Below are 60948 nucleotides of genomic sequence, written 5' to 3' on the forward strand. Positions count from 1 at the left end.
TTGTTTTTAACTTCCTCAATTATTTGGTGATACTTCTTTAGTTCTGTTTTACTTCTTGATCATTGCTCTAGGACCAAATTTCTTATACCGTGCTTTGATTTTTATATTCAAGCGAAAAGGCTTGCCTGCTCCAGGGCACCATCTTGTCCAGGCTGACTGTGAGAGGGTCATTGGGTTTCACATCGTATCCCTCTTATTATCAGAGAGCAACCCACTCTCACCTCCTCCCTGGCTGGCACTCCCAAAGTTGGTGCAAAAAGCTCCACCTGAGGAGCCACTTGAGCCACTTCACCCCCATCCCCTGCTATGATTCTTCCTTTCCCGAGGTCAGAATCTTGTTGCCATAAACTAGATTTTTGGGCAAAATAGGACAGGATGGAAGGGTTTCAAAACTGCAAAGCTCAACCTTTGAGAGTGTTAGGGAGTTATGTTAGTACTTCTTTTTCTAGCTGATAAAGTGTTTTCTCTCTGATATTATCACCTGAAGGATTTTCAATGGCTTCTGTAATACTAAATCCTTGTTTTATTATTGTTAAACTCCATAGAGTGTCTTATTTATTTTAAAGCACAGAAAACGCCTTCGGGTACTTCTCATCTCTCACTGGAGATGTGAAGCAAGTAACATTTGCAGGCTATCAGCCTACTTACACTTGTACTTTCACTTAAGCAAAAATATAAAATTTCTGTCCTCATGCATTTTTATGACTGTGCTTCAAACAATTTATTTTCCTTTGGAATTATGTGATAAACATGCCATATCTTCAGCTATCTGAAACCAGCTTTAGGGATTTCTGATGAAACAGAGAGTGGTAGATCCTTACATTATATATCCTGTCTTAAATAAGAATAAAATGTAGGAAGAAAAAATGGTCTGATTCCTTTTAATATTCTGCTGTTACTTTTTTCTTGCTTTTGTCAACTGCAAATTTTAAGTTTTAAATTTTTCTCAAAGCCTGCATTGGGCTTTTGAATTGATTAATAACATCTAACTGTATATTCTTATTTTTATGAAAGGTTAGGACCTCCAAGAAAGTTAAAGAGAAAAGGAGAAAGATACACTATAATGTTTTGATTTACTATTAAATAGCAAACTTTTAAGTTTCTCCAGGTTCTTGTTAAGCCTCTGCTGTGGCATGTGCCCCTTGCTCCTTCTGCAAGGAAATTCAACATATGCAGATTTTGAATTGCAGCAGATTACTTAAATTTGGAAATATTATAACCATAACATACCCTACTTCCTCTCTCCAGATGCCTTTTTATAATGGGAACCCCCCCCGTGATTTCCATATTACAAAACATATTCTTCTTTATTATGTGTGCTGTCAGAGGCAGTGAAATAAATCTATCATCTATCTATCATCTATCTATCTATCTATCTATCTATCTATCTATCTATCATCATCATCATCATCTATCATCCATCATATTTAATTAAAGCCATCACACTAGAGAGATGACATATTTTGGTAAATAAATTGCATGTGACTTGATGTTCTTTCCCTGCATGGCCTTTGCTTCATTCTACTGAAGGGGACTCTGAGCCTGTTCATATGTCTTCAAACACTCTACTCACCAAGTAAACATTTCTTAAAACTTTTGTTAACATTGAAACTATTTAACACAGAATAAAACATTCAAATGGCTTACTTAGGAAACATTTATGTCAAGCTGATATTTGTTATTGGCAGGTGGGGGATTTTGGTGTGATACTGCTTGCATTTTAGGTTTTGTTGCATTTTCTTTTTCTAGAAGATACAAACATATTTAATATGTTGAATGAGAGAATCAAAATATATTTGAAAAACTTTCAGGGTAAAATGATGACCCTAAATTGGTTAAGATTTTGTAAAGTAAATAGAATTAAAAGAAGGATGTTCCATGAGTTAAAAAAGAAAGGGGGAATAAAACATCAGGTGAAGGATAAAGTTTTTCTGTAAACGTTCCAGCTCAATAGCTGTGACTATGCTGTGGCCGTAGAAGTTAGACTATCTCAAAAGATTTACAAAGCCCAGAGGCTATTCTCCCACTGCTCTTGATCTTTCTGTTTATTCTGGGTGCCATAGTTTAATAGGACTATTTAATTGCAAATATGTCTGTAATATCCAACACGTGTGGTCCTGTTAATGGAGAATATGGAAACAATGTCAGATGAGGCATGGGTAAAGAAATTGGGATTTTTGTTTAGAAAAGAAAAGACACATTGGCCATTTAAAAATAGCTCCAAAGGCCTGAAGCAGGATCAAACTGCTGAAAGTTACACAGGGAGACAGATCTGGCTCCATATAAGAAAACCACTTCTAACTTTACACCTGTTCTTAATCAAATGATCTCTCTTACCAAGTCGTGAACTTTGCAAGCTCTGGACACCTTTAGCCAGAGACTGGAGGCCTTGAATAATCTTGTAGGAAAGATTTCTATTCTGGGTAAGAGATTGGAATAAAAGTCACCAACTTTTTAAATTATTATTATTATTATTATTATTATTATTATTATTAAGATTTATTCATTTATTGAATAAATAAATGAGAGAGAGGAAGAGAGAGAGGGGGTGAGAGTGAGCACAAGCAGAAGGAGCAGAGGGAAAAGGAGAGAGAATTTCAAGCGAACCCACAGTGAGCACGGAGCCCAACTCAGGACTTGATCTCACAACCAGGAGAACATGACCCCAGCCGAAAGCAAGAGTCGGGTCCTAACCAACTCCACCACTCAGGTGCCCCACCAGTCAACTTTTTAAAACTCTGTGGGTGTGCCTGGCTGACTGAGTTGGTAGCACATGTGGCACTTGATCTCGGGGATGTAGGTTCGAGTCCCACATTGGGTGTAGTGATTACTTAAAAATAAAATCTTAAAAATAAAAGTTTGAAAAAATTGTGATTTTTATGTTATTATTGCTGTAGAAATCACAAGCATTAATATTGGATCTTCCTGGAAACTTTTAGATGTGGAAAATTCAGTGGGGAAAGCACAATTACCTTATCTTGAAATGGTGCCACAAAGCCATTGTTTGCATAAAAATCATCATGGAGCTTTAAAAATCTGACTTCTTGGTCTTAGGCAAACTAATTTAAAATCATTTGAAGTAATTTATTTTACAGCTTGCTGCAAGCAGTGAATAAAGCTAAAGACAGTGCATGTTTCTAAGGTTAAGGTGTTAGAATGAGTTGACAGAGGTTGTGATGTTGTGAAACACTACCCAGCTCTAGTGTCAGTAAGAAGCAAGCTGGAGCCGCATGATGCAGTCCTATTGCAGTTTTAATAAGCTTTCAGGTTCCTTGTGATTCGGTTAATGAAATAAACACTCCCCCGCTCCAGCCCCACTCCACAGGAACCAATGTGCTTTACACATGGTACATCAGTGATACATTCTGGGCTTGTCCTCTATATGCCATTTAAGTGTTAGTATAAAAAATTGGTTGAAGTGTTATCTCGGTGTTTGCTCTTGTCTACCTTACCATTTCATATTGTCACTGATATTACAAATGAGTAAATTGTTTTCAAAAGGGCTTGACCAATATTTTTCAAGTGTCCCATATGAGCCACCGATAATTTTTTAAAGTGTATTACATGCAGTGGTATTTTGTTAATTGAGGAGGTTACTTGGAAAATATTACTTGAACTACATTCTGAGCGATTTATATTCATCAGTTTGTCCTCTCTTGTAGGTCTTTTGAACAGAGTCTAATTCCATGAAGTCATTAAGCAAGTTTAGGCTACTTTCCATAGAGCCTTAAATCCTTTGGCTTTTTCCTCTTCTCTGCCTACTATAAACCCTGTTTCTTGCTTCTAATCTTTGTGAGGACAGATACCATGTCCATTCTTGTCCATTGTCCCTTGAGTTCAGTATGACAGGAACATCCGTTTGAATCTCTGGATGAAAAGTCAACAAGCACTGGCTCTTCCTTCTCATGAGTAAGTCCACTCTTATGTTAAAGTTGATGGATTGCTGAACTTTAGAGTTCCAGAATAAAGCATATGCAGTTTTATGTCAAGTGGTTTTGAAGTAATTTTAGAGCAGGTCACAATGTGTGAAAATACTATCCTTAACTTTTACTCAGTATTCTCAGTAAATTTCATGATCCAAAATGGTTCATTAGGGGCACCTGCGTGGCTCAATTGGTTAAGAGGCTGCCTTTGGCTCAGGTCATGATCCCAGAGTCCTGGGATTGAGCCCCGATTTGGGCTCTCTGCTCAGCAGAGAGCCTGCTTCTCCCTCTCTCTCTGTCTGCTGCTCTGCCTACTTGTGCTCTCTCTCTCTCTGTCAAATAAATAAATAAAATCCTAAGAAAAGAAAACAAAACCCAAATCATTCAGTAATTTCAGTTTTAAAAATTGAAATGCTTGAAACATATCCTACTTCATCTCAGTATGTTCTGGCCTTTTCTATAAATGATCATTTAGTACAAATGCAGCATCTTAACACATGCCAAGGAAACACACAATGAGGGTTTTCAACTAAAGATGATTTTCAAAGTAGTTGCATATTGTTGCTTTGACAGGAGGATAATACTAGCCATCAATGTAGGTACTAGGTGATACAGGACTAGAAGATTGTATCTGGGAAGACTCATGGAGAGAGGCTTCATCGATGTGGCTGCAATGACCCAAGGAACTGGATCCTGCACACAACTGGTTTCCATTTCTGTCCTCCCACTAATACTCCAGGCTAGATCAGCTGGTTCATATTTCTGAACTTTTTAGTAGAGGAAAAATATCCAAGGCTTAACTTACTGTAATGGCATGATGGGAAACATATGTTTGACTTAAGACAACGTTGCTTTTGAATAGTGGTTTTGTGCTTAGCTATTAACTGTGTTCTGTGGTTATCTATTTAAGCAAAAGTCTCAGTGTGCCCCCAAGTTCATTTTTATGTTTTAATTCAATATGCCTCACAAATGAAAAGCTACATTTTTGGGTTGTTTTTGATTATCAAAGTTTGATACTCTCATACAGCTCTTACTGGTTTTATATTTGAAGGTATAATTTGTATAAATTATGTTCAGGTTTATCCTTTGTAATTTCAAATTTGGATTTTTGTGCCAAGTCTCAAGCCCTCAAGTTTCTTGAGGGCTGGTTTGTGGCATCAGTTCTCTAATTTGTGATCTGGTCCTATTAAATTCCTTGAGTGGGAAAATCCTTACTCTGTTTGGCTTTGTCCTGTGTCTGGTTCTTTCTGGGACTGACCCTGCACCACTTCCTACCCTACCCTACTTTAATGGTCTTCATTATCCCAAGCAAGACAAGATGAAACCATGTGGACCACTCAGGGAGTAAGAACTTCAGCGATGGAGAGTGGGAAAAGGAAACACCAGCTTGGCTAAGTGACATTTCTTGACTAGAGTTGTGGCTAGATTTTGTAAGAGTACAAGTGTCTGAGATCTTTTCTCTTTGGGGCTTCCAAGGTTTTCAGAAATTTGACACCATATCACATATCCCATCTTATTTCCCATGACTTTTTTAGGGACGCTAAGGTATAATTTCAGCTATCACTGAGTTCCACTGGGATGTTGCTAGAAATCTCCACATATCAAGGGGCTAGGGTACTATATAAATAATCAATATGAGTAATATAACAATGAAGCGAGGTATTGTGACCGATAGCTTTATTTCTAGGTAAAATATTGAATTTCTTTAAAAAATTCAGGAAGCATTTAGTTAACTTGCAAAAGTAGGTTTATTGAAGCATGAAAACAATTAGAGCAAAATTGTCATTTCAACTTTTTCAAGAGCATTCTAGTAAGAAAAAAGAAGAGGATGCAGAAAAATTGCTTAGTCATCTACTTCTAGATGGAAACTTTTCCCTGATGTTATCCAGAAAGATGGTGAGATTGATATGATTTCTTCATTTGTGTCCTTCTGGTTTTTCTCTGAAAGACACTCTTGCTGATCTGGAAATTGCTTATTTAACTTTCACCTCAGACACATTGCTGACTTGAGATGAGACGACTTTGCCGTCCACTACCTCCTCCACGATGGTCTTCGTCACTCTTGTCTTGTTTGGATCTGAAAATCAGAGAATTACAATGTCGGTCTGGAAACGATCACAGAAGCTCAGATCAAGAGAAATTCAAGTGCATTCTTTAAGTATGTTCTCTCTGGGTTAAGATTTTGTAAACAATAGTATATACTTTAAAAAAAAAATTATTCATGAAAGACACACACACACACACACAGAGGCAGAGACACAGGCAGAGGGAGAAGCAGGCCCCATGCAGGGAGCCTGACGTGGGACTCAATCCTGGGTCTCCAGGATCACGCCCTGGGCCGAAGGCAGGCGCTAAACCGCTGAGCCACCCAGGGATTCCCAGTATATACTTTTTATAAGACAAGCACAGTTTGCCTTTACTTTTAAATTATAAAATGATCATGAACATTAAATAATGTTTACCTCTTCCTTGGACAGAACAGCTTCCGGATCTTGATTCACCAGACATGGACATATCCCTAGATCCCATGTTTCTGGATCCTGTATTTCTGGATCCAGAGTTTCTAAAATCAGATCCTCCAAAACCAGAACCACTAGAGGAAAAAAGAATTGTTTTCCTTTGTAGTTTACAAAGGTGGGAGAAACCGTCCATGCGGGGGTGGGGGGTGGGGGGGTGGGGCTGCTCTCCATGATAAAGGTAAATGTCTTTTGATTAGATTGTCTTTGTGACTTTTTATTATTATTATTATTATTATTATTATTATTATTATTTAAGTTGGGCATGGAGCCCAACACGGCTTGAATTCATGACCCTGAGATCAAGACCTGAGCTGAGATCAAGAGTCAGATGCTTAACCAACTGAGTCACTGGGTGCCCCACTGTGACTTTTTAAACCAAGTCCAGCCCCCAAACCCCTTTCTGGTTTCATAATATAAGTACACCAAAGGAATGCATTGAGTGGGTTGATGACTTTCATTTACCATCCCTCTCCATCAAGCAGGCGGCGGTAGGTCTCAATCTCCATCTCTAGGCGGGTCTTGATGTCCAGCAGTTGCTCATATTCCGCATTCTGGCATTCGGTCTCGCCCCGAATCTGGCAGATCTGCTCCTCCAGGCTGCTGATCTGCATCTGGATTTCTGACAGCTGAGCCATGTAGCCAGCTTCTGTGTCAGCCAGAGTTGCTTCCAGGGAGCTTTTCTAAGAGAAAAAGCAAATCAAAAGTTCATGGTGAAAAATTAATTTTTTTTAAACACAAAATCTTATAAGGTGCTAAGAGAACTACACTTTCACACTTTCAAGTTGCAGCCTATGTTGTTCTGTCATTGGTTCTTCAATTTTTGTGGGCATAACTGTTTTTCTTTAAGCTAAATCTTTTATGAAAGTATATTATCTTTAACTGGAATGTTTTATGCTTTCTACAACCGCAAGTGAGTTCTCCTAATGCTGCTTTTATTATGTGCCAAGTGGAACATCTTGGCAAAGAAAGAAAATGGTATCGCGTAACTCCCTGTTGGAGATTTTGCAAACCTCTTTGCACTTACCATGGCCATTTGGGACTGAAGCTCAATTTCCAGGGCTTGCAGAGTACGTTTCAGTTCCGTTATCTCATTCTTGGCAGAACTGGCTGCCCCAGCATCAGTAGAAATTTGTGCTTGCAGTGATGCACTCTAGATAAAAACAAAATGCAGTCATTGCAGCCTGAAGAAATGAGATGAAGTGGCTTGTGCATGACTGCCATCTCAGGCATCCAGCAGTGAGAATCTACCTGTTTGTTGAATTGCTCCTCGGCCTCGCGGCGATTTTGCTCAGCCAGCTCTTCATACTGTGCCCTCATGTCATTCAGTAACTTGGTCAGGTCAGTTCCCGGGGCAGCATTCATTTCCACAGTCACGTCCCCTCCGGAGCTTCCTTGCATACTCTTCATTTCCTAGTGTGAAGGAAAAAAGACCACAATGATAAAAACAGAAAAGCAGAGATTCTTAAAATGTGCATAGCCAACAAAAAATGGAAACTAGGACACCAAAGGCTACCCCCACTTGCCACCAAATTCAGATATAATTTGCTCATGACTAATTTTTTCCTTGGTCATAGGAGTTGGAAATCCCTTTAGATAGAACTTAGTTTATTTTTACAGAATGGATGTGGGGGAAAATATGCAGGCCAGAGTTTAATTTTTTAGTTTAATAATGTGGAACGTGTTCCTACCTCCTCATGGTTCTTCTTCAGGTAGGCCAGCTCCTCGGTGAGGCTCTCAATCTGCATCTCCAGGTCTGAGCGCGTCATGGTCAGATCATCTAGAACTTTCCGCAGGCCATTGATGTCGGCCTCCACGGCCTGCCGGAGATACAGCTCATTCTCATACCTGGAAAGGACAGCAGTAGGACAGGATAGAGCATTTCAGAGTACATCCATTCTTACATATTCAAGAAAAAGATTTTTCCTTGAGCTATTTGCTTATTATTTGAGTAATCTCTACACCCAACTCGGGGCTCAAACTCACAACCCCATGATCAAAGAGTCCCATGCCCCTTTGACTGAGCCAACCAGGCACACTCTTCCCGCCCCCTCCACCCCAAGCTATTTGATAAATGAAGGCTACTAAGTTTTCTCTTAGGAATTTTTCCCCTGGAAAGAAAATTATGAACTGAATATTAATTTATTGACGGCCATTTTTTTTGTAACAAAAATTCATCTTTAATTTGCCTCTTTTTTGTTCCTTATTGGAGTGGAGTGATGGTCTTTAAAATTTACTCTCAGAATGTTTGTCAGTTTAGGTCTTGATGCCCTAAAAGATATTTCTTTAAATTTAGAATCAATGAAACAGACAGATTGCATTTTATTTTCCCCCATAACATTTGTTTGCAAGTCTTCCCTTTTCTTACTTGAGTCTGAAGTCATCAGCAGCCAATCTGGCATTGTCGATCTGCAAAACGATCCCAGCATTTTCAATAGTGGCAGTAATGATCTAGAAAGGCAATAACAGAATCACAGATGCTTTTTACCTGTGTTGGCATGCCCACCTGTGAGGGTAGATGTCCTTCGAGTTGGCTTTTAAAGGTAAATAAATTGCTTTGAAAACTTGCTTAGTAATGACATCTTTACTGATAATCTGGTGTAGTTGGATGACAATTTTCTGTAAAAAGGTAACAGTTTACACATGTACCAAAATAGGCATGGAACATTGTTTTATTAGAACACAGCCCCTCTGCTTATTTCTGCTGCTTTGGAGAAACAGTTATTCTGAAGTTCTTTCCAAAAGTAGAACAAAAAGTGAATTTTACTTCAAAAAGTCTTTAAAAAAATACTTCCCATACAACAGTGGATAAACATTTCAGATTTTGCCACATGCTCATACAATATTTGCACCAGATTTTCTAGGAGGAAAAAGTTGTAAAGATGATTTAAATCTAGCAAGACACTAAAACATGTCAACCTGCCAGAATTAATCACAAAAATATTAGATTAGGCTAGTGTTGACTCATTGCCACCATTTGTATATGTACATGTTAAATAGCTGCTTCGCATTCTATACATTTTGTTCTTATGTAGAAATACTCAAATTTGAGATGCAAACAGATAATTAGTGTGGTTGGATGTCATATACAATACTGTCATAGTTAAAACACACCAAGTACCAATTTTTGCATATGCAACAAGCAAATATGTCTTTGAATAATTCTTGGACTTGAAATCTTCATTACAGGATATAATCTGAATAAGAGCAAAAGACACAGAAATAGTAGAAACACAGTAATAGTCAGGGTCTCACCTGATTCCGGAGATCTTCAATTATTGGATAGTATTTGCTGTAGTCTTTTCCAGATCCACCATCTCCAGACCCAGGCCCAAATTTGTCATACCATTCCCTGATTTTGTTCTCCAGATCAGTGTTGGCCTCTTCCAGGGCTCTGACCTTGTCTAGGTAACTGGCCAGGCGGTCATTGAGGTTCTGCATAGTTTGCTTCTCACCTCCAGAGAAAAGCCCCCCATCACCAATACCACCTCCCATACCACCCCCCATACCACCACCATAGCTGTAGAAGCCTCCACTAGCACCACCACCGAAGCCAGAACCCCCTCCAAAGCCAGACCCCCCACCAAAGCCAGAACCCCCTCCAAAGCCAGAACCCCCACCAAAGCCAGAACCCCCACCAAAGCCAGCCCCAGAGCCTGAAGTTCCTCCCAAACCACCCCCAACTGAGCAGCTACCAAAACCTCCTCCAAAGCTGCCTCCAAAGCCACTGCTTGATACCCCACTGAGGCCACAGCTGCCAGTTCCTCCTCGGAAGCCCCGGGTAGAACCACTCCCTATGCCGCATCTGCTTCCACTGGTGAAGCTGCTCCCACCAACAGACACCCTGGCCAAGCCACTGCCTCCAGCCCTGGAAGAGGAGACACGAGATGAGCAAGACATGGTACTTCTGCAAACGTTTAGCTTGTCCAGGTGAATAGGAAAGGTAACAGTGAAGAATGTATTTGCAAGCTGCCGTTTTGGCCCTTATATACAGACTTTTAGGGTGTTCCTTTTCTGTGTCACTTCTTAATCCCTATGATAGTTTTGCTAATCTGCAATTGGATAATTTCTTTTTTGTGAACCCACTCTACTGGCTCTTTTTCCGAAGCTAGGTCAGAGCCTCGGGGCATTTACTATAGCAAGAAAAAAATAAGGTGGAGTAAAGCAAAAACTTTTTTTTCCCCAGAATTACAGTTTTAATCTTTCAGAGGTTTTGATGACTTACGATTCTTTTCTGAAAGAGTAATTCTATTCATTTTGCTTCATGATTTCCCAATTGAAGAACACATCCCCAGATTAGCAAATGCAATTAAAATACTTAATATGATGAGAATGGAAATTTCCCATCAAACTTGTAACTTTTGTTCATATTATGTTCTTAAAGTTGAAATTAGCTTTAGCATCAGCATTAGTTTTAGATTCACTTAATTGTTCTTTTCTATGATTATTTCAATCAGCATATTTCTAAGGGCATGTTTGTGTTGAAGTTTTTTTTTTGTATTCTGAGATCTTCGTATTTTCACTGTAAATAAGAAAAAATTAAATATAATACATGTGTACATGTGTATTATTAGATCTCAGGAACATGTTTATTTGAGCAGGGACTATCCTGGAGAGATTGGAAACATTTTTAGGTGGATTGCTTTAGTGTCAGATGGGAGTTGATTGTTACCCGTGTGATGGTACAAAGATGCTTTTCTTTCTGATTGAATTACTATTTTTTTTCTTTCTGATTGGATTCGAGCCTGAGATAGTGATACCAACTTCCTTCTTTGCAATCAAATCTTAAGAAACTAAGAGATGTTGCTGATTGCATCTTTGTTTTAAAGGTATCTGGAGAAGGAGATCTGAATCCACTTCTGCTAACCAATGTTATTCCTGGAGTCATTTTGTAGATACTATAATGTGGAGTTCCCCTAGTCTACTTTCTGCCCATGTTTTTTTTTTTTTTTTTCTGTTTTTGTTGAAAAGATATTTAGAAGAGATACGTATCCACTTCCGATAACTAATGTTATGATTGGGATCATTTTATATATACCAAAATCTAGAATCTTCCCCAGTTCACTTTCTGCTTCCTGTTTTTCTGTCCTTTTGTACTTTAGATTATTTCCGTTGGCTTCTGCTAGTAGTTTCTTTGGTTTAAAAGGTTTTGTTTTGTTTTGTTAAGACATGTACAACAAGCTGTATGCTTCACCTTATAGGAGGTACCTGGTGTCGTCGATTTCAGAAACAGAAAATAGAATAGTAGTTGCCAGTGTCTGAGTGGAGGGGAAATGGGGAACTGTTTAACGGATATAGTTTCAGTTTTGCAAGATGAAAGAGTTCTGGAGATTAGTTTCACAACAATGTGAATGTACTTAACACTATTGAACATACATTTACAAATGAGATGGTAAATTTTATTTTATGTCCATTTTACCACAATTTTTAAAAAGTGTCTTTTTAAAAAAAGTTAGATGCTTCTAAAAATATTTCTTGGCCTCCTTTGGCTTTATGCTCAAGTAGTGGCTTTGCTTATTTAAAACTTTTATCCTGGCAATCTCTATTAGAAACTATGTGTGTGTTTTAATCTTTATCATCTATCATTTGTCATCCAGTGTTCTATGTTCTCTTAATTTGTCCTCGGACTGCCTTTGATTAGGACACATTATTAAATAGGGGATAATTCCCTTTGCTGTGTAACTCTTCAGGGATTAGCTTTTAGGGGCACCTGGGTGGCTCAGTTGGTTGGGCATCTATCTGCCTTCGGCTCAGGTCCTGGGCTGGAGCTCCAAGTTGGGCTCTCTACTTGGTGGGGTGTCTGCTTCTTTCTCTCCTTCCCTTTGCTTCTGCACGTTCTCTCTCTCCCTCTCTCTCTCTCTCTCTCTCAGATAAATAATAAATAAAAAATTTTAAAAGGAATTAGCCTTTACCTTTACCTGTCCTGTTTTCACGGTAGTGGTATGTTAATATATGTAGGGTGCCATCTCTCCGGACAAGGTGCTTTATAAACCTTAAATTGTTAAGCTGGGAGTAATTTTCATCACACCCTTTTAAGGCAGGTAAAAATGCATCACTCATTAAGGTATATTGGTCATCTTGTCTCATCCCTCCCCAGAGGTAGGAAACCAGGGAAGCCCAAGCACTACTGATTAATGGTATATAAATGCTGAAGAGGAGAAACAATCATTGGGCTTCTCTTCCCTTTTAAACTTATGAAATGTTTGGCTAAAAGAAGGTTTAGAGAAAGGAACAAGAGCTAAGTGAAAGAAATCAAATGAAACCAAGAAATTTCAGAGCCTGGGTAGAAAGAGCTTTAAGTGGAAAGAATGAGAAAACAAACAAACAAACAAACAAAAAAACAACAAAAAACCCCAGGATCTTTGGCCTTCAAATTTTGTTTGGGATTTGTATTTTTAGTTGTTATGTGAGCTGTATCTTTTTCACTTTGGCAGCTTTATTCATTTTCTGTTTGGGGATAGCTGGATGTTTGAGTGTTCACTGAAGAAGCTTGTGACAACTGAGGTATTCCATCTTGTGTCATATATACATATATATATATAATTATATATATATATTAGCTTTCTTCTTGATATAATTTTTAATGCTGACATCTATTGCTTCGTTTTTCAAATTCAGATTCAAAATTAAGTTCTAAGATGCTTCCCTGATACTCTGTATTCAGAGAGGACTGCTGGGAAGGGCATTTAACCAATAAAATGGCCATTACTACCTCAAATTCCTTGCCTAATGAGGCAGTATATAAGTAAATGTAGTTGTAAACCACAGGATTTTCTTCTATTCATTAATACTCCTTTCCATGCATTTTTAATGCTTTCTTTCTATGGGTCTATGTGCATTTCCTTTTAAATGGGTAAACCTATTAAACAGACTCATCCTAATTCTACGATCTGCAAATTCTAGAACATCAGTGTTTAGCAGATTGAAGTTTTTAATTGCATGTAAAAATACAATTTTGTTCTTGCCTGAAGTATTAGAATTCTTTAGTAGATATTGGCCCTCATTGTTTTAAGACGTCCTCCAAACTTAATACTCACTCTCTTTATTTGAAATAATAAATTTGTGAGCCAAAACTCACAAATTAGTTCTTGCCATTTCTTCCATTTGTAAACTGAAAGCTTTAAGAATCTGGTGAGGTTCCAGTGAAACATAATTTTCAGAAATGCCAGTTTCAGTGCCTGGCATCCCGGAGTTGTTCAATCTAATATCCTTTAAAAGAAACAGAGTGACTCCCCCTGTTCCCAATGTCCGGGCTCAGTTAAATGTTGCCCTCAGTTCTATATTGTTTTGAATAGCTTCTTGTTAGCAGTTTATTTTACTTGTAGATAATCATATAACTATGGTTCAATATAGAATAAAACTGCAAGGAGTGCAGAATGATTTGTAGATAATAGCCATTGACATTTTTTTTGTCAGATGGATTGCTATTACTTTTTTAAATATTCAGATTAATATAGTGCATGTTTTTAGATTGGTAGGGAAACCAACCACTGAAAGGTGTGGTATATTGTTCCTGATGAATCTTTTTTCTTTTTTTTTTTAAGATTTTATTTTTTTTTAAGTAATCTCTACATCACTGTCCATCTAATGTGGGGCTCAAACTCACAACCCTCAGCTCAAGAGTCACCGGCTCCACTGACAGAGCCAACCAGAGCCAGCCATCAAAAGTTCTACCCTTGATGAATCTTAGGTTGAGAGTAGAATGAACTCGGGGCTCCTATCTTCTGTTTGTTGTAGAGAACTTTATGTTACATGGGTTTCAGATGGAAGCATAAGATCAGAATAGCAAAGGGAAGTAACTGGCCATAGAGTATTTGTTGGGTGTTTGCAAAAACTTTTGTGGCAGACAGTATGGAAAAAAGGAAAAGCTCCATTTTGAAGTGTGCACAGCCTTTTTGTAAAATTGATACATTGTAGATAAACGATAAATATTCCTTGAATGATTAAAACACAGTGAGGCTCGACTTTCTTCATGAACAACATGGTAACTGGTCACTTTTATCCCTTACTCTGTGTTCTGTCTTCAAAACCTCTATTCTCTGCCATCTGGGTTTGTGATTGTGTGTGTGTGTGTGTACATGTGTGTTGGAAGTTTGTCAGTGAAAGGAAACACTGTTTGGGGAGCGGGGAGAGAAGGCCATGTCAGAAGCACCTGGGGACAGCCACTGTAGAGAATCATAGTTTAGGCTGTGCCCTGATGGTAGCCACTGTGAGTCCTACCAGGCTCATCTACTTGGAAGAAAGAAAAGAATTTTTTTTGTTTGTTTTGCAGTAATACATGTCCTGAGATGCCATTATCCATAAATTGATTTCAGCCATGTGCTATCCCCGGACACCAAATCACCTACAAAAATAAGGGAGAAATCCACCAGTTCTGTGACTGCTTCTCTTCCTTCATGCCTTCTTTGCTTTTCCTATCCTATTCTCCAGTGCCCTTTTCACTCTTTCCCTTTATGATTTCAGCTAAGCTTCCTCTTCTCCACCAGCATTGGTTTGGTCATGCCACTTTGCTAAATTTTATTCTGGAGAAAATGACTCAGCTTTGTACTTGTTGAGATCGAATGTTCTAGAATCTCTTCAAGCAGCTCAATTTTCTAGTTTTCCTGAAGATCAGTTAATCAGTTTATGGAGAGTTAAAAGAATGGGCAAATGACTTTGTTGGGGCTCAGGGACTTCTGTCCTCCATGGTCAAAGCCAATACAGATTGAAGTAAGAGAGAGTTTATTGATCATTTTTGCTTGAAAAGTCCCTTGGATCTTTATTCATGCCAGAGAGACAATAGCCTTTGGAGAACCCACAGACATATTTAACCCAGACTGTAATATAAGCAGCAAGGCCCAGCCTCCCGTGTCTCTTGCCACTGTGAAGTCAACCTTTAGGCATTCTCCTCTCTGTCTCTCTGGGCTCAAGCCTTCAAAATCCTTTGTCCCTCTGATCTCAGAAAGGCTGCAGACCTTCAATAAAGGAATCCCAGTGGTAATATAATTATTTCATTGAATGAATGATATTTGATCTAATGGGGTCAGAAGACATCTTCACCTGTTCATGTCCTCCGACCCCTTTCCACCAGGACTGTAGCAAAATTTTATAAAAATTGTTCTCAAATTCTGTTTTTTTAGATGTCTCTAGATGAGGCCACAATTTCCCCCAACTGTAAAACTATTCTACTGGACTACATAATTTTCAAGTGCCCTTCAAAATCTAATATTTAGCAATTTAGTGAATTACTTCTTGGTCAGATTTAGGAAATGTTTACAAATGAGGAGGGATTTTTGTTACTAATGCATAGGCTGCAAAAGTTCAGCTCTTGTACTTGAGAACTGGCTTGAGAGTCCTGCTTATTTGGTAGCAATTGTGCCAAATTAGGGGTTAGAATAGATTGTAATTAACCTGAGTTAGAGGCCCTTCTTAACTGATCCCCTAGGGAAGGCCTGATAAAGGCAGCTGACTGAGGATGCTTGGTAGGAATTCTTTCAAGGCAATGTTCTTCAATCTGAGTTACAATTGACCAATTCTAGTTGGCTCTTCTCTTTCCTTTCTCTTTAGAGACCAAACTCTAAAAGTTTGGTCAAGACAAAGCAGAGGGTAAGAAATGGGCTACTGCAAACCATTGGTCAAAATAGACAACGTCTTTGTGAGCCTGGTTAAAGCAAAGAGAGAAGGATTCAAAATATACAAGACTGGAAATGAGATAGGAGACACAACTATGGTACAGGAAAGATTAAAATAATTATAAGAGAGTAGCTTACACTAATCAATGGCGACACACTTGGAGAGCTTTCTAGTAATTAGCCAAATCATTACTACTCTGTGAGTGATCTCAATGTTCATCAGACCAGTCTAGTCAAGGCTCAGTCCAGAGACAGGGACTAGGGTGGGCTCAGGCAGACAGCCTATCTGCACTGGCCCTGGGGCATGTGGGGGGAAAAGGGGCACAGGGCTCACCCAGGAGGGCAGAGCTGTCTAGAAACCATGGTCGAGCTGTGACCTGGAATGAGAAAGGCTCACGGGATAAGGCAAGTCTGAGTAGATAGTACACAGCTTTGAGCCTGGCTAGAGAGGCTTGGCTGTGATGTTAGGGCCCAAGGGGCCACCTGATAGGGTTACCAGAGTGTTCAGGGAACCCACACAGTGGATTTGCAGGAACATGGGCTATGAAGCCAGATCTTTCCAAGGAGGGGAAAAAAAGGATGGGATTTAGCTCTGATGTGGGAGCTATACTGAATGAGGAGCAGGTCCCAGAAAGCAACTATTCTTCTTCTCTGGTGTCTGTACCCTGGAGAAAGACAGAGAAACGGGGTGCCCAGGGAACTTTGGTTGGAGGGTACTGAAGAAGCCTATGTCCCTCCCAAAGTAAATCCAGGGCATAAAGCAGACAGAAATATTTCTTTTTTTTAAAAAAAGATTTTATTTATTTATTCATGAGACATAGAGAGAAGCAGAGACATAGGCAGAGAGAAGCAGGCTCCTCACAAGGAGCCTAATGCAGGACTTGATCCCAGGACCCTGGGATCACGACCTGAGCCAGACCTGAGCCAAAGACAGATGCTCAACCATTGAGCCACTCAAGTGCCCCAGAAATATTTCTGAAAAGAACTAATGGATGTTATGTACTAGCCGTGACCTACTCATTGTAGAGGACTGAATATTTCTAGAAGCATTTTGACATGATTAGTCCTAGAGCCAAGGACCCAAACCATGCCCTATTTTCTTCTCTTGGTGTATCCAAATTTTACTACCCCTCAAGGCCTGCCTCTTGAACACTTTTCTTGCTCTACCTACCAACTCCTAATTTACCAGCTTCCCTACTTCCCCACATGCTTCTTTCTTTTGTTCTTGCAGTTTCCACCACATTACTTACCACTTAGCTCTTCTTTTATTTTTCCTTAAAAATTCAAAAAGAAGTGGTGTGTGGGTAGCTTGGTCAGCTGAGCATCCAACTCTTGATTTCCACTCAGGTCATGATCTCAGGGTCAAGAGCTCCAGCTCTGCATAGGACTCCATGCTGGGGGTGGAGCCTGTTTAAGATTTGCTCTGTCGCTCTCCCTCTGCCCCTTCCCCCCACCCCATTCAGCATGCATGCTCTCTCTAAAACAAAAATAAAATAAATGAAAAATAAAAAAATTAAAAGGAACATATTCATTGTGAAAACACTTAAACATGCAGTTTTTCTTTAAAGATTTAAAAATTGTACAAGTAGTACATGTTTATCTCAGAAAAATTGGAAAATGCATATAAACATGTAGCAGAAAATAAAGATCACTCATATTTTCACTAACCACCAATAGTCACTATTAACATTTTGATGTACATTATTCCAGATTTTTAAAAAAGATTTTATTTATTTATTTGAGAGAGAGATAGAGAGAGAGAGAGAGAGCAAGCAGTGGTGGAGAGGAGCAGAGGGAGATGGAGAAGCAGACTCACTGATTAGCAGGGAGCCCTACATACGGCTGATCCCAGGATCCTGGAATCATGACCTGAGCTGAAGGTAGCTGCTTAACTGACTGAGCCACCCGGGTGCCCCTCTTCCAGATTTGTAACAAGCATGTATGTAATTCATGAACAATTATTTTCTTAAAAAAGTAGATGATACTGTATTTATTCTCTTGAAACTCTATTTTTCATTTCTCGGGAGTTGGCTGACATCTTTTCAGGCCAATACACCAACCTGAAAATTCTTTTTTTTTTTTTTTAATTTTTTTATTTATTTATGATAGTCACACAGAGAGAGAGAGAGAGAGAGGCAGAGACACAGACAGAGGGAGAAGCAGGCTCCATGCACCGGGAGCCCGACGTGGGATTCGATCCCGGGTCTCCAGGATCACGCCCTGGGCCAAAGGCAGGCGCCAAACCGCTGCGCCACCCAGGGATCCCCCCAACCTGAAAATTCTTATTGGCTGCATGACACTCCTTCGATAGACTCTGATGGTGGTTTGGTAACAGTCTATTGATTCTTTGCTATGGGATATTTTATTATGTCAGGATTTTCACTATGATAAGTCACTGCTGGAAGGATGAGCGCAAAATAATTAGCTGTCGTAGGAATGGAATTGCTGGTTCTAAGAATATCCTCTTTTCTTAATGGCCTTTGATACCTGTTGTTGAATTGCTGCCAGTTTACACTCCATCTAGCAATGCATTAGTGCCTTTTCCCTACACCCTTGCTAAACAAAATGGACCTGTTTTGATGTCTTTCTTTGCATATGAGAAATGTTGGGTATGGGGGCGCTTTGTAATGTTTGTTGGCCATTCATCTTTTATGAATTGCTTGTGTGTATCATGTATCCATTTCTTAGCACGATGGTTATCTTTTACTTATGGATCTGTTTGTGAATTTATATACTGGAAACATCAGCCCTTGGGCAGTCATATATGACAAGAACGGTGAAAATGCCTGGTACCAGGTGGCATTGCTGAAAATTTAGACATAAAGTGATTGACTGTTGATTCCCCTTCTGCATCCAGCCTCCAAGAATGTGAGCTAAAGTTCTTATTTTCTTGGGTGAGATGGGGATATGTGGCAGGTAGACAGGCAAGGTGGGGGGCAGTGGTTAGGGAAGGGGAGTTTGGGGAATAGAAGGCTGAGGATGAGTCAGGCCAACTAAACAGGCTGTGGATTCCTGTAACTACTGTTTTTATGGAAGTTGACAGGTCCCAGAATCCTGTCTTAATTTTGGACAGAGAAGACAGCTGCCAGGAGGTGGCACCAAACTGCAGCTAGGACAAGATTGAAATCCTTGTAGCCCAAATCTGTAGAGTCCCTTGGCTAGCTGCAGATTACCCTTGGTGTTGGAATGAATTTTGATCATGTTTTATTAAGGTTTAAAATGTTTTCTTTTAATTTGGTTTTGCTTTTCACTGTATATTATTTTCTTGATACAGATCTCTCTTTGCCTTCATGCTTTTATAAAAGCTAAATCCTCTTTTGATTTCTTTTGGTTAGAAAAATCAGGTCCAAATATATGCCTTTCATAAATATGAAGTGGTATATCCATGAATTTTTGAAAAGTGGGGAATATTTGTATTCATTTATGAGTCTATTTTTTAGTACTCAATTATCAATTATTCTATTTATTCTATTATTTTCTTTTTATAATTCTATAACTTATCCTATTATTATCTTATCATTTTATTATTTAATTCGATCATTTATTTTATCATTCTTTTATTATCTTGTTAGTTTACATTTTACATACAGTGATAAGTCAACTTTCATCAGTTAGTATTTGAGCATCTTGCAAAAACCACTCTGTTTGATCTTGGCAATAAAATTGACAAGTCACAGTCCCTGATCTTAGAGGACCTGTGTATAATTTTTGTTGTATTTTATATGATCACACCAAGCCTTCTCTTATGTAATTTTTATAATGTTAAGAAATTGTCAGAAAAATAATTTACATTTTTTTCCCCACTGAGAAATGAGAGAGATTATTAGTATCCCAGCAGCTGACCTAGTTGTAGACTCTTGGTTGCTGATGGCTGATTTATCATCTTCCCTTGTTTACAAATAGTTGCCCCAGTTAGAAACCCAGTTTCCATGTAGCTTGGTCCTAGAAGCTCACTTGTCTTCCCATTATGCACTTCACACCATCTTCTGCCACAGATGTATAGCCATTTCCTGTTACCCAGTGGCAGAAATGGATTCTCTCCTAGTTTTGCCGCTGAAGTTCTGTGCTGCAGCCCTGTTGCTAAAACCAAAATCCCATCTGTCATGTTTCCAAAAACCTGTGCCACCTCTATAAGGTCCAGTTGCCCAAATTACTTTCCACCACCAACTATTGGGACTGATGTAGGAGATGCTGGAGAGGAGAACATTCATTTTCCTGCTGTGGGGCTTTCAGGTTGTCCTAGAGTGCTAATGTTATAAGTAGGGGTATCTGTTTTATATTAAATTCAACAAACTTTTATTGAGCTCTTTTTCTTTGACAGATATTGGGCCGGGAAACAGGGATACGTGTTGATAGATCTACAGAATTTCAGCTCAGCTACATGTGGTTAAAATTGGCTCTGGTGGAACTTTATAACTATTTATGACCTTGTTTTTGTAGGAAAATGTATTCAAGTTACAAAAGGTTAGCATGGTGAGCTGGAATCCTGGAACCACATTTTTTGGACTGCCAGTTCCCTAGTTACTGTTTGGCTGTTTACCAGTGGTGTGATGTTGAGAAAGTTACTTAACATCTTTGTATGCTCGTTTTCCCACATGCAAAATGAAGACAACGGTTCTTATTTTGTAGAGTTACCATGGGTCCTGGGATTGAGTCTCGCATTGGACTCCTAGTGGCGAGCCTGCTTCTTCCTCTGCCTATGTCTCTGCCTATCTCTCTCTCTGTGTCTCTAGTGAATAAATAAATAAATCTTAAAAAAGAAAAAAATCAGAAGTAATACTTGGCATATGGCAAGTATGAACTGTGTTAGTGAAATAGAAAATTTTATTTAAAAACCTCTTGGAATACCATCCCCTTTTGAACTGAAGACTGCTTTTGTTTTTAATGACAAATTGATGTAATCAATAACAATTACGTCTTTGCTCATTTAAAAAAAGTTCTGGGATTTTAAGCCCTAGGACCAGTTACCTAAAAAATAGAAAGCAAGATTATGAATTATTTTTATTTTAAAAATCCCACCAAACTATTACCTATAAGAAAGGTTGAGGAGGGCAGCCCTGGTGGCTCAGTGGTTTAGCACTGCCTTCAGCCCAGAGCGTGATCCTGGAGACCTGGGATCGAGTCCCGTGTCAGGCTCCCTGCATGGAGGCTGCTTCTCCCTCTGCCTGTGTCTCTGCCTCTCTATCTGTGTCTCTCATAAATAAATAAATAAAATCTTAAAAAAGAAAGGTTGAGGAGTGTAGGTTTCTTGCTTGACTCATCTATTTTTTAATTACTGGATAATATTTGCTGCAATCTCTGCCTGGACCAAATCTGTATTGATTTTGATTTTCAAATCAGCAGCTTGTTGATGGTGTATCCTGGGAACTGAGGTTCTAGATGGTATGCTTTTCACATGAGAAAAGCCCACCATCATAGCCTCTGGTCTTTTTAATCATGACACTTGCCTTATCTGTAGGTGTGTTTATCACCATGGAAACCTATACTTACACCTACACCACTGTCCCTAATCTGTGTTAAGTATCATTTCTCCAAAGTTTGTTCTAATGATTCATCACATTCAAGGCCTTTTGTTCCTCTAAATAGGACATCCTTTTCTTGTCTAATCTCTCCTGCTATTCACACTTGATTTTCCACATCATTTTTGCAGTTTTCAGCCACCCTTGTACATGTTAATGGAATCAAATAATTATTAGAGTTGTGAAGGGCAGTCAGAACATTTCATACAGAAGGAAACCAAAGCTTGAAAATTATGTTTTCCCAAAACAAATGAACAAAGGAAAAAAAGAGAGAGAGAAGCAAACCAAGAAATAGACTCTTACTTGTAGAGAACAAACCATTGGTTCCCAGAGGGGACAGGGTTAGGGAGATGGGGGAAATAGGTGGGAGGGATTAGGAGTGCACTTGTGATGAGCCCTGAGTAATATGTGGAAGTGTTGAATCACTATATTATACACCTAAAACTAATATAACACTGTATGCTAACTACGCTGGAATTAAAAGTAAAAACTTAATAAAATTTAAAGATTAATGTTTTCTTTTTATGTAATACAGTTCAGTGGTGCAAGAGCCAGGATTAGAACCTGGGTCTCTTGACTTCACTCAACACTCATTTCACTACATCAGATGCTCTCTGACTGCTGACACATTCTCTTTGAGGTTGTTGCCTTTACTGAGAGTCTCTGGGAGGTGTCCCTGGCCACCCATTGTTCCTGTGACTCAGTGGCAATCACTTGTTTCATTAATCTAGAAGCATTTGGTTTTTGCTTTAGTGAATTCTTCTTCTTTTTTTAAAAAAAATATTTATTTATCTTAGAGATACAGAGAGAGAATGAGAGGGGAGTGAAGGGGCAGAGGGAGAGGGAATGAGAATCTCAAGCAGACTCCAAGCTGAGGGAGCTGCTGCCAGGCTGGATCTCACAACCCTGAGACCATGACCTGAACCGAAACCCAGAGTCTAACACTTCACTGAGCCACCCAGGCGCCTGTAGTGAATTTTTCTTAATGAAATGAATATAACTTATTTCTGGTTCACTTTGTATTGACTGGCGGCATAAAATTAAACATCTCAGGTCCATGTTGAAGAAAAGAATTTTGTATCTATTAGTTTCTATGTCTCCCCACATATTTTAAAACGTTTTGTATAAAATTACCTTTTGTGGAATAAGTTTCAAGGGACTGAGATTTTTGAAATCCTTGCCAAATTCATAGGGTAGTGTGTTGGGTGGAGAAAGCACTGGACTGGCAGTTTGGAGACCTGAGTCCAGGTCCCATACTGTCGCTTAATTTCTGTGAGACTGTGGACAAGATTGGCAACATCTCTGAGCCTGACTCTTGATCTGTGTAAATGGTCATCACACTTCTTATCTTCCAGGGTTTTGTGAAGATCAAATTTTTGTTATATATCTGTTTATTTAAATTCTAAAGTGATCTATAAACATAATATATGATCACTATTTGATTAATTGTGATGCTTGTGTTTGTTTTCTTGAGTTCTATCTCCAGACTTTAAGAGAAATGGATGTTGAAGGTGAGGAAGCAGGGAGGAGTGAGTTTAATGCCTGGAAGATGAGATTTTTTTTTTTAAAGATTTTTAATTTATTTATTCATGAGAGACACAGAGAAAGAGAGAGAGAGGCAGAGACATAGGCAGAGGGAGAAGCAGGCTCCATGCAGGGAGCCCGACATGGGACTTGATCCCCGGACTCCAGGATCAGGTCCTGGGCTGAAGGTAGCACTAAACCGCTGAGCCACCCAGGCTTTCCTGGAAGATGACTTTTTATATTAGAGTTAAGTAAGTACTTAAAATTTGTATTTTCTCTCTCCTTGAGTTTCTAGGCCTAGAAACTGAATTGTAGCAATAGGTTAGGAAATGCTATTTTCTGATATGTCGGAGACAGGCCTATTTGTGTTGATAGAATTTCCTGTTTTTGTCTAATTGCCTGGAAAATGGTTTCAGTGCATGTTAATTTTTATCAAGCTTGCCTTGTTTCAAGTATTCTTTACACACACACACACATACACACATACTCTCTCTCTCTCTCTCTCTCTCTCACTCACACACATACATATCTATCCCTCCAATATAGTCAATGCTTCCAAACACTATTAAATCCCTCTGATCCTTAGTGGAGGTTTAGGTACACCCAGGGGTTATTGTTTTCATCTTCTGCTTTATGTGGGAACTGAGGGGCCTTCTCTGAATGTGTCGTAAGTCTTCTCTGTGGATGGGTTTTGGGTATATGCCAGTGCAGATCAATGGGGACCTGACAGATGCTAAATATTCAAGAAGGTGTCTAAGGTAGAACTCACTTTAAGAAAAGATGGATTGTACCATGAGCTACACTTGACTACAGAGGGACGTGGAGGCCTTGAGTATGGACTGCTCATCCATTCTGACAGTTCAGGAGTAAGTTGTAGGGAATGATTGCTCTGAGCTGAATACTGGCCTGTTTTGGGGCTCTGCTGTGAGATCCTATAGGCAGTGATGGGTTAACTCAGCAGGCTTAGGATGCCCAAACCCTGCACATTCCAAAGAAAGTTCTGGCCCTTACCCAGCTCCTGAGAGATTACCTCTAAGCCTTGGAAGATCCTGCCTGATGACAGTGCCTTTGTAGATGCCAGATAGTTTATGGAACAAAAGGATTTATGACGGGGTCCTTGGGCTACCCTGTATTAGTGTGGCCTCTGAAGGGGCTGCAAAATGAGTAACTATGGTGTGTCACATGGGTGACACATGGGTCCCTCTTGGCAACATGATTGACACCCCCCCCCCATAAAAACCCTGGACACCAAGGTTTTGTGAGCTTCCTTTGTTGCAAGTCATTTCTGGGAGAAGTAAGTCCCAGTTTGTATGATTTGACTGTGTCTGGTCTCTTCTATACCTGGCCCTCTGTGTCTTTTACTTTTGTGGATTTTAATCTGTATCTGTTCACAATAATAAACCATAAGCATGAATGTAATAGCTTTTCTGAGTTCTGTGAGTCCTTCTGGGGAATCATTGAACCTGAGGATGGCCCTGGGGCCCCCCAATCTACGCAGAGCAGAGCTCAGGGAAGAGAGGAAGGGATGCTGCCTTTTTTATTTTCCAATACAGCTTCCAAGTCCTTGTAGCATCTTAAGACTTGAGATTAGCCACAGCCTAGTGCAGAGCATAAAATTATGGTGGAAAAGGTCTGTATGGAGTTATATAGGTAGAGGGTAAAGATTTGGAAAAATTAGTGTTTAAATGTTAAATAGATCTCTCTGATACCTATATACTTTTTTATGCTTCAAGGTTACTAAATCTTCTAGATCATTAAAAATGTATAGCTACATTCTCTCAGTACTGTGTATAAATATACCCCTTTTTATATCAAGCAGCGAGAGGGCCCTCATGAACCAAGGCAGTGATGTTCTTTTTCCCTTTCTGGAAAGCTTTCAGCAACTTCCTGCATTAGACACTAGTTTAAGCATGTTACCACCATGCCAGGTTGTACCTCCCACCTGAGTAGGAACATCTTGGCCACGCTGGGCACCATGTTCCTGCAGGCATGAGCATCACAAAGGACAGGATTGGGATCTGTGCTCTGTGTTTTCTTTGTAGATTTGCCATTTGGCAGCACACTTATTGGAATTAGGTCATTTTCCTCCTGAATGCTTTTGTTTTAGTTGGCTGATTTATTAAATTCATTGCCTGAACCTTCTTGAAAAGTAGGGAGAATTATCATTCATCTTTAAAAGGATTGATAATATTATTTGTCTCATTCTGAGTACCATGGATGACTCTGAATGCCCTTGGGGACCCAGTAGCCTTTGGGAGAAATTTGGACTTGATTATCTCTACGTTTTCCGACGTCTTTAAAGTTCTATGATATCATGAACTTAATTATTACAATTTTATTTCTTCATCGTGCTAGCTACATTTTTTGAGGGCTGAAGATGAACCAAACACTTTTCAAACTACATCAATAGAATATTTACTCTTCATAATAACCTCCTGATGGAATTATCATTATTATCCCCATTTGACAGGTAAGGAAATGGAGGGGTAGGGCAGTTAGATAGCTTTGTCAAAAACAGACTGCTGGAAATAGGTATAAATTATTTTGAATTCAGGCAGCTCAGAGTCTGACCCTTTAACTGTGCGTTGATACTGCCTTCTCTAACAAGTAAGTTAGAGTTATATTTTTCTTTAGTTTGATATGTTAGTCGGATTTGTTAATGAGATGAATAGGAAGAGAAGGTCCAAGCCATGCTGCTCTGACCTGCCAGCTGGGGCCAGGACCACAGTTCCAGTCTGAGCTGTCACAGAGCTCTTGGTCTGGTCATTCTTTTTGTGCCCTGGAAACTGACCTCCTGGAATAGTAGAATATGGTTTTATATCATACAACAGACCATTCCTGAGCCTGTAAATGGCTCCTTAAGGCTTTTCTACGGATGTGGACAAGAAAACAAAGAAACAACTATGATGGGCATTAAGGGCACATGATATAATGAGCAACTGGGTGTTATACGAGACTGATGAGTCACTGACCCCTACCTCTGAAACCAATAATACATTATATATTAATTAAGAGAATTTAAATTAAAAAAACAAAGGAAAAGGGATAAAACCAGGTGTGATATATACTTGTTTATTTTAAAGATTTTTATTTATTTATGCATGAGAGACACAGAGAGAGGCAGAGACATAGGCAGAAGGAGAAGCAGACTCCCTGCAGGGAACCCGATGTGGGACTTGATCTCAGGACCCCAGGATCACAACTTGAGCCAAAGGCAGATGCTCAACCACTGAGCCACCCAGGTGCCCCAACCCGGTGTGATATTTAAAATATTTAGCATCTGATCACTGATGGATCAGACAGAACGAGCACTGGCAGCTGGCGAGTCTGGAGTGGGGTCCTAGAGGCCTCTGCTATGCATCACATATTTAGTGACTGGGTGGTGGGGAGGGACTCATAGAGAGAGGCTTGGGGCCATAGTTGAGGGCAATTAGGAGCTCTCTGGGCAGTAGTACTTAATAGTCCTGTGAAATATTTTGGCATTTTAATGACATGCACCAGCACTGCTATTACTCCTTCCTGTAAATTTGTACAAAATAGAAAAGGTACCTCTCTTGGATGCTCAGCTTGGGGAGTGGAGTGTGGGCTGGACACCCCAGTGTAGGGCAGAACTTGCCGAAGCCCTACCGGCAACCTTTTGTAATAGCAGTCTCAACTGAGGGGGGTGGGGGAGAGTGCCTATTAGAATTCTGTGGGATTGGCATGTTGTTTTCATGTTTATCCCAAAGGGGACATACATTGAACAGAGTTGAGGATCACTGTTTTGTTACACCGGGCAATCATCGTTCTGTGCAGTTTGGCTATGTTACTATAGAATGGTTTCTTGTTACAATACAGATTATGGGTGAATTTTTTGCCTAAATTATTTCAGGAAAACTATTATACAAGCCCCATCCCTCAAACTGATGATCTGCCTCTCTGGGACCCATTTTAATCAGTGCCTTTTGGATATTTACTACCCTAAGTGTGGTACAAGGTAAAATGATCCAAATTTATTTTGGCACTTAACAATATCAATGACTAATTATTTAAATTTCTTTTAGGCCTTAGATACAATTTCGAATTGTTTTGTTCCAGGCCTGAGACATTATTCATTCATTCGGCTCAGAGTTTGGTCCTGTGCTAGATGCTAAAGATTCAGGGAGGATACAAATAGCCTCTGCTCTCAAGACCTTCCTTGCAATCAGACAAATCATGAGTTGGTTGGTAGATAGGCAATTATCCTCACATAGAGTGAGGATATGGACCTAAGTGCCACAGAAGGGGTGTTTTAGGAAGGGCTTCCTCCTGAAGGATGGGTAGGAGTCTTCACAGCCAGGCCACACCTCTACCATTTCTCATGTAACTTACTTCATTCTTCACACAGCAACCAGACTAATTTTCCAGAATCATGGCACTCTGGTCTGATCCTCCCATGGTTTCCCACTGATTTCTGAAAAAGGTCCAGCTTCTTCCACAGCCTCATTTTAACCTCCTTCCTCTTTGCTCACTCTCTCTGCTCACTCTGTTCTCACTCTGCTCTGGCCATGCTTCTGTTTCGAGAACACGCCAACCTTTTTCCTCATAAGGTCTTTGCACTAACTGCCTACAGAGCTTCTCATGACTGGCTTCTTCTCATCCTTTTGGACTGAGGCTCAAATGTTCCACTTGAGGGGGACATCTCCAGTGACCACCCCATGTAAAAGAGCCATCCTGCCCCTGTGTTAATCATGCTTTTTATGTTCTATATTTTATGATGTTTTGGCATCTTAAACAGCTTGCTGCCTAGGGCTAGCCTAGATAGCAAAGTATTTGGCTAGGATAATGCTTTCATATGCAAACCAAACCATCTTGCATCTATACCCTCAACTATCTCCTTATCCCTTTAATATAATTTTTTTTTTCACTGAAGCTAATTGACTCTCTGTGTCCAATGCAGACAACTAGTACTTCATCTTGAATGGGAGCTTGGCTCTGGTGAGACATTCTAGGCCCCTCACCCTGGAGGACATAGGGGTGGAGGGCCTTGGTCCTTCCAGTGGACATATTATGCCCCCTTTTTTCAGGGGGGCGAGTCCCCTTTTTCAGGCAAAAGTTGTCACTCTACAAAAACTCACCACTGGAACACTTTTGTATGGTGATGAGTGTTCTGAAGGAGATAAGACAGCGTGATATATTAGGGACTTTTGCTGGAATGGTCAGAAATAGCTCTTCTAATAAGAATGATAAAAAGGAACCAGCTGTAGGGAAATCCGGGGAAAGTGCATTTCAGGCAGAGGGAACAGTTAACCCAAAGGCTCTGAGGCAGGATGAACTTGCATTTAAGGAATAAAAGAAAAGGCAGTATGCTTAGAACTGAGGGTGAGGTTCGTAGTACAAGATATGAGTAGAGGGATAAGCTGGGCCAGGTCATAGAGGTCACATACTTAAACATTAAACATTGTGTTTGGAGCACCTGGGGGTTCTGTTGGTTGAGCATATGACTCATGATTTCAGCTCAGATCATGATCTCAAGGTTGTGAGATTGAGTCCCACGTTGGGCTCTGTGCTAGGTATGGAGTCTGCTTAAGATTCTATCTCTCCCTCTCCCTCTGCCCCACCAAAGCCCGCCCCACCCCAGCTTGCACATGCACTCTTTCTCTCTAAAAACCAACAACAAAAAATTAAACATTGTGAGTTTTTTTTAAAAAAGTCATTTTTATTGAGGTGCAATCAGTAATAACCAACTCTCAGAGAAGGAGGGAGTCCTGATTTATAGTGTTAGCCAATTTCTCTCATATAAATGCATTCTCCATGGCTGATTTCAAGCTATCAAGTGACATCACCAAATGGGGGGTTGGGAAAAGATGTACAGAATTGGTTCTTGTGAGATAGAGAAATAGCTTCCAGACACTACTGGGTGTAATTTACAGAAGTTTTAAAATTCATCCTTTTTATATGTACAGGGCTATAAATGTTGGCAAATGTATAAAAATGTGTAAGTTTTAAGAATTTACATTCGGCAGTATCCCTTTAATGGGGTAGGATTTGATGATAGGTGGGAAAGGCGGTATAAATTCCTTCAGCATTTGGATAATTACAAGATATTTTTTCTAAGTGGAATTTTCTCTATGACTATAATGTTTTATTTCACATAATCTGGTGGAGGATATTGTTAGGTGTTTTGACTATAGTGGCCTCTGGTTAAGATTCATTAGAAGAAGATAATAAAAGTAATTCAAGGATAATTCTACTGTCTTTCAAGGATCCTAGTATCTTTTCTGCTTAATTTTCAGATGAAGCCTGAGACCAAATTTTCACGGATGGATCACAATATAGAGAGTCCACCCGTAGAAGACTGAGAGTCAACAAAGTATCTAGGGGCAATATTTGATCTGAGAAAATTATGTTTTCAGTTCATCTGATTTATTTCCCTTTAGTGGAGATGAATCCATTGGTCAAGAGAGTTATAAGCATCAAGCATACTTTGTAATACAAATGAATAGAACTTGAATTCTAAACCAGAACTTTTGCTTAACCTCTTGTACTTGGAATATTGTTTAAATACATATTAAAAAAGGAAATGAGATTTGAAAATTCATCATTATAAATATCGAATATTAAAAACTGAGTAAGCATTTATTGAATGCTTGCTCCATAAGTGCATGATCCAATAATTTATTTGTTTAACCTTTACAATAACCACTTGAGAGAAGTAGTATTATTATTTTACAGATGAACCTGAAATGTATACATCAAAGCTATTATGAAAGAGAAGAGGCTTGGGGATTAAGGCAGATTGGGGATTTAAGTGGAAGTATTTTTATTCCTTCTGAGTTTATCTTATTTTGAATTATTGGGAAAGCCTCATGAAAATCTAGAGGGGAAGCCTGTCAACTTTTTGTAAAGCATTTCATATAAATTCAAAGCTGTTAGGTGTTCATACCTCTGTACCACAGACACAAGCGTTTTAAAGACAAGGCAAACCATAGGTGGTAACTTGCTAAAGGAAGAAGGTTTATTGAATACAAAGAATTGACAACATTTTCTGTAGGGCAGTCAAGTGAGTCATCATATTTGTATGTGACATTCTTTCAGACGAATGGGGAAATACCACTATTGATTGCCCAGACGGTGCTTATATTTCAGTAACAGAAAGAAAATAAGATAGGCATTTTTCTTAGGCTTGCTCATTTTTCCAGACATAATGCTCTCTCTTCTTTGAGAGTATCTGGCAAATGCTCCCTCTTGTGTCTTAAATTAATTGTTTTGAGATTTCTCTTCCAGGGAGTGGAGCCTAGTAGTAAGTATTTTGCTTCGTTGGTCTACCTCCTCCAGAACTTTCTTAACCACTATGGCTTTGGCCAGATCTAAAAATTAAAATTTAAAAGGAGATTTTAGAGAGTTGAAAAAGGATAAATAAGATCAGGATAGCTAAAATGTGGAAGCAGCCCAAGTGTCTACCAAAGGATGAATAAATAAACAAAATATGGTATATATGCACAATGGAATATTATTCAGCCTTCAAAAGAAAAATATTCTGACACATACTATGACATGGATGAATCTTGAAGACATTATGCTAAGTGAAATAAGCACAAAAAGACAAATATTGTATGATTTCAGTTATATGAGGGACCTAGAGTAGTCAAATACTTAGAGAGAGAAAGAAGAATGGTGGTTGCCAGGGATTGGGAGGAGGAAGAAATGGGGAGCTATTGTTTACTAGTTATAGGGCAAGATGAAAAGAGTTATAGAGATGGATAGTGTTGCTGGTTGTACCACAATATAAATGTACTTAATGCCACTGAACTGTCCCCTTAAAATGGCTAAGACAGTAAAGTTTATGTTCTGTGTATTTTACCACAATGAAAAAATAGAAAAAAAAAGGTTGAATAAGAAATTATATCAGTTAAAAGAATAATAGGATTTTTAATAGGATGGACTATGCAGTAAGCACAAATAGATGAACTTTTGGTGAATTTTGCTTTCTTGGTTGGTTAAAAGCATGGTGACATATTACTTTGTTTAAATTAACACATATCACTAAAGTTAGACACCCAGCACATGCTGATATATGTACTATAAACCTTTATCATATCTACTCTTACTAAGCCCTGGGAATATAAAAACAACCAAGCTGGACATTACAAATGAAACAGCACAGCATAAAAACAGAATTTCATTTTAATTACCTTTGACTTGATTTCCCACGTTTCCAGATCCATAATCTTTAGACTTGTAACCTCCAGACTTGCAAGCCCTGTGAACACACATATTGTTGGAAACTCACAAAAGAGAGTGATTTAGAGAGAACCTCTTCTTCCTTTCTTTTTTTTTAAGATTGTCTTTATTTTAGAAAGAGTGAGTGAGTGAGGGGGTGGGGGGAGCAGAGTGAGAGGGAGGGAGAGAATCTCAAGCAGGCTCCATGCTCAGCACAAAGCCCCATGTGGGGCTTGATCCCATGGCCCTGAGATCATGACTTGAGCTGAAATCAAGGGTTGGACACCCAACAAATTGAATCATCCAGGAGCCCCTAGACAGAACCCTTTCTATTCTAACTTTGCTCTTGCATTTTCTTTAGCTGTTTGGTGAGGACAGTTGCAGTGGGTTATACAGCTGGAACTATTCTGCTTTAGTATCAAGAGGTGATATTTTTAATTGTCATACCTTTCATACAGGGCTTGTCCCATTTTGGTTTTGTAAGATGTTGATAATTTGTATCTTGGTGGTCATGTGTTAGGTTTAACATTGAGCATTCATGATTATAAATGCAGTCATGTCAGTTTATGGTCACTTTCCAGGGATCTAAGCATCAAGTGGATTCACTACAGGACATCTTCCCTGTAAATTATTTTACCTACCCATCATCTCCACCGATGAGGAGGCAGTAGGTCTCAATTTCCTTTTCCAGGTGGACCTTGATGTCGAGCAGCTGCTCATACTCCAGCTTCTGGCCCTCCGTCTCGGTTCTGACCTGGTGCAGCTGCTCCTCCAGGGCCCCGATCTGAGCCTGGATTTGGGCAAGCTGTGTGCAGTAGTTGCCTTCGGTCTCAGTCAGGGAGCACTCCAGGGAGTGTTTCTGTCAGGAAACAAGAAAAAAACCTGAGATGCATACCCCCTGAGATGCATACCCCCTGAGATGGGTATGCAGAAATTTGCTCTGATAGATGACTTTCTTCTCTTGTTAATTTTGTCTACAATTGTGTTTGATTTTACATAGTTAATAAGACTCTGACATTCTCGAAAAGGAGCACATCTCTCTTTTTGGTAGAATGAGCTAGAGATGTTAGTGTTGCTGTTTTAGCTGTTCTATGTAAAATCCTATTCTTGTGTTCTAGGTTAATTACATAAACAGACATGGAGATATATAGATATATATATTTTTTACCATGGTTAAGGGCTTTAAAACCAAATGGCACATATTTAAAATGATACCCCAGGAGATGGTGAGAATTTGTCCTTTTCATACCGTGGCTAAGAGAGATTGAAGTTCAATTTCCAGTGTTTGGAGGTTGCGCTTCATTTCCGTCAATTCATTCCTAGCTGAGGTCGTGGCCCCGACGTCCTCAGAGATCTGCTGTTGCAGCGAAGCGCTCTGAAACAGTAGAAGGGAGGGAACAAATCTTAGTTTTGTGACCCTCACAAATCCAAAGGGATCTTTTTTGGGGCAAGACTCACCTTCTCGTTGAACCAGGCCTCGGCGTCCCTGCGGTTCTGCTCAGCCAGGGCTTCGTACTCGGCCCGCATGTTGTTCAGCAGGACGGTGAGGTCCACCCCGGGCGCCGCGTTCATCTCCACGTTCACGTTCCCTCCCGCCGCGCACTGCAGAACCTGCATTTCCTAGAGGCAGAAAACTGTGCAGCTCAGAAATGCGGGGAATATTGTAGAAAGCCTAGAGGGTTAGCTTTGAAAGGGTTTTTGTAGTTCATCTGGCTTCACCTCCTGGGCTGGGCAGTGACCCTCCTCTACTTTTTATGTTTCCCATCTCACGAAGGAGCCTGCTTCATAAGGAGAGAGTTTTTAAATTGCTCCGGAGCTCTTCCAAATGGTGAACCAAAGTCTTGCTTTTTATTTTATTTTTAAGATTTCATTTATTTATTCATAAGAGACACACAGAGAGAGGCGGAGACATAGGCAGAGGGAGAAGCAGGCTCCTTCTGGGGAGCCTGATGTGGGACTCGATCCCAGGACCTGGGGATCACAATCTGAGCCAAAGGCAGATGCTCAACCACTGAGCCACCCTCGTGCCCCAGTCCTGCTTTTTATAACTCCAATTCGTGGGTTTTAGTTCTGTTGCACAGAAAGTCTTAATTCCTTTTTCAAATGAAAATTCTTAAGATATTTAAAATTAGAGGGCCGCCTAGGTGGCTCAGGTGGTTAAAGTCTGCCTTTGGCTCAGGATCTCCAGGTCCTGGCATCAAGCCCCACATCTGGCTAACAATTGAGCAGGGAGTCTGTTTTTCCCTCTCCTTTTGCTTTTCCCCATGCTTGTGCTGTCTCTCTCTCAAATGAATAAATAAAAAGTCTTTAAAAAGGTATTTAAAATGAATTAGCCATCATCTCTTGCTCTACTCATTTACAGGTGAAACGTCTCCACCTTGGTGGACTGATCTTCATTCCACTTAGTGAGCAGCTTTGATGTGTTCTTGACTCAGCAAGATGTTGAACACAGCATGGACAGGGTGGAGGGGCTGAGTCTGAGTAATTCTGAACAATTGGAATAATTATAAATATTTATGTTTATTTATTTGTTTAGACTTATAAATATATTCATTTATAATTAATAAAGGAAGCACACATCCTCCTCTAAAGAATCCTAACTGCTTAAGAACTTATTAAGCTTACACAGGGATATTACAGTGTTATAATGGTTCTACCTTGAAGTGGCTGGGTGAACTTGAGAAAGTTGCTTAACATCTTTAAATCTCATATTCTTATCTGAAAGTAGAGGATAAAAATCCTTGTCTAGTTGTTGAAAAGTGTGAAAGAACGATTAGTAAAATGACCAACAGTATACCTGGTGTATACATGCTAAATAAATGTTAATTATTATGATCATTGTCATCATAGTAGGAGTTGGAATATCAGTTTTGCAGTCAAAGTCCACCTGTTATTACCTCTGCAGTGTGTGCTCTTGGGAGGTACAAGGTTGAGGTTGGCAGACATCGCCACTAAGACTGAGTATACTGAAATCATTTGGTTCAACTTATGTCTCTACTGCAGAAATTCTCCTCCCCACCCATGTCCTGGATTTGGATTGGTCCTTATGATGATTAATAATGAGATTTCCTTTCCCTCTTGCCCCAAGTCCCTTAGGTGATTCTAGCATTCTTTCCTCCCTGGTGGTCCCAAATCTTCTCTAGTACCAGATGTGGTTTTTACTTCCAAGGATTTAGTGAACATTCCCCTAGTTCAAGCAGAAAAAGACAAAAGAGAAGCATTTGGGTTTGTCTGTAACTGAGGCATTAAAAAAAATCGATGGCATTCAATTTGTCAAAAATTTGTTGAGTGACAACAATGGGCTATACCCATGCTTGAACCCATATATTGTTCTTAACTCAGTTATTTTTACAAGACAGGCTCATGGCTAATCAAGTAGCATTTTTAGCCTAACCTCCTGCTCTAAGTATTTGGCTTGATTATAGAAGCCTTTTGGCTGTTTAAAAATAGTAAATTATTTTCAAAGAATAGAGATCCCCACCCCCCTGGAAGACAGTGGTTCTAAAAGCGATCCCAAAGAAGTGGCTATATGATTTTTTATCTAGTTTCCAACAGTGACTGCTTTGAAGTATACTCTTTATTTGGAAGAAAGGATTTTGATACAATTTATTTTCAGTCTCACTATTTTTATAGACACACTTATTAAGAATATACCTTAATATTAAATGTATATATTTAATGTGTATACAAAGTAAATGTTTAAGTGTTTAAAGTCTGCCACTAATATATAGAAGTTTAGATCTAGTTTTCTTAGGATATCCTTTCAGTATATTTATTTTATGTAATTAGATGTAATCTCTTACCTGTCCAATTTTAATTTAGCTATGATTACCTAGCCAAACACTACTCTTGTAATGCTGATTAATCTGGAAAACAGGATTCTTTTTTTTTTCTTTTCCCATGGGAAACTTGGTGAGAGAACTAGGGTGAATCTGTACAAACACTGCCATTTTTCAAGACAACTCATGCCTCATGCCTCTCTGACAATGGTTTGATCACTACCCATTTCTTATTTAAAAGTCAAGCCCATTATCTTCTCCCAGATGGATGGTGTCTGCAGAGGGATAGCAAAATGCACATAGGCAGTTCTTACCTCCTTATGGTTCTTTTTCAGGTAAGTCATCTCCTCACTGAGGGTTTCATACTGAATCTCCAGGTCTGTTCTGCACAAGGTGATTTCATCCAGAACTCTGCGTAGCCCATTGACATCACTCTCCACACTCTGGTGAAGAGCCAGCTCATTTTCATACCTTAAGGAATATTAATGATTTTCTAGCATGTCATATAGTGGGAGAAATAGTCACCAATTGATGATCAAGTGCTAGAATCCTGGAGTTTTGAAGTGGCAGATTTGGCCACAAGAGACATTTTCAAAGTATATTGCATAATAATGGTTATTTTCTTTAATTTGAGGGATTTCTTTGGTAGAAAATGAACTAGAGGATTGGACATTGCTTTTATAGCAGTTCATAATTTATATTTCATAGCCAAAATATAAAAAAGTAGTAATATTCAGTTTATTTTATTTCACATTCTGCTTGTTTTAAATCCAAGTGTTTTACCAGTGTTGAAATAAAAGTTGGTAATATTTAATGGAAGGCTCAAAAAATTAATTAAATTTAATGCTTTGTGTTAATTCCCAGGTATCTTTTTCACTCTTTGAGCCTACTTACTTGAGTCTGAAATCATCCGCTGTCAGCCTGGCGTTATCAATCTGCAGAACAGCATTAGCATTGCTGGTGGTGGAAGCAATGATCTGGAAATGGGGAATTTGACTTTTAAAGGGCAATTTATCACAACCATAAAACAAAAGTTCTTTTTAAGATTAGGGAATGGGAATAATAAAAAATAATATAGTTACTAAGATAGTGACATATTTATCATGAGGTTCACCAGCTGAATCTACTGAATGCTTATTTCCAATGCTAAATTGAAATTCCCTTTAAGAAATTACACAAGGTAGGAGTGCCTGGATGGTTCAGTTGGTTAAATATCTGCCTTCTCCTCAGGTCGAGATCCCCGGGACCTGGAATCAAGCCCCGGGTCAGACTCCCTGCTCAGCAGAGTCTGCTTTTCCTTCTCCCTCTTCCCCTCACTCTGCTCAAGCTCTATCACTCACTCTCTCAAATAAATAAAAATCTTTTAAAAAAAGATATCACATATAATGATGAGAAATGTTTTTAGTATTCAGTGAAGAAAGGAAAAGAATGTTTAGAAATAAAAGTATGTAAAAATAATCATGAGGTGTAATTTCTTACCTGATTTTTAAGATCATCAATTATCGGGAAATATCTACTATAGTCGTGGTCAAGACCACGGCAAGAACCAGGCCCAAATTTCTCATACCAGCCCTTGATCTTCTGCTCCAGGTCAGCATTGGCCTCCTCCAGAGCACGCACATTCTCCAGGTAGGAGGCCAGCCGGTCATTGAGGTTCTGCATGGTCACCTTCTCGTTGCCCGAAAGGAGACCCCCCTCATTCAGTGTAAAGCCAGCACAGAGATTGCTTCCCCCTACATTTCCTCCTGATGAGCTGCCCCCGAAGGTACAAGAGAAACTACTTCCAATTCCAGGCATGCTGCAAGTATTGCCAGCTCCAAAGCCGGCTGTCCCGCCAGAAAGCCTGAGGGATCCTGCAGTAGGACGGGGGGAGGACCTCCTGGATCCACTGGAAAGTCGAAGAGACATGGTATCAGGGCAAACCCGTTGCACAGCTGTCTTGGAGAGAGCCAGAATGGAGTGCCTCCTCGTCTCCACTGCTTTGTTTGCCTTTTTATAGATAATTCTCAAGTGTGTTCTAGATGAAATTCTGCCTACATAAAGTAAAACATGGCTTGCCAGCCTCAGCAAGTCAGTGTAATTGGATGATTTTTCCTAATTAGTAACTAACTTAGCTGGGCTCCTTTCTGTAGGAGGGCAGTTGCCCTCAGGTTGGTGGTTATCTGAGAAATGGGTCTGGGTGGAGCAATGTGTTTCCTTGATACATTTTTAAATTGCGAGTGAGTCATTCTTCACTTATGTCCTTAGAAGATAAGACTCATCAGTCCAGCACACAGTAAAAATCTGGCTTCATGGTTTGGGGCTATTATGCTAATAGATATTGACGTTTCTGAGACTTTTTCTACTTTTTTTTTTTTCCACAGTTCTTTCCACATAAGTAGAGAACAGACTTGTAACTGTTATTCCCCTAAATGGTCCTTCCAATCACTGGTTTTCCCCTCCTTCTTGGCACTGTTTCTAATGGGAAGTTAACTTTCATTTTGGCTGACATGCATCATCTTCTGTTGACACTTACTTAGGTTTGGGGATAGTTGTCTTCTCTTATCCATTTTGCAATTAGGAACACACCCCTAATTGCTGTTATGTGTTGTGGGACTTCGGAAGGACATTAACATATTTCCTGACCCTGCAAAACCTGAGGCAAACCTGGCAGGAAATATTTCCTCTTTTTATTTTATTGTGGTTTAGTTTAGGTCAAAGTTATCAGTAGACTATTTACTGGGTGTGGATTCCCATATATTTATTGAAAACCCTGAATATTTTGGAAATTTTTGAGACATCTGGAATTTGACTTGTGGACAGAATTTCTCTGAATGCTTATTATGGGTGTGAGGCTGTTACAGAGTCATTCGTTCCTTCATTTAACAAATACTTATTTAAAACCTGTTATGCGCCAGTCACTGTTCTGGGCACTTGGGATAAGTGGAATCATACATTATTTATCTTTTGATGACTGGCTTATTTCCTTTTTTTTTTTTTAAGATTTTATTTATTTATTCAGAGACACAGAGAGAAAGAGAGGCAGAGACACAGGCAGAGGGAGAAGCACGCTCCTTGCAGGGAGCCCGATGTGGGACTCGATCCCAGGTCTCCAGGGTTGTGCCCTGGTTTAGCAGTGCTAAACCACTAAGCCACTGGGCTGCCCATGGCTTATTTCCTTTAGCAAAATGTCTTCAAGTTTCAACCATATTGTAGCATGTGTCGGAATTTCTTTTCTTTATCAGACTAAATAATTTTCCATTACCTGTATATACCATATTTGGTTTATCCACTCATTAGTTGATAGACATTAGGGTTGAGTTCACCTATTGGGTGTTGTGAATAATGCTACTACAAACATGGATGTACAAATATCTGTCTTCAAACTGTGGAAGGAGCCTCGGTGTCCATTGAAAGATGAATGGATAAAGAAGATGCGGTTTATGTATACAATGGAATATTACTCAGCCATTAGAAATGACAAATACCCACCATTTGCTTCAACGTGGATGGACCTGGAGGGTATTCTGCTGAGTGAAATAAGTCAATCGGAGAAGGACAAACATTATATGGTCTCATTCATTTGGGGAATATAAAAAATAGTGAAAGGGAATAGAAGGGAAGGGAGAAGAAATGGGTAGGAAATATCAGAAAGGGAGACAGAACATAAAGACTCCTAACTCTGGGAAACGAACTAGGGGTGGTGGAAGGGGAGGAGGGTGGGGGGTGGGGGTGAATGGGTGACGGGCACTGAGGGGGGCACTTGACGGGATGAGCACTGGGTGTTATTCTGTATGTTGGCAAATTGAACACCAATAAAAAATAAATTTATTTTTTAAAAAAACAAATATCTGTCTGAATCCCTGCTTTCATTTCTCATGGGAATATACCCCATGGTGGAATTACTAGATCATATGGTGATTCTATTTTTAATTTTTTGAGGAATTGCCATACTGCTTTCCATATTAACTCACTATTTTACATTGCTATCACTAGTACACAAGGGTTCCAATTTCTCCACATCATCACCAACCTTTGTTCTTTTCTCTTTATTTCTTTTCTTGATAGTGGCCATCCTAATGTATATCAGGTGGTATCTAATGATAGTTTCGATTTGCATTTCCTTAATGATTCATGACGTTGAGCATCTTTTCATGTACTTGTTGGCCACTGGAGTATCTTACCTAGGGAAATGTCCATTCAGATCCTATGCCCATTTTTAAATTCATGTTGTTTGTTTTTTGTTGTTGTTGAGTTGTAGGAGTTTGTTATATATTCTGGATATTAACCCGTTATAATTTCATTGTTAAATAGGTTGAATTTATCACTCTTTTTTATTTTTGGATTGTGATTCTTTTTTTGGGGGGGGGGTCTGAAATAATTCTATTTTAGCACATTTTATTTTATTTTATTTTTTACATTTTTAAAAATTTAAGTTAAATTCATGATTCTTTTATCTAAGAAATGACTAATTCTCCAAGGTCATACAAATATTTTCCTATATTGTTTTCTAAACATTTACTCATTTTGCATTTCCCATGTAAGGCTTTGGTAGTTTGGAATCATTTTTAAGTATTCTTGTTTTTATTCTTTTTTTTCTTGTTTTTATTGTTTGATATAGAATCAAGTTTCTTTTTTTAAAAAAATATGGATAATGATTACTTCAGCATATTTACCAAATGGTACCATCCTTTCCCTGCAATGCCATGTTGTCATAAAGAAAGTGTCCAATGCCTCCTCAATAAAATCTTCATATAGGTGAGGGTTCAGTTGGTACTATTTTTCTATTTGTGTCAGAACCATGACATTTTAGTCACAATTGCTCCAAAATATAACATGATATTTGGTAAGGCAAGAACACCAACTCCACACCATCAAGTCAATGTTAAGTCAAATATTCTTTCTCCATTCCTCTTTTATATAAATTTTAAAATCAGCTTTTTTTTTTTGAGGGCATTGTTTTTTTAAAAATTTAATTCAGTTAATTAACATACAGTGTGTTATTAGTTTCAGAGGTAGAGTTTCAGGATTCATCAGCCTTATATAACACCCAGTACTCATTACATCAGGTGCCCTCCCTAATGCCCATCACTCAGTTATCCCATTCCCCAAACCCCCCTCCCCACCAGGAACCCTCAGTTTGTTTCCTATGATTAAGAGTCTCTTATGGTTTGTCTTCCTCTCTGATTTTGTCTTGTTTTACTTTTTCCTGGGTTTGTTTCTTTTAGTAACCAGAATCACACTGTATGTTTTGTTCTTTGATGTGCTTGTTGGAGATGTTCTCAGCCTAGCACACTCCTTTTATCCATTATATATTCCACAGAATTGTGTCACTATTTGGGTTGCTTCATTCTGCTATTATAATTATGCCCACTTTTGTGCACAAACTTGAGCACAGGGGCTGGGATTTGAGGGGAAGAGTGTCAGTTTGAATCCTTGTTGATCTGAGGTGAAGATGTGTTGACTTGGCAGTGAGTAGGTGTCTGGCAGTGCATGATAATTCTGGCAAAAGAGGGCTGAACTGTGGATTTGGGACCAACAGGCCAATGACATTGTGTGTGATGGGGATTTGGCTGATTTTGCTCCTCGTCATGAATTCCTTTAACTTTTGTTTTTCTAGGAAACTCAATCTCTCCTTCTACTCTGAATGAAAATCTTGCTGGATAGAGTATTCTTAGCTGCAGATTTTTTCCTTTTAGCACTTTGAATATATCATGCCACTCTTTTCTGGCCTGCAAAGTTTCTGCTGAAAAATCCACTGATAGCCTTATGGGGTTTCTTTTGTATGGAATGCTTTCCTTTCTCTTGCTGATTTTAAAATTCTCTCTTTATCATTGCTTTGGCTATCTTATTTACTTTGTGTCTTGGTGCAGACCTTTTTGGATTGGTTTTCTTGGGGGTTTTCTGTATTTCCTGGATCTGGATTTCTCTTTCAGAAAGATTCAGGAAGTTTTCAACTATTATTGCTTCAAATAAATCTTCTGCCCCCTTTTCTCTCTCTTCTCAACAAATGTCATGGAGAAAAATAAAATCAGCTTTTTATATACAATAAGATCCTAAGATTTGCCTTAAATCTAGAAAGATATTTGAGGAAAATTGACATCCCTATGATGTTGCGTATGTCTAGCCAAAAGATTGAGTATTATTTCCATTTATTGAGATCTTCCTTAATGTTCTTCAGTAGAAAGTTATGTTTCCATATGTGCTTTCATATCATTTTCTAGCATAATTTCCAGTTATTTATCTAATATTGTTGTTAAAGATATCTTTTAGAAATCACATTTTCTAGATAAACTTTACTACATAAGAAATACAATTGATATTTGCATAGTGATTCTGGTCACTTTTGCTACATTTTATTCTTTTCACCCCAGTTTTTGTTTTTTTCCAGATTTATTGAAGCATACTGAACAAAGAAAATTGTAATGTATTTAAACTGTACAATGTGATGATTTGATATGTGTATACACTGTAAAATGATTCTCATAATCAAGTTATTATCACATTCACCACTTCACACAGCTACCTTTGTGTGTGTGTGAGAGAGAGAGAGAAAGAGAGAGAGAGAGAGAGAGAGAGAGAGAGAGAGAGAAAGAGAACTGGTAAGATCTACTCTCAGCAAATTTCAAGAATGCAATACAGTATAATTAACTTTAGTCACCACGCTACATGTTAGATCCTCAGAACTTATTCATCTTATAACTAAAAGTTTGTACCCTCTTGCCATCCTATCCCATATTCCTACCTTCCAGTCCCTGGTAACCACAATTCTGTTCTGCATGAAAACATACATCTAAGAGTATAAAGTAAAACATTAAAGTCCTTCCTCACTTTTGTCCTCCCTCCTCTTCCAGGTGACTACTTGACTCTTCCAGATGTTTTCACCCTTCCAAATGGTTTTCTATGCATTTGCACACATATATAGCAGGTAAATACACAAATGCCATACGTGAATCATCTGTGTTATATGCACTGTTCTGTAACTTTGTTTACCTTACATAATACGTCACAGAGCACAAATAGGTGCCTAATGTTGCAGAAGCTGTTGGTTGACCCCCAGTTTTTAACTGGGCAATGGCTGCCCACAATAAAGACTACTTTCTCCAGCATTCTTTGCAGCTAGCTGTGGCTATGTCTTAAGCTAACCAATGTGATGGAAGTGGGAGAATATGTGGCATGTTCTAGAGACTTTAAGAAGAAGTTGACACAAGTCTTTGTCTCATCTTCTCACCTTCCTTTATCCTGCCAGCATGGGTGTGATGGCTGAATTGGATGGTTGAAGCTTCATCTTGGACCATGCACCAGGGCCACATCCTGGCTCTGGTAGAGTGGGAAACTGCAAACATCTTGGGTTTCTGATGATGTTCTGGTGCAAAGATGTCATCCTAGCCCTGAATGCTCTATCTCTGGAGTTTTATGTGTGAAAGAAATAAACTTCTAACAGTGTAAAGTCCTGTTATTCTGTTACTATTACTCAGAGCAAAATCTAATATTAAGTAATTTGTTTAACCACTAGCTTATTAAAGGACCTTCAGATTGTTTTCAGCTTATTGCTATTATTGATAAGGCTGAACTTACATTTTTCTTTAGGATTGATTCCTTAAAATGTTTTTGCCAGTTCTTTTTGGTCAAATTTATTAATTCATCCTTTTTAGCATACAGTTCTATAAGTTTTGACAAATGCATGGTCATGTAGCCACTACCACAGTCAAGATATAGAACAGTTCCCTTACCCCCTCCCTAAATTCTTCTGTATCCCTTTGTAGTCAACCTCTGCCCATAGCCCCAGCTCTAGGCAACATTGATTGCTTTTCTTGCCCATTTATCCTTTGTGTCTGACTTCTTTACTTAGCACTAATACAGTTGAATGCATTCATGCTGCTGAGTGTATTAAAAGTTTGTTAATTTTTATTGGACAGTTTTCCCTTTTTATTTTTGATATACCACAGTTTGCTTATCCATTTACTAGGTGAAGGACATGAGTTGTTTCCAGTTTATGATGAATATGAATAAAGCCGCTATAAATATTCACATAGAGGCTTTTTAAAATGTGAATGTAAGTTTGATTTTATTTAATATGAGGGAGTGGGATTGTGGGTCATATATACAGACGTATGTTTAATATTTATTTATTTATTTATTTATTTATTTATTTATTTATTTTTTCATGAGAGACACACAGAGAGAGAAAGAGAGAGGCAGAGACACAGGCAGAGGGAGAAGCAGGCTCCATGCAGGGAGCCCCATGTGGGACTCGATCCCATCTCCAGGATCACACCCTGGGCCAAAGGCAGATGCTCAACCACTGAGCCACCCAGGGATCCCAGATGTATGTTTAATATTATAGGAAACTGGGGCAAAATGTTTTCCAAAGTGGTTGTACCATTTTGTATTTTCATCAACAATGAATGAGAGTCCTAGCTGCTCCTTATCCTTACCAGCACTTAGTATTGCCAGCTTTAAAAATATATTTTTTTTGTGTATTCTAATAGATGCGTGGTGGTATCTTGCTGTGGTTTAAATTTTCATTTCCTTAATGACTCATAATGGTGAACATCTTTTCATATGCTTATTTGCCATTCATATCTTTCCCTTGGTGAGACAGCTGTTCAGTTCTTTTGGCTGTTTATGTATCAGATTTGTTTTCTTACTATTTTTAAAGATTATATTTATTTATTCATGTGAGAGACACAGAAGGAGAGATGCAGAGACCTAGGCAGAGGGAGAAGCAGGCTCTATGCAGGGAGCCCGATGTAGGACTCAATCCGGGACCCCAGGATCACACCCTGAGCTGAAGACAGTTGCTCAACTGCTGAGCCACCAGGCATCCCTGCTTTCTTACTATTGAGTTGTGAATATTCTTTATATATTCTAGTTGCAGTACTTTATCAAATAGATAACTTTCAGGCATTTTCTCTAATCCTTGTCTTGTCTTTTCATTTTCTTAAATAATGTCTCTCAAAGAGCACACCTTTTTAATTTTGATGGTGTCCAAATGAATATTTTTCTTTGAAATCATGCTTTGGATGTCATGTCTAATGAATTTATGCCTAAACCAGAGTTATAAAGATTTTTCTTCTATAATTAAAAAAATATTTTGAAATATTTATAGACTTACAGTAAAGTCCAAAAGTCTATGAAGAAATATTCAGGGAGGTTCTGTACACCTTTCACCCAGGCTCCCCAATATTTTTTTAAAAGATTTTTATTTATTTATTCATCAGAGACAGAGAGAGAGAGAGAGAGAGAGAGGGAGAGGGAGGCAGAGACACAGGCAGAGGGAGAAGCAGGCTCTATGCAGGGAGCCTGATGTGGGACTCGATCCCAGGACTCCAGGATCATGCTCTGGCCTGAAGGCAGGCGCTAAACTGCTGAGCTACCTAGGGATCCTCAGGCTCCCCAATGTTAACATCTTAGATAACTCTAGTACAGTATTAAATTCAGGAAATTGACATTAGTACAATTCATAGTGTTTATTCAGATTTTGCCAGTTATATAAACATTTATTTGTGTGTGTGTGTGCGTGTGTGCAAGTGGATATGTTGTAGCTCTATGCAATTTTACACATGTGTGGCCTCATGCAGCCACTACCATAATCAAGATACTTAACCGTGCCATTTTCATAAGACTCTTATGCTAACCCCTTTACAACCACACCTGCTCCTCCCTCCCAATCTCTAACCTCTGGCAACTATGAATCTGTTCTCCATCTCTGTAATTATTTTATTTCACAAATATTACATAAATGCAATAATGCAATATGCATTCTAATGGATTTGTCTATTACTTCTTTCCACTCTATTAGATTTTGCTTCATGTGTTTGGGAGAGTTTTTGTTTTATATATTTAGGATTGCTTTGTCTGATACTAATACAGCCACTCCTGATTTATTAAAAGTAAATTAAATTTTTTAAAAAAATGGAGGTATAATTGACATGTAACATTGTATTAATTTCATGTGTAAAACATAATGATTCCATATATGTATATATTATAAAATGATCACCACAGTAAGTCAAGAATATCCATCACCCCATGTATTTACAAAGTAAAAATAATTTTTTTTGGATTAATGTTTGCATGATATATCTTTTACCATTCTTTTACTTTCAATCTACCTGTATTTGGTATGTTTGAAGTGAATCTTGTAGATAGCATTTATGTGGGTTGTGCTCTAGAGAAACACATGCACATGTAGTAGGTGCCATGTACAGAATGTTTATGGTAGTATTATTCATACTAGTCCCAAACTGGAAGCAATTCAACAGTAGAATGGATAAATTGTGCCAAATATTTAAAAAGTTTTGCCAAGCTGGGAGTTAGATAATGGTATCTCATGTGGTTTCAGTTTCTATTTCTCTGATTGCTAGTGAGGTTGAACACTCATACATTTATTGGCATTTAGGATTTCTATCAGCACATTGAAGATATCCTTCTACTGTCCTTTGGATTCCCATTGTTGCTGCTGAGAAGTTGGCGTTCATTCTTGCTGCCACTCACTTGAAGGTAAACATTTCTCCCCATTTGCCTGATTTTAAAGATATTCTATTATCTTCATTGTTTTGTGGTTTCACTATGATTTATCCATATGTGAATTTCTTTTTATCTTGTCTTCAGCTTTACTGTGATCTGATTCCTGTACAGTTCATTTTATTTCAATGCATAGGACTTCTTTAATCTGTGAACTGGTGTCTTTCATCAGTTCTGGAAAAATTTTAGCTCTTTATCTCTTTTGATATTGCTTTACTCCAATTGTCTCTGTTTTATCCTTCTGGAAGCCATTCTGGAAGCTATCTTTCTGGAAGCTTTCTGACTTTAAACCAATTGCTAGGGGTAGATCCAGGGCCTGTTCTGAGGGCCTGAAGCTTACTCAATTTTTGTTCCTCAGATGGTAGTGCTAGCAGGAATTGATAGGCAAACCTATATTTGAATGAAATGTGTTACTTTTGTTAAGGAAAATTTGTTGTTCCCTCCAAGATAAAGGGATTCAGCAGAATCATCCTGACAGCATATGATTAGTTTTCCTTCTAAAAAAAGTTTCTATGGAATGAATATTCATTAATATATTCAGTTTCTATGTCTGCTGATGGCAGGTCAATAACTTGACCAGCCTTAGAGAGATGGAATCTGAGCTATAGCCTCCATATTTGTCACAATGGCCACTTTGACAATGGGCTCAGTGTGCAAGCATTGAAGTGGGGAAGAGGGAGGTTGGCTGACCTACACAAGATGAATCAGCTTGTCCACATAGTTGTGGAGCTCTTTCTCTGGAGTGTTCTGTAGAGTGCATTAAAATGAGTTATAAAGAGCCATATGCCTTGTGCTCACTCCCAGGGGAATGCAATTCTCATAAGTATGGAGTTGTCATATGTGAAGATTTTTATAGGAATTGTGCAAAAATAAAATTTATAAAAATTCTTGTATATAAGGAGCACAGAGCAATACTAAAAACAATAAATATGTTACATTACCCATTACATTCCTGACAGAAGGAGATTTTTGTCTTTAGTAGGCATCAGTGAAAATTGATTCTCCACAATTTTACACATTTGATGACTAAAAAGATTTTTCCATAGATGAGCTTCTGTTCCACACACTTCATACCTTATATCTCTTCTGTTATCTACATATTTCTGGGCCTGGGTGTTATAGGATTTGTTCATATCACAACTTGCAACCTTGTTCCTTTATAATATGATACTGCATGGGCACAGTGGGCAGTAGGAATATTCCTGGAAGCCTCCCATGGAAATGATGAGAACGTCATTAATATATTCCATCACACTCATTTTAACTTCCTCTTGACTTAGGGTGACTTTATGTGTAAATGCCAAAATAGGTCAGTTCACATCTGTTAAAACATCTGGTTAGTAGCATCCTTAACTCTCTCTCAAATGTTACATTTGCATAATACATTGTATGGTCACCCCATCTTAGACATGATAGATCACCCCAGACATGAGGGAAAGAGTGATGGAGGAGAAATTGGAGTGGAAAGAGATAGGAGACTTAATTGATGGTGCTAAAGTTATCTTAGTTTTGCAACAGTTTTAAAAAAATGACTCTATAAACATAATGCTAGGGCCTTTCCTGCACTGATGAGGGATCTGAAGCTTATGCATTTCTGTCATGGTAAATTCACCTGTCAGTCACCCTGCTCTCAGCTTTATCTCTCAGACTGGTTCACCATCATACTTGGTTCTTCTAAGTCCTGAATCTCTCCTGGATTCTAGAGAGTCAGTCAGTTCCTTGAACATGTATTTTTGTTGTTGTTTTTGAGAATTCTTCCACTATTCTGAACCAGTAAGCTTTCTCCCCTGGGGTTGGAGCAGAAAGATGAATGTACTGCAAAATGGAAAAATAGCTATCAAAATTCAAATTCAACAAACTCATGTTAACTGAACACCCATGCAGACTGGCCATTATAAAGGTGAACAAATCCTAGTGATCAACGGGGATACTCTTCTTTTCCATCCACAAAAGCCCGAGGAGATCTAGTTATTTATATGATTGATCAGGGGCCGATTTGGGACCAGAGATTAGGTCTGGTGCTCTATCCAATTTATCTAATCATGAATTGAAGTAAATGTGACTGTGTGAGGCACTTTATTTTACCAACCTACTCTTAGTACTGTCACGTTGGGATCAACTGTAGAAATTCAAAAGCACCAGATTCATCAGAAATAATTTGCAACAGAAAAATTTTTAATGAGTGCCCAAAAAGTACCCTGAAATAGAAACAAAATAATGAGAACAAGATTTTTCTTACTCCTGAGAAGGATTACATGGAAAGAACATGAGAAAAAGAAGAGAAGGAAAACAAATTCTAGCCCTTGCATTTTTAAGAACAGAAATGAATTATTTCCTTGGGTTATTTGGCCAGTGGGATTTTGCAAAGGCAGGCTCTGGTTTTTTTTTTTTTGTTTGTTTGTTTTGTTTTTTTAAAATAACTTGTTTTCTCACTATGGTGCTTTAGAAGACACTCGTTGCTCCATTGTAATGTTGCTTATTTTAGAGGATTTTTCTTCAACTGAATGGACCCTCAATGAAAGGACATTACCAAGTTGATCTAGTTCCTCAACCACTGTTTTGACAACAATTTCTTCTTTTGAGTCTAAAATAAAATAAATGCAAATTTAGTACTCATTCTTAATAGGCTGAAAGGTACTTAGTCACAATGGTATGCTTCTAAAAAATAGTGTTTGCAAGACTGTGTTTGAAGACTGCTCAGCAAGGCCCAGAACTATCTTATATTTACCACTGTCTTTTAGAACAATGAGTGTTTGAAAGTTTAAGTAAAATGTAGATTAAAGCAACCTAATTATCAGGTCAGTACTGGCCTGAGGCAAGTAATGTCTTCTTTTAAATGCCAACTTGGCCTACTTTTGTGGTTTAAAATACAGTAGCTCTTTCACCAAAGAATTGAAACTGGGAAAATAATAGGTTCTAGGTAAGAAAAATGTTTGGGGATTGAGTCTCCATTTCAGAAATTTCACAATGCCTGTTCTACAGGAATATAAAAATGCAACCATTAAGAAGCTGTCATAATGGGGCACCTGGGTGGCTCAGTGGTTGAGCGTCTGCCTTTGGCTCAAGGTGTGATCCTGGGGTCTTGGGATCGAGTCCCATATCGGGATCCTCTTGGGGAGTTGGCTTCTGCCTCTGTCTGTGTCTCTGCCTTTCTCTGTGTGTCTCTCATGAATAAATAAATAAATCTTTTAAAAAAACCCAGCTGCTATAATGACCCCTGATTTCTTCATTCAATGCAATTAACCTTAGAACAATTTGATTTAGTTTACAAATAAGCGACTTATTTAATAAAATTGCTAGAGTTGAAAAGATTTATACCAAGTAAAAACCTTCTGTACCTTTGACTTGATTTTCAGAATGTATGGGCCCACGTCCTTTTGATTTGTAGCATGTGGACTTGCTTTTTCTGTGAAGAGAAGAGTAATTGTTGCATTTTTTTCTTTCATGAGGAAGCTCATAAATAACTGAATCGGGAATAAAAGTTTTGGAGTTCTGGTTTCCACAGGGTTCAATTCCTCTTATGTTTAAAAGACATATAAGTAAGCTTTTCATGACCCCAGTATAGAGAAGGGAGAGAGTAAATGAGTGTTTATGGTCAGAAATCCCCTTGTGACCAGCTATCTCTTTTGTCTCACTATCTGGGGACTCCAGTTTCTGACTCTGACTTTTCAGTGAGTCTTCTGGCCAGTGAAGATGTTCAGGATGCCACAATGCAGAAGGCGGTGGGCTAGTGCTGTAGAAAATATAGAGTGATGATGCAATCAGTTTACACCACTGAAAATGAAGTATAGTGTAAAAATTTAGCCAGAACATGGCATGAAATGTATAGTGGAAGAAGTGAATAAGGAATGCTGTAATGAGCACTTTGTTCCAAGGAGCATCATTGTTGAGTTCCTATGCAAATAGATTGTAGAGGGCTGACACTAGCCTTGGAAGATGCAGGAGATGGTATGGACTCCTGCTATGGACCATGGGCAAGCATTTAGTGGTAACAGACACTGATGATTACCCAGTACCTTCTGGGTGCAAGCCACTCTCATGACCACTTTACCTACACAGTGAAGCATTATGGTCATGAACACAAAGTGTTGTTTTGGTGTCATCACAATCATACCAATAAGGAAACTGGGATTTAAAGAGGTTAAGCCATGTGTTCACATTCACCCACGGTTACATTTCCAGGGCTGTTGCTCTTGGCTACCAAGCTATGGTGACTTCGCCAATGAAATAGTCATTGTTCATCTTTCAAATGAAAATGTAATAGCTCACCTCATACAGGGTGCACATGTGGTCACTAGTGAAGCACCAATAATATAGAGTGTGTTGTTAAAGGAAATGTGCTCCAACATTAAATCACAGAATCACTCCCCCTGGAGTACAGGGATTACTTAACATTGGGTATTTAAGCATCCTATGTGTTATTGTAGACACACACACCTCACATACTTGGACATTTGATATGGCTGCCTGTTTTCATTTAACTTGGATGCAATAATAAATTCCTGAGACCACAGATGAATATGATCCTTACAGTAGGAAGTTCTAGGATATGATACTGGTGTACGTGGATTCCAAGAAAATCTAGTTGATGTGAGATGATTTTTTTTCACAAGTTAGTATTTACCTTTCTTCTCCATCTATTAATTTGCAATACGTTTCTATTTCTTTCTCTAAAAATATTTTGATGTCAAGGAGCTGTTCATACTCCAGCTTCTGGCCTTCTGTCTCTGTGCGAATTTGTTGCAGTTCTTCCTCCATAGCTCCAATCTGGTCCTGAATTTGCTGGAGCTGGATGCAGTAATTGCCTTCCGTTTCGGCCAGGGAGCATTCATAGGAATGTTTCTGAAGGAAGAACAAAGCAAGGCTTGTGTGGGTAACAGATAAATGGCATGTTCATATTTGAAACATTCTCAAGATGGAAAAAAGCATTTGAACAAAGTCTAAATCTTTTCAATGGAAAAATTAGCGTAAACCAGAATTCTTTATACTAACAAACAAACAAACAAACAAACAAACAAACAAACATTTTTCTCCCCATTGAGAAAAGTTTGATTTTTAAGTTTTGGGATTGTTAAGTCAGAAGTCATGTTTAGGGACAATGTTCTTATGATCTACCACATTTTATACACATTAAATTATATGCGATTAGTTATATATACTTTGTTAGAAGTACATTTATCTCTTCACATGCACACACACATTCAAATCAGTGGGGACTCCTACGAACCGTAGCCATGACCGACTGAAGTTCTATTTCCAAGGTTTGCAGATTGCGTTTCAGCTCCGTCAGCTCATTCCTAGCTGTGGTGGCCGCTCCTGCATCATCAGAAATCTGCTGTTGCAGTGAAGCACTCTGTAGCATAATCATCAGAAGGGTTAGTGACCAGCTCAGTGGTCTACCAACCATAGACATAGACATACCATAGACATACCTTTGTCTATGTCATTGCCATAGACATACCTTCTCGTTGAACCAGGTCTCCACGTCCCTGCGGTTCTGCTCGGCCAAGTCCTCATACTCGGCCCTCATGTTGTTCAGCAGGACTGTGAGGTCCACACCTGGGGCTGCGTTCACCTCCACATTCACATCCCCGCCCGCTGCACACTGCAGGACTTTCATTTCCTGGAAAAGGGATCAGTATTAACACCCAAGGTAAAATTTTGACCGATATTCCCCCTCTGCTCTGAAGTGAACAGTGGACCTGAGAGGAATGAAATCAGATACTATCTGAAGCCACCTGTGGGGTCCCTCACCGACTCGTGATTTTTTTTGAGGTATGCCAATTCCTCACTGAGTGTTTCAAACTGTATCTCCAGGTCAGTTGTACAAAGGGTCAACTCATCCAGAACCCTGTGAAGACCATTGATGTCAGCCTCGACGCTCTGGTGTAGAGTAAGTTCGTTTTCATACCTGAAAGGTTAGTAAAGTGTTTGAGAATTGTAATCCCAGGCAGGTGCAAAGCCTAACTTTCTCCAACATCTCATATACCAAAAGACAGGATGTTCTGTCCATGCTTCTGAAACTTACCACATCGGCAAAGAGATGATACACTTTGGAATACCTACTGATTTAGGGTGATTGTTTTGGAGGAGTTGTGCCTTCAGTTTTTATCATCCACTGTGCTTTGTAGTTAAATCAAAATGTTTAAAATTTATGATAGCTCTTTTTGTAAGGGCACATTTAATTTCTTCAGTGATTTAGTCTCATATCTCGGTTTTTAAAGCAAAAGGTCTGTTTTTTTACTCCAACTGTAGTATTTTACCTTTATTATAATTAATTACATTATTTTCACCTACTTCAGCCTGAAGTCATCAGCGGTCAGTCTGGCATTGTCATTTTGTAGTATAATGCTGGAGTTACTGGTGGTCACAGAAATAATCTAAATAGGATAGATTGTACAAAAATAGGTGCTGATAGTTAAGGGCGAGTCCAGATTTCAATATGATTCTTTCTTCACAACCCATCAAGTATCTGCTTTAGTGTCATTTTTTTCTATGTGAAAGGAATCTGGCTTTTTCTTCAGATAACGAATAGCCAGAGCTTAAGAGGCAAAGTATAAGTTTTTACAATTACAGATACTTTTATACTCTTGATTTAAAAATATGAGCTAAATATAAGATCAACAAGGTGGTTATATGTTTTGAAACTATTTGTCTTTAATTATATAATTTTTTTTCCCCCAAGACACTGCTTTAAGCACTGGGAATGGAGAGTGAGCAAATTCTACATGATGTCAAAAAATTTTTAAAAAATATTTTATTTATTCATTCCTGAGACACACACACACACACACACACACACACACACACACACATACACACAGAGGCAGAGGGAGAAGCAGGCTCCATGCAGGGAGCCTGATGTGGGACTCGATCCCAGGTCTCCAGGATCAGGCCCTGGGCTGAAGGTGGCGCTAAACCGCTGAGCCACCTGGGCTGCCCCATCATGTCAAAATTTTAAGCACTTTATAATTTATATTTTGTCTCTTTTAGGTTATGTACACCCAATGTCTATAGTAAAATTATGGAAGTCCATATTTCTTACCTGCTTTTTAAGATCCTCAATGATAGAGAAATATCTAGTATAGTCATGATCTAGTCCCCGGCAAGAACCAGGCCCATATTTCTCATACCAGGCCTTGATTTTCTGCTCTAGGTCTGCATTGGCCTCCTCCAGAGCTCGTACATGGTCCAGGTAGCACGCCAGGCGGTCATTGAGGTTCTGCATGGTCACCTTTTCATTCCCAGAAAGGAGGCCATGCTCATTTCCCAGAAAACCAGCACAGACACCCCCACCACCATGATAGAAACCTCCTCCAGAAGAAATGCTCCCAAGAGCACAAGAAACGTTACTTCCTGCTCCAGATCCACGGCACACATTCCCAGCTCCAAAGCCTGGACCGCCACCAGACAGCCACCCCGGGCTAGCTCGTGAGCAGACTCTCCTAGCTCCACTAGAAAGTTGAAAAGACATGGTGACAGTACAGTGGAGTGACCCTTTCTCAGCAAGGAGCAAAGCAAAAGCACACCATCCATAGAAGTGAAGAAGTGATCTCCATTGGCCTTTTATAGGTCTCAGTAGGTTCTTTCAGTCTTGACTTTCAATCTGTAATAAAAATTACTTGCTCCCTAATTGTTGTTTTTCATAATTGGATGATTTTTAATTGTGTCCAGTCTGTAGGTAGAAAGGTGCCCCAAGGGTATGTTGATCTATGAAAAGGTGCCTGGCCGAGTAATACTAAATCATAGTTTCAAAGGTCAATATTAAATGTGAGTAAACATACATCTTTTTGACCTCTGGAAGAGAGTCTAGTTTTTTTTTCCTCTAGATAATAAAGAATAATTCACGAGAAATCTCCACTGGTTTTTTCCTGCAAATGTTGATGGAGTATGTCTATTGTTCATGCTTTATTGGGCATTTCCTTTCTTATTAATATTAGATGCTCTCAATATACAGTGATCTGTTGGTAGTGGGAATTTTTTAATTGATTTTTTAAAGCTGAAACAGAAGTAAGAGAAGTCCTGCAACACTTTGCTTATGAATTTAACTGAAATTAATGAATATGTGGCAGTGTCAGAAAACTATTTGTATTGAGATTTCTTGGCTTAGTCTAGGAGAGTATCCATTCAACAAACTTCTAAGTTTCCAAATAATTCATTTCTCTACCTCAAAAATACTGCGTACTGCCTTTTAGCTTAAATTTATGTATTTTAAGTATTCAGAATTATTTTGGAATTTCCTATTGATAATTAAGGAGTAAGATATATGAAGGAGAGATGTGTTTTCATCCCTCCTTAGGAAACCAATAATTATGGTACTCGAGATGAAAGATTAGTTGTTTGTTATAGGTAAGCAGCCTCTTCGTTCTCTTTTCTTAATGCCCATGGGAAGTCGTTCCATTTGGTTGTGCTTAATTTCCCTCTTGGGCAAAAGAAAATAATAACACTGCATGTTGGGTAGTTTAAATAATTAGTGACTGTAAAACAGTCTGAAGGGCACAAACATTTTGTAAATGTTAATTATTTAAATTATTATAATAAAGTGAACATGTCAGACAGGGTCAAGTCTCTATGATTTATAATGGTACAAATTGATTAGTTACTGATTATGGGTTTAGATTGTTTTGAAACTATTTTTTTTTTCTGAATGAGATTTTTCAATGCTCTGAGTATCAAATAATTTGGAAAACACCCAACATTATTGCTCCTGAAAGATAGATAATAATTGGTGGGCCAGAATGCCTGGATTTTTTTGACCAAATATATATAAAACTGTAATTCAGACCATCTCAACAGTTTCAGAATAATGTGTGATAAGAGATGCAGTTTATATTTAAAGAATTGTTTTTTTTTAAGATTTTTATTTATTTATTCATGGGAGACAGAGAGAGAGAGAGAGAGAGAGGGAGGGAAGGAGGGAGAGAGGGAGAGAGGGAGAGACACAGGCAGAGGGAGAAGCAGGCTCCATGCAGGGAGCCCAATGTGGGACTTGATCTCAGGACTCCAGGATCACGCCCCGGGCTGAAGGCAGCGCTGAACTGCTGAGCCACCAAGGCTGCCCTAGAGAGTTGTTATTGATTTTGTTGTGACTTGGTCACAATTTTAATCTTTTGCCCAAATTTCCCATGAATAAAACAAGAAAAATAGAATATGGGGTCAGGGTAATAGTTTTTAAGTCCTGAGACTTGTACAAGAAGTATTATGAAGCTGCAAAGTATTATTAATGTAATCTACTTATCTCTAGGTATTTTATAAATACTAATTAACTTGTAATCTTTTGTGGAACAAGTTAAGCATATATTATCAGAACCATTTCGGGGATGAGTTGGCTGTGAAGCTAAGTGGCAACACAGATCACAAAACATTTTTATATCCAAGCAGGATTGGAATGTATGATGCTTAACTCCTGAAAACACTGTCATCTGTTTACTCATCAGGGCAAATCTTTTGACTTTTCTTAATCATGGATTTCCTCTACACTAATACCTGCTACAGAAATTTAGATAGATTTTAGTCCTTTCCAGAAGTGGGGGATAGACTTAATGAATTCTATCCATTCATCTCTTCCTTGAGGGTGGTTATTTTTATTCATGGTAAGAAATATTCAACCATATATCATTATCCTTTCTTGAAACTCTATTAGGTACTAGAATGTTCATATAATACACATGTTCTAGGTACTCCAAAATAATTGAATTGAACTGTAAATTATGCAGTGTAAATGTCTGCTCACCTCAGGATAATGAAATTCATCACATTATCTTATTCTAACAATCATATGATAAATTTAGTGTTTAATTTCAAACTTGTTTCAATATCTTTAAAGTTTTTTTAAATTTAAATTCAATTTAGTTAACATCGAGTGTATTATTAGTTTCAGGAGTAGAATTTAGTGATTCATCAGTTGCCTATAACACCCAGTGCTCATTACATCACATGCCATCCTTAATGCCCATCACCCAGGTACCCCATCCCTCCACTCACTTCCCCCCAGCAGCTTTTAGTTTGTTTCTTATAGTTAAGAGTCTCTTATGGTTTGTCTCTCTCTCTGTTTTCATCTTATTTTATTTTCTCTTCCCTTCCCCTATATTCATCTGTTTTGTTTCTTAAATTCCACATATGAGTGAAATTTTATGGTATTTGTCTTTCTCTGACTGACTTTTTTGCTTAGCATAATATCCTCTAGTTCCATCCATGTCTTGCAAATGGCAAGATTTCATTCTTTTTGATGGCTGAGTAATATATGTGGTATACATATATCACATCTTCTTTATCCATTCATCTATTGATGGACATCTGGGCCCTTCCATATTTTGGCTATTGTGGACATTGCTGCCATAAACATTGCACTATGTTTGCATCTTTTGGATGAATACCTAGTAGTGCAATTGCTGAGTCATAGCATAGTTCTATTTTAACTTTTTGAAGGACTTCCATACTGTTTTCCAGAGTGGCTGCATCAGTCTGCATTCTCACCAACAGTGTAAAAGGGTTTCCTTTTCTCTGCATCCCTGCTAACATCTGTTGTTTTCTGAGTTGTGAATTTTAGCTATTCTGACTGGTGGGAGATGTTATTTCACTGTAGTTTTGATTTGTATTTCCCTGATGCTGAATGATGTTGAACATTTTTTTCATGTGCCTGTTAGCCATTTGTATATATTCTTTGGAGAAATGTCTGTTTCATGTCTTTTGCCCATTTCTTGACTGGATTTTTTTGTTTTTAGGGGTATTGAGTTTGATAAGTTCTTTACATATTTGGATATTAGCCCTTTATCCAATACACCATTTGCAAATACCATCTCCCATTCCATTAGTTGCCTTTTAATTTTGTTGATTGTTTCCCTTTCTGTGCAAAGGCTTTTTTATCTTGATGAAGTCCCAATAGTTCATTTTTGCCTTTGTTTCCCTGCCCTTTGGAGATGTGTTTAGCAAGAAGTTGCTGTGGGCAAGGTCAAAGAGGTAGTTGCCTGTGTTCTCTAGGATTTTGATGGATTTCTGTCTCACATTTAGGTTTTTCAATATTTTTTGCTGGTTTTTAAAATTTACACTCTACATTTCTGTTATCCAAGTTGAAATGGTATTTTTCTCAGACTGAATGAGGTTTGTTTTATCACTAGCTATCTAGTTTTTCTGGGAATCTGATTCTGGTGTGCTAATTCTTCCCACAAAATGGCTTCCCTGGTTTTGGTACTTCCACTTTGCCCTGAAGTGAATGGTGGACCTGAGAAATGAAATCAGATACTACCCAAAGTCACTTTGCAGGGTCCCTTGCTCTTTATAAGGGACTCTGATGGCAGCTTAATCTTGACTGATTGGAGTTCAGAATGTGCTTAGTTTTTTCCTCCCTTCTCTCACTAGAAGGAAACTGGAATCATGAGGTTCTCAATAGCATGGTGTTATGTTGGAGTTAAGCACAGACTCTGAGCCAGAACACCTGGATTAGCATTCCAGCAACTCCAGTTATTAGTTGTGTGATGCTGGGAAAGTTACTTAGCCATAGTCTACCTTAGTTTCCTTATGTATAAAAGAGGATGACAATAGTACCTATCTCATAGAGTTCTGAGAATTAAATGATGCTTAGAATAGAGTTCAAAGTGCTGGGTATCACTATTATTGATTCTTTCCTGGAAATCATTTAAAAAATCCTGCACATATTTTGGTTTTGTTGCCTTTATTTTGGTGTCCCATCCAAGAAATCATTGCCAAGACCAATGTCAAGGAGCTTTCTCCCATCAATATTGCCATACCACCCTGAACACACTTGATATTATCTTTTATGTTTTCGTTGAGGAGTTTTACTGTTTTCGGTCTTATGTTTAGGTGTTTAATCCATTCTGGGTTGATTTTTGTGTATAGTGTGTGATAGAGGCCCAATTTCACATGGGGCCCTTTTTACATGTGACTATTCAGTTTTCCCAATACCACTTCTTAAAGAGACTATCTTTTTCCCATTACATATCCTTGGCCCCTTTGTTGAATTTAGGGTAATGTATATATGTGGATTTATTTCTGGGTTCTCTATTCTTTCTATTGTGGTAAAATACACAGAACATAAAATTATTTCCTTATCTATTTTTAAAAAGATTTTATTTATTTATTCATGAGAGACACACAGAGAGAGGCAGAGACACAGGCAGAGGGAGAAGCAGGTTCCCCTCAGGGAGCCCGATTTGGGACTCAATCCACAGACCCAGGATCATGCCCTGAGCTGAAGGCAGAGGCTCAACCACTGAGCCACCCAGGTGTCCCTCCTTATCTATTTTTAAGTGTATGATTCAGTGACATTGAATCCATTCATAATGTTGTGCAACCAATATACATCTCCATACTGTTTTCATCTTGCAAAACTTAAGCATACCCATTAAACAATAACTCCCCATTCTCTTCTTCCCAGCCCCTGGAAATCACCATTCTATATTTTTTCTCTCTATGAATTTGACAACTCTAGGTACCTTATATAAGTGGAATCATATGGTATTTATCTTTTTGTGACTGGCTTATTTTACTTAACATACTCCTTGTAGTAGCATGTATCGGGATTTCCTTCCTTTTAAAGGCTGAATAATATTCCACTGTAAGCATGCACCACATTTTGCTTATTCATTCATTATTAGTGATCATTTGGGTTGCTTATATTTAGTTGTTGCTTGTATTTTAGTTGCTGCTCTGATCATGGGTGAAAAATATCTTTTTAAGATCATGCTTTCAAATTTTTTTGATTATATCAGGAGGTGGAATTGCTGGAACGTATGGTATTTCTAATTCTAATTTTTTGAGAAACTGTCATACTGTTTTTGTTAGGGGCTGCACCAGTTTGTATTCCCACTAACAGTGCAGAAGTGTTCTAATTTCTCCATATCTTTACGTCTTCCATGATGTTTTATTTACTCTAGCTTTGTAATGTATTTTGAAATCAGGAAGTGTGATTTGTCTTTTCTCAAAATTGCTTTAGCTATTAAGGGTTTTTTTTTTGGTATCAATATGAATTTTAGGATTTTTTTCTATTTATTATTTTAAAATGCCAATGGGATTTTGACAGGGATTGCATTAAATCTGCAGATTGCTTTGGTAATATGACTATTTAGACATTATTAATTCTTCTAGATAGTGAAGATGAGATGTCATTTGATTTATTTGTGTCTGATTTAATATTTTTCAATACTGTTTTGTAGTTTTCAGGGTACAAGTCTCTTATCTCCTTAGTTAATTTATTCCTAAGTATTTTATTCTTTTTGATGCTATTATAAATTGGATTGTTTTCTTAATTTTCTTTTTGGATAATTTATTATAAGTGTATAAAAATGTAACTGGTTTTTTAATGTTGATTTTGTATCCTGCAACTTTGCTGAATTTATTTATTACGTCTAGCAGTTTTTTGGTAAAGTCTTTAGGGTTTTCTATATATAAGAGGCTATTTTCTGCAAACAGAGATAATTTTACTTCTTTTTCTTGTCTAATTGCTCTGGCTAGGAATTCCAGTATTGAATAAAAGGGGTGAGTGGACATTTTTCTCTTATTCCTAGTATGCAGGAAAGCTTTCAGTTTTTCACCATTGAGTATGATATTAACTGTAGTATTGTTTTATATGGCCTTTTATATTGGGTTACATTCCTTCTATAACTAATTTGTTGAGCGTTTTTATCATGAAAAACTGTCAAGTTTTGTCAAATGCTTTTTCTTTATTTATTGAGATGACTATATGATTTTTACCCTTCCTTCTGCTAATGTGGTATATAATATTTATTGATTTGTGTATGTTGAACCATTCTTGCATCCCAGGGATAATTCACATTTGATCATGATATATGATTCTTTTAGTGTGCTGTTGAATTTGTTTTGCTAGAATTTTATTGAAGATTTTTGCATCTATATTCATCAAGGATATTGGCCTGTAATTTTCTTTTCTTGTAGCATCTTTGGCTTTGGTATAAGAGAGATGCTGCCTTATGCAATGAGTTTGGAAGTTTTTTTCTCCTCTTAGTTTTTGGAAGAGCTTGAGAAGGATTGGCATTAATTCCTCTGTAAATAGTAGAATTCATCAGTGAAAACACCTGGTCCTAGGCTTTTTGTTGAAAGGGTTTTTGATTACTGATTATATCTCTTCGTTCATCATTGGTCTGCTTAGATTTTCTATTTTTCATGATTTACTCTTGGGAGGTTGTGTGTTTCTAGGAATTTATTTCTTTTAGATTATACAATTTGGGAGGGAGGGGCAAGATGGCGGAAGAGTAGGGTCCCCAAATCACCTGTCCCCACCAAATTACCTAGATAACTTTCAAATCATCCTGAAAATCTACGAATTCGGCCTGAGATTTAAAGAGAGAACAGCTGAAACGCTACAGTGAGAAGATTTCGCGCTTCCATCTAGGTAGGGAGATGGGAAAAAAGAAATAAAGAAACAAAAGGCCTCCAAGGGGGAGGGGCCCCACGAGGAGCCGGGCTAAGGCCGGGGCAGTGTCCCCAGGACAGGAGAGCCCCGTCCCGGAGAAGCAGGAGCTGCACCAACCTTCCCGGGCGGAAAGGGGCTCGCGGGGAGGTGGAGCAGGACCCAGGAGGGCGGGGATGCCCTCGGGCTCCCTGGGACAGTAACAGACACCTGCGCCCCGGGAGAGTGCCCCGAGCTCCCTAAGGGCTGCAGCGCGCACGGCGGGTCCCGGAGCAGCTCGGAGGGGCTCGGGCGGCGGCTCCGCGGAGGGGGCTGCGGGGCGGGAGCGCGAATCCAACAGCGCAGACCGGGAGCACTGGGCGCCGGGACAGAGCCTAGGATCCGGCCTCCCCCGGGACAGGCAGAGGCCGGGAGGGCCCAGGACAGCAAGGACGCTCCTGCCCCAGCTGAGCAGATCAGCGGCCCCGCCCCGGAGCCTCCAGGCCCTGCAGACGGAGAGCTCCGGGGTTACTGCGGGGGCTGAATCCAGATTTCCAGAGCTGGCCGCTGCCACTGGGGTTGTTCCTCCTGGGGCCTCACGGGGTAAACAACCCCCATTGAGCCCTGCATCAGGCAGGGGGCAGAGCAGCTCCCCCAACTGCTAACACCTGAAAATCAGCACAACAGGCCACTCCCCCAGAAGACCAGCTAGACGGACAAGTTCCCGGGGAAGTCAAGGGACTTAAAGTATACAGAATCAGAAGATACTCCCCCGTGTTTTTTTTGTTTTTTGTTTTTTTAATTTCTGATTGCTTCCCCCACCCTTTTTCCCCCTTTCTTTCTTTTTCTTTCTCTTTTTCTTCTTTTTTCCTTTTTTCTTTTTCTCTTTTCTTTCCTTCTTTCTCTCCTCTCTTTTTCTCCTTTTCCCAATACAACTTGTTTTTGGCCACTCTGCACTGAGCAAAATGACTAGAAGGAAAACCTCACCTCAAAAGAAAGAATCAGAAACAGCCCTCTCTCC

General features: G+C 38.8%; 3 protein-coding genes and 1 long non-coding RNA gene across 6 annotated transcripts; 1 reads left to right on the top strand and 3 right to left on the bottom strand.

Annotated features, from left to right (window-relative positions):
* Nucleotides 1-5647: 5647 nt before the first annotated feature.
* On the bottom strand, nt 5648-10699 carry KRT24 (keratin 24). 2 transcript variants are annotated; one of them, XM_077853159.1, is made up of 9 exons: nt 10135-10687; nt 9695-9894; nt 8808-8890; nt 8131-8287; nt 7691-7852; nt 7467-7592; nt 6905-7122; nt 6386-6516; nt 5648-6000 (listed from the first exon to the last, which is right to left on the bottom strand). In XM_077853159.1, exons 1-9 carry the CDS (start codon nt 10337-10339, stop codon nt 5897-5899), a joined length of 1386 nt encoding a protein of 461 aa, XP_077709285.1. In that variant the 5' UTR covers nt 10340-10687; the 3' UTR covers nt 5648-5896. The 2 variants fall into 2 exon arrangements, with proteins under 2 accessions (XP_077709285.1, XP_077709284.1); XM_077853158.1 differs by having other exon boundaries at nt 9695-10699.
* Nucleotides 10700-30047: 19348 nt separating this feature from the next.
* KRT25 (keratin 25) lies at nt 30048-37214 on the bottom strand. The gene is made up of 8 exons (XM_077850448.1): nt 36533-37214; nt 35948-36030; nt 35368-35524; nt 32733-32894; nt 32524-32649; nt 31916-32133; nt 31247-31314; nt 30048-30421 (listed from the first exon to the last, which is right to left on the bottom strand). Exons 1-8 carry the CDS (start codon nt 36959-36961, stop codon nt 30312-30314), a joined length of 1353 nt encoding a protein of 450 aa, XP_077706574.1. The 5' UTR covers nt 36962-37214; the 3' UTR covers nt 30048-30311.
* Nucleotides 37215-45401: 8187 nt separating this feature from the next.
* Nucleotides 45402-53416, top strand: LOC144285338 (uncharacterized). Of its 2 annotated transcripts, none has more exons than XR_013353637.1 (3): nt 45402-45538; nt 51380-51480; nt 52719-53416. It is a non-coding gene; the product is annotated as an uncharacterized LOC144285338 (long non-coding RNA). The 2 variants fall into 2 exon arrangements; XR_013353636.1 differs by having other exon boundaries at nt 51380-51455.
* On the bottom strand, nt 47717-53132 carry LOC144285337 (keratin, type I cytoskeletal 26-like). Its single transcript, XM_077850449.1, has 8 exons — nt 52608-53132; nt 51860-51942; nt 51317-51473; nt 51024-51185; nt 50790-50915; nt 50187-50404; nt 48901-48968; nt 47717-48146 (listed from the first exon to the last, which is right to left on the bottom strand). The coding sequence occupies exons 1-8, from the start codon at nt 53034-53036 to the stop codon at nt 47995-47997; spliced, it is 1395 nt and encodes a 464-aa protein (XP_077706575.1). The 5' UTR covers nt 53037-53132; the 3' UTR covers nt 47717-47994.
* Nucleotides 53417-60948: the final 7532 nt, after the last annotated feature.

The sequence above is a fragment of the Canis aureus genome, chromosome 16, assembly GCF_053574225.1.
Source record: "Canis aureus isolate CA01 chromosome 16, VMU_Caureus_v.1.0, whole genome shotgun sequence".
NCBI classification, from domain to species: Eukaryota; Metazoa; Chordata; class Mammalia; order Carnivora; family Canidae; genus Canis; species Canis aureus.

What these genes read in the sequence shown, in the direction of transcription:
- KRT25 (XM_077850448.1), bottom strand. Translation starts at nt 36,961, where the DNA reads ATGTCTCTTCGACTTTCCAGTGGATCCAGGAGGTCCTCCCCCCGTCCT. An exon ending in TTCAATCTCTCTTAGCCACG is followed by an intron (nt 32,134 to 32,523) that starts GTATGAAAAGGA and finishes GTTTCCTGACAG; the next exon opens with AAACACTCCCTGGAGTGCTC. An exon ending in CTCATCGGTGGAGATGATGG is followed by an intron (nt 31,315 to 31,915) that starts GTAGGTAAAATA and finishes GTGTGTTCACAG; the next exon opens with GGCTTGCAAGTCTGGAGGTT.
- LOC144285337 (XM_077850449.1), bottom strand. Translation starts at nt 53,036, where the DNA reads ATGTCTTTTCAACTTTCTAGTGGAGCTAGGAGAGTCTGCTCACGAGCT. An exon ending in TTGAGGATCTTAAAAAGCAG is followed by an intron (nt 51,943 to 52,607) that starts GTAAGAAATATG and finishes TATCCTATTTAG; the next exon opens with ATTATTTCTGTGACCACCAG. An exon ending in AGACCTGGTTCAACGAGAAG is followed by an intron (nt 50,916 to 51,023) that starts GTATGTCTATGG and finishes ATTATGCTACAG; the next exon opens with AGTGCTTCACTGCAACAGCA.
- KRT24 (XM_077853158.1), bottom strand. Translation starts at nt 10,339, where the DNA reads ATGTCTTGCTCATCTCGTGTCTCCTCTTCCAGGGCTGGAGGCAGTGGC. An exon ending in TTGAAGATCTCCGGAATCAG is followed by an intron (nt 8,891 to 9,694) that starts GTGAGACCCTGA and finishes TTGCCTTTCTAG; the next exon opens with ATCATTACTGCCACTATTGA. An exon ending in AGGAGCAATTCAACAAACAG is followed by an intron (nt 7,593 to 7,690) that starts GTAGATTCTCAC and finishes GTTTTTATCTAG; the next exon opens with AGTGCATCACTGCAAGCACA.